The 71,353-nt window shown below is 36.6% G+C and overlaps 5 protein-coding genes across 6 annotated transcripts; all 5 read right to left on the bottom strand.

The window, feature by feature from the left end:
• Positions 1-4,435: 4,435 nt before the first annotated feature.
• On the bottom strand, positions 4,436-5,549 carry LOC136232201 (oil body-associated protein 2A-like). The gene is made up of 3 exons (XM_066021244.1): positions 5,266-5,549; positions 4,995-5,192; positions 4,436-4,921 (listed from the first exon to the last, which is right to left on the bottom strand). The coding sequence occupies exons 1-3, from the start codon at positions 5,519-5,521 to the stop codon at positions 4,665-4,667; spliced, it is 711 nt and encodes a 236-aa protein (XP_065877316.1). The 5' UTR covers positions 5,522-5,549; the 3' UTR covers positions 4,436-4,664.
• Positions 5,550-17,385: 11,836 nt separating this feature from the next.
• Positions 17,386-20,421, bottom strand: LOC136233574 (protein NRT1/ PTR FAMILY 4.5-like). Of its 2 annotated transcripts, XM_066023281.1 has the most exons (6): positions 20,319-20,421; positions 19,651-19,852; positions 19,449-19,545; positions 19,145-19,362; positions 18,620-19,063; positions 17,387-18,520 (listed from the first exon to the last, which is right to left on the bottom strand). In XM_066023281.1, exons 2-6 carry the CDS (start codon positions 19,651-19,653, stop codon positions 17,513-17,515), a joined length of 1,770 nt encoding a protein of 589 aa, XP_065879353.1. In that variant the 5' UTR covers positions 19,654-19,852; positions 20,319-20,421; the 3' UTR covers positions 17,387-17,512. The 2 variants fall into 2 exon arrangements, with proteins under 2 accessions (XP_065879354.1, XP_065879353.1); XM_066023282.1 differs by lacking the exon at positions 20,319-20,421 and having other exon boundaries at positions 17,386-18,520; positions 19,651-19,755.
• A 6,716-nt stretch (positions 20,422-27,137) lies between these two features.
• On the bottom strand, positions 27,138-32,344 carry LOC136231976 (MACPF domain-containing protein CAD1). Its single transcript, XM_066021012.1, has 6 exons — positions 31,828-32,344; positions 29,963-30,201; positions 29,501-29,696; positions 28,971-29,154; positions 28,541-28,695; positions 27,138-28,015 (listed from the first exon to the last, which is right to left on the bottom strand). Exons 1-6 carry the CDS (start codon positions 32,086-32,088, stop codon positions 27,365-27,367), a joined length of 1,686 nt encoding a protein of 561 aa, XP_065877084.1. The 5' UTR covers positions 32,089-32,344; the 3' UTR covers positions 27,138-27,364.
• Positions 32,345-34,714: 2,370 nt separating this feature from the next.
• On the bottom strand, positions 34,715-41,547 carry LOC136231975 (probable leucine-rich repeat receptor-like serine/threonine-protein kinase At3g14840). Its single transcript, XM_066021011.1, has 24 exons — positions 41,113-41,547; positions 40,837-41,020; positions 40,644-40,715; positions 40,491-40,559; positions 40,337-40,408; positions 40,169-40,240; positions 40,012-40,083; positions 39,850-39,921; positions 39,684-39,755; positions 39,521-39,592; positions 39,354-39,425; positions 39,135-39,206; positions 38,585-38,650; positions 38,060-38,125; positions 37,922-37,957; positions 37,794-37,834; positions 37,246-37,622; positions 36,983-37,178; positions 36,739-36,885; positions 36,239-36,357; positions 35,936-36,146; positions 35,581-35,812; positions 35,277-35,427; positions 34,715-35,195 (listed from the first exon to the last, which is right to left on the bottom strand). The coding sequence occupies exons 1-24, from the start codon at positions 41,225-41,227 to the stop codon at positions 34,860-34,862; spliced, it is 2,994 nt and encodes a 997-aa protein (XP_065877083.1). The 5' UTR covers positions 41,228-41,547; the 3' UTR covers positions 34,715-34,859.
• Positions 41,548-42,999: 1,452 nt separating this feature from the next.
• Positions 43,000-48,144, bottom strand: LOC136231977 (chloroplastic group IIB intron splicing facilitator CRS2-B, chloroplastic-like). Its single transcript, XM_066021013.1, has 10 exons — positions 48,044-48,144; positions 47,923-47,951; positions 47,451-47,658; positions 47,287-47,371; positions 47,115-47,182; positions 46,214-46,264; positions 46,046-46,119; positions 43,546-43,604; positions 43,376-43,452; positions 43,000-43,284 (listed from the first exon to the last, which is right to left on the bottom strand). Exons 3-10 carry the CDS (start codon positions 47,652-47,654, stop codon positions 43,168-43,170), a joined length of 735 nt encoding a protein of 244 aa, XP_065877085.1. The 5' UTR covers positions 47,655-47,658; positions 47,923-47,951; positions 48,044-48,144; the 3' UTR covers positions 43,000-43,167.
• Positions 48,145-71,353: the final 23,209 nt, after the last annotated feature.

Genomic DNA, 71,353 nt, shown 5'->3' with positions numbered 1-71,353 from the left:
CAGTACATGATCCTTCCAAGGTCAAGATGCCTTCTTTAGGAAGCCAGTTCCTTCTGCACCATCTCCTCAGCCTTCCCAGGCCTTAGGAAAACAAGCCTCTGTTTCTACTCAGGAACACGCCGAACAACCTAACCTTGTCAACCCAACAATCCAAACCAAGCAAACTCTCGAAGAAAACATAGCACCTGTCAGCTCTGAACCTATCCAACCTGACCATTCCACCGAAGCTGACCCTGCTCACCAAACATCTGAACAACAACCACTTGGGCAGAACCCAACAATAACTCCAGTCCCTGACCCAGCATCTTTACCTGGTCAAACTGATATCTCTCAGGCCACAACAAATGTCACTGAGTCTAGTCAAAGAATCATTGACTCAGTGCAGGCCCTGATTCGAGACATTCAACACTCAACTCCTCCTGCTGCTGCCATTTCTCCCATTGAGTCTACTCAGCCTTCTCAAGTAACACAACTTCTCAATGAAGTTAAGGAACTTAAAGACCTGCTAAGTATTCTTCTATCTTCGCAAGCACAGCACGCTAGGCAGGATTCGATTGCTAAACTGGCAGAGATCCAGCTGACCGATGTTCAATGCCTCACTACTCTATCTACCCAGCTCCAGAACCTGTCAGCTGTGAATCCCAATCTCGCCACTTCTTCTGAGTTAAAGATGTTGTTTGCTCAGCTTCACACTGAACAGAACAAGACCAATGCTCAGCTTGAAAACACATCTCAATGCTCGATGGAGCAACTAAGTGAGGCAGTTCGTCTACTAAACCTTCACAAAGAGGAAATGGACACCGATCAACTCAAACAGGATGAAATACTGACCACTTCCCAGAAAATATTTGACCATGTTAGACATACGAATCTTCAGCGCGAGCACTACGATACTTCACTTCTAAAAACCTTCCACAACTCTTTTGCTGCGCTGACAGACACAATCACATGGCTGGGAAAAGGACAAGCTTATGTGCTCAGTATGCTTAGTGCTGCTGATATTGGCATTCATCCTAATGTCCTCAGCAACGGTGCTCCTATCTTTGATAGAATAGACGAAAGTGTTGATCGTTTAAAGACCTTCTCTACTGAGCTCACCAAAGCTGTTCTTTTGGATTCTTTCAAGTTGCCTCCACCTGGTGCTGGCAAAACGGGGGAGAAGAAAGATCAGCGAAGAACTCAAGCTGAAGGCAGTCAGCAAAAGAAGAAGAAATAGATAGTTCATTAAAACTTAGTCTATACTTAGTTTATTTCCTTCTTCTTGTAACATATATTATGTATGCTGACTATCCCATGTTATCTAATATAATACTTGCATCGTCAATTCAACTTGTGTTATTTATCCTACCATGCTAAGTATCATTAATGCATCTTCTAAGTACAAAATTGAACTCAGTAAATGAGTAAAACAACTGCTGAATGTATGCTGCGTACAATTACTGTTTGAACTTGTCTAAAATAAGCCATTGAACAACTTAATTACTCAGCGCTCTTGTACTATACAAATCTTCCGCTGAATACTGAGTAAAATAGAATATATCCCATAAGCTGGCCTATACTTGAAAACTGACCTTAGACTTATTCAATTAAACCTTAAAATGTTTAGAGTAAAACTAAGTCAGTAGCTCAGCCCTTACGGGGGAGTTTACTTAATCAAATAGGTCAACTATCATGGGGGAGCTCAAAGCTGAGTTCCTTGCTGAATAGTTTTGCCAACATCAAAATGGGGGAGTTTGTTGAAACACCTTTCCACAAGATTTCGATTTGACAGAATTATTTAAGTATAATTAAATACTCTATAACACATTAAGTTTAAATGCTTTGATTTATTGTTACTAATGTGTTTGTTCAATGTTGAGTTTATAATTGTTATAAGACATAAAGATCATAAGGCCCAACCCCTATATAGAAGTCAAAGCCCAAGTCAAACAAGGCCAAGACCACTCAGCCCGCGTGTTTCAAAACGCTGCCGTTGAGTATTGAAACGCAGCTCACCAATGAAGGATCGAGAAGATCCACGTAGACAACTTCGGTATGAAGCTGCTGAGCTGTCTCGACAAAACGTATAAGACAGCCACTGACCACAAAGCAACTTCCAGACCAAGTATTTCCTTTGTTGGTAAAGAACAGAAGACGCAGGAAGCTGTCTGTTTGACATTACCCGATTTGGAGGAACATACTGCCACACTGACCGAAGAACAGAAGATGCTGGAATCTGATTGGCTAAGAGAACTGCTGAACAGACTGAGTGAAAGCGACATGAAGCCGTTTCCCTCCAACGGTTATTTCGAAATTCGAAATAACCAGAAGCTCTCACATCTCTCTATAAATAGAGCATTCAGAATCCTCAGTCCACACAGAACTTTGAGCAATAGCCGTTACGCTGATCAAAAGCATACAAAAGTTCTGTATACAAAAAGCAAAGCAAATCTTACACAACAATTTCATATCTGTGTAAAAGTCTAGAGTGATTGATCCTCAATCATCTAAGGTGTTCTAGCAATTGTTGTTTAGGAAAAATCTTAATCATTTCTAGAATTAGAAAGGAGAAGCTGAGTACTCGTTTTTAAGTATTTAGTGAATTAGAATAGAAGTGAGTAGAGGTATAGAGGAAGGTACTCTTGTTATACTCAGCTTCTGATTTGTAAAGGGTTTTTGAGTCTCTACCTTTAAAGAGCTCAGTAGTGAATTGGAAATCTCGGAACGTGTTCCGGGGACAGGACGTAGGCTTAGAAGAAGCCGAACCTGGATAACTCCGCTGAGTGAAGTATTTCTAACCCTTAACTCCTTAATATATTGCTTGCTTAAAACAAACTAAAACTGACCAAGTAAAAGAGGTCAAGCTGAGTTGTGCGCTGCCAACGAATTAGTTCAGGAATAGACTCTAAGTGCTATTTCCTGACTTAAGCAACGAAACTGACCTAGTCACTAGTTGACTAAGCCAGTGTCTTGCTGATTGCTCAGCGCCGCTGTCATATAATCTTTTCTTAAAGAAAAGAAATTTGTCCTAATCATAATAAAGAGGTAGAATAGTTCCTAACCCCCCCCCCCCCCCCCTTGGAACTATATTTGCAACCTTATAAGGGACCAACATTTTATTTAGATGCTCTTTTCACATTTTTCCTCGCATGGCTTTTACTTTATCTGGATTTGCTCTAACTCCTTTTTTTGCTAATGACATAGTCAAGGAATTTTTCTGAAATGACTCTGAATATACACTTCTCTGGATTGAGCTTTATTTTTCATACTAGTATTTGGCACTGGTTGCGTTATTAGCAATTCCCTTGTACCTATGGGTTAGCACTGAAAGAACTCCAAAAGTGGAACATACTTTGTCCATTATTAAAAGATTGTGGTAAGACATAAAAAGCTATATTCACTTACCTTGGGGATCAATGGCTTGATCTATGGAACATACTTCGTAGCAAAAGACTGTTTGCATTGGCCTTGTTGGCAAATATCATGTATAATGCAATATATGAACACTTCATACTTGTATAAACACTTTATAATCACTTTAAAACAAACTTACGGAATTACCTTTATATAGTTATAAAACATATATCTCATTAAAACAAATGATATAAAGAACACTTCATTTACATTAAATTTGTATCCTAAAAAAATTGTTTATAGGATACTAAACCCCAAAACAACGACATCCACAGACCTTGTTGTTTTAACAAAGCCCGCATCTTGATCTACCATAGACTGAAACTATTTCTCCCAGTAAACTTTTCGATTTTTACGTTCATCACAGACATCTTTCTCTCCAGAAAACAAAACCCCGATCGGAAACCGTAAGCTCTGATACCAGTTTGTTATGCGGAATTAATAAAAAATAAATAAACAAGCAATCGAAAAACACAGATTTACGTGGTTCACCAACGTTGTGTTGACTAATCCACGGACAGAAGGAGAATAGTATTATTAGGAAGCAAAAATCAGATTACAATGATTAAGTTACATAATAGGATATTTATAATACCCAATCTAACCTATCCCACTAAGAACCCATAATCCTAATTCCATTATAGATTAGACATAATCCTAATCTCACTATAAATCAAATTACAATGATTAAATTACATAATAGGATATTTATAATACCCAATCTAACCTAATCCGACTAGGAACCCATAATCCTAATCCCACTATAGATTACCCATAATCCCAATTCCAATCCAACTAGGAACCTATGATCCCAATCCCAACTAGAAATCCGAAACCCAATACTACTACTTCGAATAGAAAACACTGATTCGAGAGTGATCCCAATCCTAACTAGGAATCCGAAACCCAATACTACTTCTTCGAATAGGAAAGACTGATTCGAGACATTACGACAAGAGTGATTAAAGGTTTCTCCACCAAAAGAAATTGACAAGTGAAACCAAAAGATGGGACTAAATCCCGGCATCATCAGAAATAAATAAAAAAAAAAAAACAAACAGAAGATTATATTCACTAAAATGTATTAGGCATACATAGTAAAGTCCAAAGACCAAAACAAACAGACAATATCCACATTATTGCATCGGATCATCATACTAATAATACATACAAGCATTAAATAGTTAATTACAAATTCCGTTTTACAGTAACAAAAGCTTGCATAGATATTTTTACAACCCCAAAACCTTAAACAGTAGTGCAGTGGATGATCATAGTATAGGATATTTGGATTCCATTTCAAACTGCTTAACATCAATTGCAAAACCTTTGCCATGCTGCTTCCAGTAGTCAGCCTGCGGGTTCAACCACTCTGGCTCCGCAATCTCAACCCTCGACTGCTTAATTGCTTCTGTCGATATATTGTACTTTGCATCCCTTTTTGTAATTAAAGTCGGCGACACCATCCCCAAATTCACTGCTTGTGGAGATACCATTAATGACGGTACACCTAATGGAAGCCTATCTCCTGAATTCACAATTCAGTCATTAATCCAATTAGAATCAACACATTTAAAGAGAATTAATTCATTAAATTGTACCTCTATCAAGCTGCCATGTACACCAAAATTTTCCATATGTTTTGGCCAGGTTTTCCAGTTCAGGTTTCACTACCATTTCAGGTACTCGAGGATGAATTAACAGCCCTGATTTTACCTCATAAGCATGGGAGTGCCACAGTTTTTGCTCGTCAGGTGGCAAAGTTTCAAATATTTTATCTGATACAATATATTCCACTCCTGCCGTATGAAAAGAAAGAAATTAAGTTTATATTATACAAATGAAATCAAATAGAAAGATGAAATGAAATACCAATGAGACGGCCAGTGGAGTCATCGGAATCATAAACAGCACACTGAAGAAAATCCTGGTTGAGGCGAGTGATGAAGTGGTGAGTTTCAATCTGGCGAGACATATCGTGGCTGTAAATAGCAAAAGTGCAAACATGTTGGCTTATTTGCTTAATTGGTTTGAGGTTCTGCAACATCTGAGCTCCCTTGTCAAGCATGTGTTGTCCCATAGACATGGGTTGTCCCGGCGGAGTCGCTTCTTTTCCGGCGGATGCCATAATTTGCAGAACAATATGAGAAGAGGAGGGATGGGGGTGCTTGTTATATAAAGAAATGAGAGAGCGTAGGTGGAAGTTTGTAAGGAGAGCACGTAGGCGTGCATGGGAGACTGATGTGTCTCAAAGTGGTGAGCTTTGTTGACAAATGGAAATAGGTAACTATTAAAAACTCTCCAAGTATACAATATTATCTCATTTCTTACTCATTCTAATTTAGGGTTTTGATTTAATTTAATTACAACTTTCATTAAATTTAGGATTTTCATTTAATTGAGTTAATTATTTAGTTCTAAAAGAAATTGTAAATTTATTTCTTACAGACCAAATATAAAATGTTGTTTAATAAAAGTGAAAATTAAGTGTTGAAAAAAATAAATATTAAATTTTAAGGATTGAACGTTATAAATATTAAAAGTAAATGATTTTTTTTTTTTTTTGATAAATAAGAAAGGAAACAATAAAAGAAAAGAAAAGAAATTAAGGTGGAACCATTCTAGAAAAGCCAGCTCCCATGAAGTAGCAGTCTTCGAATATCAACCGACGGGAGCAGAAGATGAGTAACACCTGGTTCAAGAGCATGAACACCGCTAGCTATAAAATTAGCAACCCGATTTTGCTTCCGGAACACATGCCGAGGACGAACACACTCGAAATTCCTGAGAAGCAGCTTGATACCTTTGAAAAGGTTCCGACCAATACACGCAGTATTTCTATCCTCATTAATAGCCGCCACTATCTCGGCATTATCCGACTCAATCTCAATCGATCGACAACCCCTGCTCAAAGCAAGAGAGATACCAGAACCACATCATATGTGTTACCTATACCGATATTATGGCAGAAACCAGCCACTCATTCCCTATGACAATCACGAATAGCCCCTCCGGCAGAAATTGAATCATCACTTAACTTCGAGCCATCAGTATTAAAAGTAAATGATATAATTGTTATAAAACTATTAATTCATAATATTTAATTTAAAATATTAAGTTAAATTTTTTGACTTAGAAGAATAAATGATTTTAATTGACTAATTTAAGTGTTGAATAATCGATATTAAATACATTTAAATTAAATAAGTATTTAACATTTTAATTTAAGTGATTATCGAAGTTATTAAACAAGGTCTAACTCTTCTTACCAAAAAAAAAAAAACAAGGTCTAACTCTAATATTTCTATATAAGATCAATTTTGGTTCTATGTTGTCAAAAATTTGAAAAAACTGGTTTGATTTTTATATATTTAACTGTCACTTCAGACTTTCCAAACATTAATTATGTCTAAAATATTTAGTGTATTACTAACACAATTATAAAAAAAATCTAGTAAAATGCTAACAATTAAGTCTACCACATGTAAACCATATTCTTTTAGATAAATTAATCCTACATATAAAATATTATAACATCGTCGAAATTAAAGGCCGTGAAGGGCATTTTCAGGCCTTGGAACAATCTGGGCCCTGTTTGGGCAAATGGGCAAATTTGCCCCAAACCAAGTTGTGGCCGATCAGCCACATGTTGTAGCCGATCCTAATTATTATCTCACTATATATCTAATATATTTAGGATAATAATAAATAACCTAATTGGATAATAATAGGAGTATATTAATCCAATTAAAACTCTTAATTTAATTATCTCTTAATTAATTTAATTCATAATCCTAATCAAATTAGGATTAATGGAATAAAATCAATTCCTTATCTCTATATACAAATTTCGCCCCCCTCCATATATTTGGGCCTTACTGGGCTCAATTGGGCTTCCATCTATTAATCATATCCATCTCTCTTTTGGTTCCAAGTCTTATGTGTGATCCATTAGGTTCTTACTACTTCTGGCCGTATGCAACTATTAAATTAATTTCTTCAAGAATTATATTTAATCCTTGCATAACGGAATGATGTACTGAGTATGTTATTGGCAAGTCTGTAATCATTCCCTCATTCCCCCAGAGTCCGTTAAGAAGACAGGTTGATTCTATCGTTAACCCTTCTGTATTAGTTACGGTATAATACGATCCTTTATCAACTACATCCTTGAACTGAATCTTATGACTATGGGTAATGTCAAGTCACATATAGCGAGACGTTCGTTTTACTTGTTCTTGGCCGAGTCAACTCAAAAAGATAGGTTAAGTGAAATCTGTATTTCTACTCTTAAGCTATCACCTTGCAAGGGTTTAGAGTCGAGTCTTCCACAAGCGATCCTTGGATGTATCTCCCATTAATCGGGAGTGATAAATGCTCAATCCAATGTATAACTACCCTGACATTACTTCCTGTGACACCCAACCTTTGCAGTTCACACCCCAGAGTCATCTCTGTTAAGGATCGTGGGACCGCAGGATCAAAGTCTCACATTCAGTAATTCAGGATGACCAATTAACATTCTTTTGAGTCTAAGGATTAGTTATACCTAGTAATACCAATGAGATGAACAGTTGACAAGGATGAATCTACCCATCCTGTTATCTCAAATCGGATCCCCAATCCTAATGAACAACGTTTCACCGGATCTATGTAACTGTCCAGATATCTATATATATGAAGCTTGTGAGATCAGCTTTCTGTTGGACAGAAGACATTGTTACATACAAGTCTCAACCGTGATATATCAATCCTAAACATATCACTTGACTTGGGGTGGTTTTAAGTTTATTAGTTTATTATAAAGTTTTGTCTCACTTCATGCTTGTATGAACACTTTATAATCACTTTAAACAAACTTACGGATTTCCTTTTATTAGACTTTATTCAGTGCTTAAAAGGGATTGCCTTTATATAGTTATAAAACATATATCTCATTAAAACAAATGATATAAAGAACACTTCATTTACAATAAGTTTGTATCCCGCAACAATTGACTATAGGACACTAAACCCCAACATACTCCCACTTGGACTAAAGCCAATTGTTTCTAAAACTTATCCCAGTAGAAGTTAAATGACGATCATGTACTTTCTGGGTTAAAGGCTTTGTCAACGGATCTGCAACGTTGTCCTCTGTAGGTACTCTTTCTATTCTCACATCTCCTCTAGCCACAATCTCTCTTATGATGTGGTATCACTTTAGGTAGTGCTTGGATGCATTATGAGACCGTGGTTCCTTTACTTGCGCAATGGCTCCATTGTTATCACAGTACAGAGTAATGGGATTGACAATGTCAGGCACCACACCTAGTTCTGTAATGAACTTTCTAATCCAAACTGCTTCCTTTGCCGCTTCCGCAGCAGCGATGTACTCTGACTCGGTCGTAGAGAAAGCTACGCTTCCCTGCTTGGAACTTTTCCAACTGACCGCGCCCCCATTTAGGATAAACAGGTATCCTGATTGGGATTTAAAATCATTCTCATCTGTGAGATGACTACCATCTGAAAATCCTTGTATTTTCAGATCTCCTTCTCCGTACACTAGGAACATATCTTTAGTCCTTCTCAAGTACTTAAGAATGTTCTTGACGGCAATCCAATGCTCGTCTCCCGGATTCCCTTGGTAACGACTCGTTACAGATAACGCGAACGCTACGTCAGGTCTAGTGCATAGCATAGCATACATAATCGAACCGATCACGCTGGCATACGGGACTACAGCCATGCGTCGTTTGTCATCATCAGTTTTAGGACATTGATGATTGTTTAACTTTACTCCATGTACCATGGGTAAGTTACCTCGTTTCGATTCAAGCATGCTAAACCGATTTAGCACCTTTTCAATGTATGTAGCCTGTGAAAGACCAAACAGTCTACGTGATCTATCTCTGTAGATTTTTATACCAAGTATATAGGCTGCTTCACCAAGGTCTTTCATTGAGAAGTTACCAGATAACCAAACTTTCACCGATTGTAATAGAGCAACGTCATTTCCCATTAACAGTATATCGTCCACATATAGTATGAGCAATGCTATAGAGCTCCCACTTGCTTTTTTGTAAATGCAAGCTTCTTCGCAATTTTGTTCGAAACCAAATTGTTTTATGGTTTCGTCAAAACGCTTGTTCCAGCTTCTAGATGCTTGCTTGAGTCCATAAATGGATCTCTGAAGTTTGCAAACTTTATTTGCATCCTTTGATATGAAACCTTCAGGCTGCATCATATATACATCCTCAAGCAGATTTCCATTTAGGAAAGCTGTTTTCACATCCATTTGCCAAATCTCATAATCAAAATGAGCGGCATTTGCAAGCATGATTCTGATTGATTTGGACATAGCAACAGGAGAGAAGGTTTCGTCATAATCAACACCTTGTTTCTGACGATATCCCTTCGCTACCAACCTAGCCTTGTAGGTGCTAACCTTTCCATCCATGTCAGTCTTCTTTTTGAAGATCCACCTGCACCCAATGGGTTTTATCCCTTCGGGTGGATCAACCAAAGTCCAAACTTGGTTAGTATACATGGAATCCATTTCAGAATCCATAGCCTCAAGCCATGCTTTAGAATCTGGACTAGTAAGAGCCTCTTCGTAGTTTTCAGGTTCGTCGTCTAACACGGGAACCTCGTCATCATCTCCCACTAGAAAACCATATCTAACTGGGAGTTCACGAACTCTTCGTGATCTACGAATAGGTGCCACTGGAGTCTCATCTAATGGGACTTCTTCAGGTACCTCAACCGCTTCTGTTGTTTCAGTCGTTGTTTCTTCCTCTTGAACTTCGTCGAGTTCAATCACGCTTCCCTTTTGTGTTTCTTCGAGAAACTCTTTCTCTAAGAAGGTTGCGTGTTTGGATACTATTACTTTCTGATCATCTGGATGATAGAAGTAATACCCTATGGTTTCCCTGGGATATCCAATGAAGAAACATTTATCAGATTTAGAATCTAATTTGTCGGACGCAACGCGTTTGACATATGCTGAACAACCCCATACTCTCATGAACGAGAACACGGGTTTCTTACCAACGAACAATTTATATGGTGTGGAAACAGCGGATTTAGTTGGTACTCGGTTCAGGGTGAAGAGGGCAGTTTCTAAGGCATAGCCCTAGAACGTCTTTGGAAGTAAAGCCATGCTCATCATAGATCGTACCATATCTAATAGGGTACGGTTTCTTCTCTCGGATACACCATTGTGTTGTGGTGTATAGGGAGGTGTCCATTGTGAGCATATCCCACATTCAGTTAGATAATTCAGAAAATCATCAGAAAGATATTCGCCACCTCGATCAGATCGAAGTGTTTTTATTTTCTTTCCTAATTGATTTTCCACTTCATTCTTGAAGCATTTGAACTTGTCAAAGGCTTCTGATTTGTGCCTCATCAAGTAGATATAACCATAGCGAGTATGATCATCTATGAAGCTAATGAAGTATCTGAATCCTCCTCTTGCTTGGACTGACATAGGACCACATACATCTGAATGAATGAGTCCTAGAGTGTCTGATACACGCTCACCTTTATTGCTAAAGGGTATCTTTGTCATTTTACCTTTTAAACATGATTCGCATGTTTCCAATGATTCAGAATCGATTGGATCTATAAGCCCATCTGAATGTAGCTTTAGCATGCGTCTCTTGTTTATATGGCCTAAACGACAATGCCACAAGTAAGTTGAATTATCTAGCTTATGTCTTTTGGTATCAATTGCAAAAATAGGAGTTTTAACATCTAACACATAAATCTCATTTTGTGATATTCCTGAAAAATAAAAGATCGAATCTTTATAAAAATTACAACTATTGTTCTTTATTGAAATATGAAAACCGTCGTCAACGAGACGGCTAATAGAAATAATGTTACGAGACATCTCAGGAACGTATAAACAATTCCTTAATTCTATTACAAGCCCAGAGGGCAAAAGTAAAACATAATCTCCAATTGCGAGGGCGGCAACTCTTGCTCCATTTCCCACTCGCAAGTTTATGCTTCCTTTCTTTAGTTCCTTAGTCTATTTTAGCTCCTGCATATTTGTACAAATATGAGATCCACATCCGGTATCAAGTACCCAAGATTCAGACAATGAAACCGTATTTATTTCAATATAGAACATACCAGACGCTGAAGCACCGTTATTTGCCTTCTTGTGGAAGGTTAGGTACTCCAGACAGTTCCTCCTCCAATGCACGAAATCACCACAATAGTGACACTTTCCTTTGGGCTTCTTTGGTTCCTTTCCCTTTGTTTCGGTGAGCACAGCCCCCATGCATTTATCAAGATGGTTTGGATCGGGAGCGACCCCTTTCCTTTTTTCTCGATCCTTCAATAGCAAGGGCCAACATTTCCTCGTTTTTTTTATAATGGGCTCGACTGACTCGAGCATATGTGCAAGCTCTACAAGAGAGGTTCGCAAGCCACTCATCTGATAGTTCATGACGAACTGTGAGTAGCTCTCAGGGAGGGACTGTAGAAGTAAGTTTTCACTTAGTTCATGGTCCATCGCATCTCCAATACTAGAAAACTTAGTTATGAGGCTGATCATCTTGGCACAATGTACCATCACAGATGTGCCCTCCTGCATCTTGCTTTTATATAACTCTTTGGTTATTTCGAAGCGCTCGCACCGAGTTTCTATCACAAATATCTCTTTAAGGTGCTTGACCATGGAAGAGGCATCCATATCTGAATGCAGTTGCCTTTTAACTTCCGGTGTCAATGATGCAAGTATGATGTCCCCTACTTGATCATCATCAGCTTTATGCTTCAAGTAAGCATAAACCTCTTGGTAGGGAGCATCATCCATTGGGTAAGGGGGTATCGGTCTATCAAGTACATACCCTTTCCTTTCGAACTTCAAAACAATTTTGAGGTTACGAAACCAGTCGGTGAAGTTTGAACCATTCAATTTTTTATCGGTAAGGATGTAACGCAGATCGGTGTTAGTCATGATTTTAAGAGTGTGTGTTTAAACAAAACCTGAGAGTGAGAAAGAGTAAACGTATGTCATTCATTTGCTTTAAAGTATAACAATCTAAAATTATAGGCCTTTTAATTTATTTCAGATTGCTCCCACTATTTTGTCAAATTAATAGCCCTCCATATTAATTCGAAGAATTTCACAAATCCTTTAGTGAGCTAGGATCCTAACTCCTGAGATTTCGCCTTGAGTTTGCTCAACAAGCTAGTCCCATTTGTTAGGTAGATTCATGTAATCAATCACATCTTGAATGTGATTCCTAGGTTATTGGGTTACTAACCATATTAGTAACTAATATGTTATTCATATTAATCCCAACCATATTGCCCATTAGTTTATGACAACATGAGTTTGCTCATCCAATTATCATAATCTAATTTAAGTATTACCCCATATTCATGAAAGAATGACTTTCGATAATTCAGGTGTTACCATAAGACCCCGAGCTTGAGTTTGCTCAACAACCCAAAGGCCCCCAGTACTGCCGGCTGAATTATAATATTAGGGAGGGGCAACCGATTTTAATAACTTGCTTATTTACTTAACTTTTTAACAAGGGATTTTATTTAAGTCTCATAATCTAACTTAGTCTTGATTTGCTTTAGCATACATCAGACATACATACATTCACATACATTGGCGTTATGGACATATCATCTAAATTATTCCGTCGAGCCAGAGACGGAATAAAAGGCCAAACCTAAGAAAATACTAACTATTATATATTTCTCTTTAGGTCCTCCATCTTCTCCATGGCGCCTTGAAATTACATATTAATTTCTATACTACTATAAGAAAACTTCAATTGAATTGAAGGGAATCAGATGAGAGGAGAAATTACAATAGATAGTAGAAAGGCAGGACGCGCAGGCCCTATTTCAAAAATACCAAAAGACTAAAAGAGGGTCCAAATATGTCCATAACTCCAAACATGCATAGACTCAATTAAATAAATTTAATTGGTTGATTACATAACCGGCTTATGTAATATTTAGGTTAATCACATTAACTCGTCAAATTAACTTTCATCCAATTTTACTTCTAATCGTTTTGTATCTTTATATTAATCCTTAGATTAATATAACCATATAAAACGTTGATTACGCACGTCCCAATTATTTTGATTTCAATTCATTTAACACTTTGATTTACATATTGGTAAAAACAAACATTTAAATGAATTTTTATTCGATAATCAAAACAGAAAACTATTAATTTCTGAAACATATATATACATTTAATACAAAACGATTTTAAACCATTTAAAATCAAGTGGGTATCGGACCGGGCCCGAGAGCGGGCTGCTACCGATTGGCAGCAGCCCTTAGGGCACGCGGGACGCCGCTGCCTTGCGGCAGCGGTGCCCCTGCGCCGCACGCGGCTGCTGTCGCGAGGCAGCAGCCGCGCGACAGCGGCCAGTCGCGTCGTGAGGCGCGACTCGGGCTGCTGTCGTTATATATTTTTTTTATTAAATATATATATATATATATATATATATATATATATGTATATATATATATATATATGTATATATATATATATATGTATATATATATATATATATATATATATATATCAGTTCTAAAACAATTTTAAAACGATTTTCAGAAATAGAAAAAACTACAATAGATTTCCGTTTTATCATTTAGAATTAATAAAACTAATTTTATCAACCTAACTATAAAACTAATAGATTTTGTTATAACGATTATCAACCAAAATAATTAGGAACATAAGCATAATCAGTTTTAATTAACAATTAATCAAAACTTTATTTATCTTTAGAATTAATTAATCAAAACTATTTGTCAATTAATCCTAACTATAAATATTTATTCAATCTTATTGAAAACTTCTATATTTTCATATATGAAATAACGGATTTAACGATGGCTCTGATACCACTGAAGGAAATTAGGGCTAAGGTATAGCAGCGGAAATATAAAAAATTTAGCCTATTTCCTTTTAACCATAGGATCCGTTAATCGTTATTTCATATAAAGAGGGATAAGAAGGAATACCTTTCGATGAACAATCTACCGTTGTTAAAGAAGCGCCCACAATTCTTCTCCGAGATTTCAACCACAAAGTTTAACACGGAGAGGTTAAGATGAAATCAACCCTTATGAGATGCAACCAAAATAGATTGCCTCTAATTAACCAACACAAGATCAAAGAGAAAGAGGGATGAATAAGATTAATCAATCGATGGAATGTCGTATGAATTCTTGTCCACGAACTAGGGGATGGGAATTCTTTTTCTCTCTCTAATTAGTAATTTCGAAAATCACTATAGGGGGAGGTTAGAGGCTTAGTCGAAATTCACATGGGAGGGGGTATATATAGTTGCTTGAATCTAAACCCTAGTTAGATAGGAATAGGTTACTTAATAGGAATCCAATTCGGAAAAGGATTCCTAATTATTATCTCACTATATATCTAATATATTTAGGATAATAATAAATAACCTAATTGGATAATAATAGGAGTATATTAATCAAATTAAAACTCCTAATTTAATTATCTCTTAATTAATTTAATTCATAATCCTAATCAAATTAGGATTAATGGAATAAAATCAATTCCTTATCTCTATATACAAATTTTGCCTCCCTCCATATATTTGGGCCTTACTGGACTCAATTGGGCTTCCATCTATTAATCATATCCATCTCTCTTTTGGTTCCAAGTCTTATGTGTGATCCATTAGGTTCTTACTACTTCTGGCCGTATGCAACTATTAAATTAATTTCTTCAAGAATTATATTTAATCCTTGCATAACGGAATGATGTACTGAGTATGTTATTGGCAAGTCTGTAATCATTCCCCCAGAGTCCATTAAGAAGACAGGTTGATTATGTCGTTAACCCTTCCGTATTAGTTACGGTATAATACGATCCTTTATCAACTACATCCTTGAACTGAATCTTATGACTATGGGTAATGTCAAGTCACATATAGCGAGACGTTCGTTTTACTTGTTCTTGGCCGAGTCAACTCAAAAAGATAGGTTAAGTGAAATCTGTATTTCTACTCTTAAGCTATCACCTTGCAAGGGTTTAGAGTCGAGTCTTCCACAAGCGATCCTTGGATGTATCTCCCATTAATCGGGAGTGATAAATGCTCAATCCAATGTATAACTACCATGACATTACTTCCTGTGACACCCAACCTTTGCAGTTCACACCCCAGAGTCATCTCTGTTAAGGATCGTGGGACCGCAGGATCAAAGTCTCACATTCAGTAATTCAGGATGACCAATTAACATTCTTTTGAGTCTGAGGATTAGTTATACCTAGTAATACCAATGAGATGAACAGTTGACAAGGATGAATCTACCCATCCTGTTATCTCAAATCGGATCCCCAATCCTAATGAACAACGTTTCACCGGATCTATGTAACTGTCCAGATATCTATATATATGAAGCTTGTGAGATCAGCTTTATGTCGGACAGAAGACATTGTTACATACAAGTCTCAACCGTGATATATCAATCCTAAACATATCACTTGACTTGGGGTGGTTTTAAGTTTATTAGTTTATTATAAAGTTTTGTCTCACTTCATGCTTGTATGAACACTTTATAATCACTTTAAACAAACTTACGGATTTTCTTTTATTAGATTTTATTCAGTGCTTAAAAGGGATTTCCTTTATATAGTTATAAAACATATATCTCATTAAAACAAATGATATAAAGAACAGTTCATTTACAATAAGTTTGTATCCCGCAACAATTGACTATAGGACACTAAACCCCAACACGGACCGCTGGCCGTAACGGCCTCCGTGTCTGCCGCCGTAGTTGTGTCTGCCATTGTTTCTGCCGCCACAGTGGAAGTTTTGTACACGCTGGAAGGCAGGTCACGCGGGTGGGAAATTATTCTGTTGTTGGACGGAGTCAGTGGCAGCCGCCGTTAGGGCGACGGAATCTGAAGAAGTCATATTCTTGCGAGCACGGGCGGTTTCCTCAAGTATCAGTATAGAACGGGCTTTCTGAAAGGAGGGAAGAGGATCCCCATGTCTGATCTGAGTGCCAACGGTATGATACACATCAGTTAAACCAGATATGAGTTGTAAGACCATTTGATCATTAGTAACCGGACAATCCACATTCGATAGTTGATCAGACAGTGATTTGAGGTGCTGACAATATGTGGAGATGTCAAAGAAATCGTTGAGCTTGGTTTTCGAGAACTCTTGCTGAAGAAACAGGGCGCGAGAATGCTTGTTGTCTGAGAATATGTCCTGTAGACGGCTCCAAGCCCTGATTGCAGTGGAATCGGCTTCAATGATTGTGTGTAGAAGGTCAAGAGAGATGGTACTATATATCCATTCGAGGACAACAGCATCGATACGGGACCAGAGGTCGGGGTTTGATTGTTGTAGGGAATTGGCGGAAGTGTTTGTGGTTGGGGAAGGGATAATATGATCAAGGACCTGGAATGCTTTGGCATGAAGTCTGAATAGGGCAACCCAAGTAGGGTAATGCCCTTTTTCTATGTCTAGGGTTATTTTGATGAACGTAGATATGTTGGATACGGTGAGGGAATGATGATTGTTATGGGTTGTGTCTGTATTGGTAGTGTTTGAATTTGCCGTAATAGGTGTTCCGGTGGTGGAGTTTTTGGTATTGGTGGTCATGGTGGCGACCGGAAGGGAGAAAGATAGGTGTTTCGGTAGTCGGGTTAGGAAGTAGGGTTGCCGGCGGCGGCCATAGAGTAGAGAGAAAGAGATATGTATTTCGGTTTAGGGAGGAAGGAATAAGAGAAAGATTAGGATTAGGTCTCTGATACCATGTAACAAATTGAATTGTTTAGTGACTGTTCACGTTGTAGTGAATGTCTATTCCTATATTCTAAGCTAGAGATAGGGAACTAGATACAGATAATATGTAATTTACAAATAAATGAGATAATCTCTAATAAAATTCGTCACAAATTCATGCAAGAATGTTTCTAGTGCTGAATGAATTGAGTAGAAACTTTTTTACCTCAAATATATGTAATCAATATTGCTTGTGCTTTAACTTCACCATTCATTCAAATTTAGTTTCAAAAGTATACATCACAAGAAAAGATGACAAATTTAGACAAACTAGATGTTAAAGAACAACATTTTTATTGTTATTCTTAAACCAGACTTTTGTCTTCTGAATCAACAGGGTGAATAAGAGTTCTGTACTTGTACCTCTTAGCAAAAATCAAATAAGCACAGAAATTGATGAAGCTCAAAGCAGAAAGCAACCAGTAAAAAAGATTCAAATGATTCCTATTTATATTATTCCCAGCCAACCATCCTCCACTCCTTGTTATATTCTTGGTTGCAGCATTCACTATGTTTACCATAATGCTGCTTAAATAATACCCAATTGCCATTGAGATCCACAGAAAGCAAGTGGAGATGGACTTGATCCTTTTTGGTGCCTGTGAATAGAAGAATTCCAGCAGTCCTACATAGGTAAACATGTCTGCAAGACCGAAAATGCAGTACTGAATTGATAACCACATGGTACTAATTGGCACTGGTTGAAGCATAGGGATGGCATCCAACATGTTGTGATCTCTAGCCACTTGTTTTCTCTTTCCTTCCATAAGGGCAGCTGCTGCCATTGATATAGAAGAAAGGATTAGGCCTACCCCTATTCGTTGAAGGTGAGTTATTCCTGAGGGATGGCCTGTGATCTTTCGTGCGAATGGTACGAATACTTGATCATAAATTGGGAGTAAGATTATCATGAAAGTAAATGGAATGATTGGTAATGTAGCTGGCGGGATGTCGAATGATTTTGTTATGGAAGTGTCCATCGTTACTCCTTGTTGGATAGAGAAGGTTTGCAGCTGAGCTAGGCAAAGAGTCATAATGAAGGTGGAACAGAAGATTGGTATGACACCAAGTATAGTTTTTCCATTTTCTACTTGGGTTACCCTGCAGAGTTTCCACGGATTCAGAGCTTCTGGCCTCCCATTGTGTTCTGTAGATGTTGTCACAATGGCTGCTCTGTCAAGGAAACTGAAACTGTCCGTGTGAGGTTGAAATTCTGCTTCTACGGCTTCTTTGCTGTCCTTGTTTATTTCATACAGCTCTGATGGGTTTTCAGGAAGTTGAAGTTTTCGATTCCTGATGGCTGCAACATACACCTGCACAAGAATATTTAAGTCAGGACATCAGAATTCAGGTTTTTAGCAAGTTCATCAGATGAAAATCACCAAACAAATGGTTACTAACAAGTAAATAACCTGTATAATCTCAATGACAGGATTTGATCCTTGAACAGTTTGTATCCGGTACAATGGCAAGCCAACAGAAAATATCAGCATACTTAAGAGCATTGCTATAGCACTAAGACCGAAGCCCCAATCCCATCCTTTCTTATCTTGCACCCTTACTAGAAGGGTTAAGCTGATTACACCACCGACGCAGATTGATACCAACAGATAATTGAAGAAGCTAGACATCTGGTTAGCCTCTTTCGGCTCTTTCTCGTCGAATTGATCAGCACCGAATGATGGCAATACGGCTTTGAGCCCTCCACTACCAAGGGCAAGCAAGTAAAGAGATACAAATAGCAGTACAGCATTGCTACCTCCAATTTTCTCACAGACAGAATTCGGAACAAATATGTTACAAGGAGGCGGTTTAAGATTGGAGTAGCGAGCCTGAACTGCTAGCAGTATTAGTGCCTGGATGATCATATACTTTTGAGTTAAGCAGTGTTCTTTGGTTATGGATAATGAAAATGATATTGAGTTATAATTAATTACCAATATTTCAAAGAATCCTGAAATCATAATAGCCTTCCATCTGCCAAGATAAGTATCAGCAAGAAGAGCCACTAGGATAGAGAGGAGGTAGCTAGTTCCCATGAAATTAGTTAGCTCATTAGCTGCATCCGCCAAGTCAAAGTGCATAGTCTGTGTGAAGTATGTCACCAAGTTCACTGCCAATGCAATTGTTGCCAATTGTTCAACACCAAAAGTACCTGTGAAGCAGACCAGACAGATTAATCAACAAATGTTTGTGAAACAACGTTGAACAACTCGTAAAAGAAAGACCGAAAATACTTGCCAAGTATAAGCAAAGAAGTCCTGATTCCTCCATGCTTATGCTTTATAGCTTGCCTTCCCTTCCAGTCCACCTTTCCTTCAGCAAGCTCATGTTTTTCCTGCAAAAGGTAGAACAAAAATATCACACCCGACGTAAATAGAAATTGTCACCAACCAGAGGCGAAAAAACATATGTGATATGTTCACTTCAAAGAAAAAAGTACCATTGCTAAGAAAGATTCTCTGGTTGCCTGGTTAAAGCACTTGCAGTTATTAACACCAGATTGGTATATGTAACCTAAGGTAGAACAATGTATATATAGCACAGATAGTGGTTTGACCACTTCTTAGCTGATGATTCATTTGATTGTGAAAGCTTGTTCTTTTGATTCTTTCCAGCAACAGAATTAAGATTCTTTGGAGACACTGTCAAAAGGAGAATGATGCAACAGTCAGCATACGTAATGTTAAGTTGAGGCTTTTGTTTGATATCACAGAATGAGTAAAAGTGCAGTAAAACATGCAGAAAGAAATGGTTGCATAGTCCAAAAGGATGGGGCAACTCATGTGCCTGTTTCTTCAGCCATTGGCAGAGACTTAGCAGCTAGTGTTTATATCCAATGTAAAAGCTAAATATGGAACTACAAAAAGTGTCAACGCCTTTGTTTTTTATGCAAAATTTGTGCCCAGGAAACTATTTGCATATGGGCAAATATAAAAAGCTAGCATATAGTAGACCCCAGTAGCTCTTAAATAATACTTGTGTGTGTTGTTAAGGAACAGAAAAATGAGATGCAGTTAAAAGTTGTTGATTTAGACATGGGAAGGGCTCCAATAAGGGTGGAGATTGATGACTTCAGACAGAGAATATGTTAAGGGTTGAGAAACAAACCCCACTTTTGTCACTTCTATAGATTCTTGGCTCATGTGGCCGGCTGGCTTAAGTGCTAATATGATTGCTGAAAAGGATTGAAAGAACGGCAAAAGCTATTAGTTAGCTCATGTATTTGATATAATTTGTCCTTTGGCGAATGCTACTTATATATAACTTTATAACACATTCTTAACAAATCCCCTAAGTAAGTCTAGGTTTTTAAATGTGAAACATATTTCTAGGGGTAACTTCCCAACATTTCAAGTAATTTCCATCTTTAAAGTTATAAATAGCTTCTCATTTAATACTAAGTGATCTTTTCTTGACATTTAGAATGAAACAATATTTTTACTACGTTATTTCTTATATATAGGTGTTTAGGAAAAGAACATTTTTTCCTCACTTTAAAAAAAACACCAACCGTCATCTCAAAGTCATTGATCTCACGATTAAGAACTTCTTCGTTTCAAAATTATCAAGCTCCCAAATCTCGTTTGTTGCACCTATAGTACAACACTATTAATTATCTAAGGGGTAAATTTTCCATCATTAGTAAACTTTTATGAAAAAAAAAATGTGCCAACATTGAAATATATAAGCTAAATACTACAACATTATTGATTATCGATGGGTAAACTTTCCATCATTGGTCAACTATTATTGAAAAAGGAAATGTGCCAAAATTATAAATTATGAGCTAAATACTACAACACTATTGATTGATCATCAAGGGGTAAACTTTCCAACATTGGTCAACTTTTATGGAAAAAAAATGTGCCAAACTTAAAATATATAAGCTGTTGTAGCTCGAACTCAGAAAATAGGAACAGACTGAACAAAATTAAATGGGCAGAGTCGCGGACAATGTCGCTTTCTTTAAGACGTTCACGGAACTGCCGGAATTTAGCAAACAGTATAAACTCCGGTCGCCTTCAGGATAAAACAGCCCTCTTAAATACGATTTTCGTATTGCACCGTACGAAAATCGTTCTGTATACACTCTCTGTTTACTTGCTCAGTTTCGAAAAAAATACAGAATGAATGAAAGTAAAATTGTGTTTGAAGGCAGTCTCTCATCACCTATTTATACAAGAAAAAAGAGCTGTTTGAGCTCTGATTTCATGGAGAAAGAGAAGGAGGAAACCCAGGAAGGTGGAGGAGACTGAAGACACGTTCAGAAAAATGGACGTTGTGAACAACGTTCACAAAGACTAAATCAGAGCATAAATAATTAAAAAAAAAAAAAGATTTCCGAAATTAAAAATAATAATAAATAATATTATTAATAATAATTTTTTTCACAAAAGTGGGTACCCCTTGGGGCACACCCCAAGCATGTGAGGACCTTCCTTATAAACATCTCCACCAAGTGCTTTGAAAGCAATGTGGGATGTTTTTCACTTGAAAAAACTTAAAGACACATGCATGGGCCAATTTCATAAATTATAAATGGGTCAAGCCCAACAATCCCCCACTAGAATTTTTGAAATCGTTTTACTGAGCAGTTACATAAGGTCAGACATAAGCAGAGGTATCTTTCGATTTGAACCTTTGCGTAGTGAGTATAGTTCAGATTTTACTAGAGTGACTCGTAGTCTTGAACTCTATCTCTGACGTATATCACGCCATAACCTTTTCAGAGTGTAGTTCTAGTAGCCCGTGCGTTTATGGCCTTGCACGTCTATCCCGGTTTAATGAATGCTCTAGAGTTTTGCCCTAAACTCATAGGAAGCGGCCTCACTTCCACATTCATATAGGTGAGTCTATCAAAAGTACTCCTGTAGCTAGGTACTTCACTCCAAATGAAGTATAGACTTTATTAAGAGTTTCTATTATCTCAACCTCAAATCGCTTCAGGATATTCATGCTTCTAATTGCATGATCTGACTCATATTATCACACAACTTGTTATTACCCTTTGAACCTATTTCTTGGGATCTCCAGTCTATAGGTTGGGTTACCATTGTGGGTAACTCATCACTGTAGGGGCATAAGTCCCATACTCTTTGCCGTATTATGGACTTTCTCTCTAGCTAATCCTTTCGTCAAAGGATCGGCTAAATTCTCTTCTGAGCGTATGTGATCCACTCTAACAGCTCCTTTAGTGAGTAACTCTCTCACAGTGCTGTGCTTACGACGTATCTGTCGTTTCTTATCGTTGTAATAACGATTCTGAATCTTAGCAATAGCCGCGGTACTATCGCAGTGGATCAATACAGTTGGAATCGGTTTTTTCCATAGGGGAATCTCAGCTAACAGACTTCTCAACCAACCTGCTTCTTCACTAGCCACAGCTAGTGCAATCAGTTCTGATTCCATGGTTGATTGAGCTAGAATAGTCTGTTTCTTAGACTTCCATGAAACAGCACCACCAGCTATATTGAAAATATAGCCACTAGTAGCCTTGGAATCATCTGATAAGGTATTCCAGTCAGCATCACTATATCCTTCAAGGACTGCTGGAAACCTTTGATAATGTAATCCAAGTTTCATGGTTATTTTAAGGTATCTCATGACCCTTTCTATAGCATTCCAATGCTCCACACTAGGTCTACTAGTAAATCTGCATACCAGTCCTACGACATACGCGATGTCGGGTCTAGTACAATCAGTGGCGTAACGAAGACTGCCAATTATGCTAGCATACTCTGATTGTCTTACACTGTCTCCAGTGTTCTTAAAAAGTTTTATACTAGGGTCATAAGGTGTACATGCAGGTTTACAATCAAAGTAGTTATATTTCTTTAGAATCTTCTTAACGTAGTGAGATTGATCTAGAGAAATTCCAGTTTCAGACCTAGTTATCTTTATGCCAAGAATGACGTTCGCTTCTCCTAGATCTTTCATGTCAAAGTTCTCACACAACATTGACTTAACAGCATTTACAACATGAATATTAGATCCAAAAATAAGCAAGTCATCAACATATAGGCATATAATGGTGCAAAGACCATTTTCATATTTATAGTAGATACACTTATCACTTTCATTCACCTTATAGCCATTTGAAATAATCAAGTTGTCAAACTTAGCATGCCATTGCTTAGGTGCTTGTTTTAGCCCATATAAAGACTTATCTAACTTACATACCTTATGGGCTTGACCAAAGACTACAAAGCCCTCAGGTTGATCCATATAAACCTCTTCTTCTAGTTCACCATTCAAAAACGCAGTTTTAACATCCATTTGGTGCACTACTAGATTGTGCACAGAAGCAATAGCAATCAAAACACGTATAGACGTAATCCTAGTGACAGGTGAATAAGTATCAAAGAAATCAACATTTTCTCTTTGTCTAAAGCCTTTAGCTACAAGGCGAGCCTTAAACTTATCTACTGAACCATCAGGTTTCAGTTTCTTCTTAAGGATCCATTTACAACCTATTGGTTTACAACTTGGTGGTAAGTCTACTAAGTGCCAAGTTTGGTTTGACTCAAGTGAGTCCATTTCATCATTAATGGCTTCTTGCCATAAGTCTGCATCTAATGATGTTAAGGCTTCTTGTATGGTAAGTGGATCCTCTTCTACTGTGAAAGCATAAAAGTCAGAACCAAAGTCTTTAGATACTCTAGGTCTCTTACTTCTCCTAGGTTCAGATTCCTCAATCTCTTTTTGCACTATAGGTCTAGTAGCAGGTATGCTACTAGATGATGCACCCCCACTATTTCTCAACTTAAAAGGAAATCTATCTTCATAAAAGTCAGCATCGTTCGACTCCAATATGACTTTCGCATTCAAATCATAGAACCTATATGCTTTGCTATTCACAACATATCCAATAAACACACATTCATAAGCCCTACTAGCAAGTTTGACTCTCTTAGGGTCAGGAATCCTAACATAAGCCAAACAACCCCAAGTTCTAAAATATGATAGACTAGGTGTTTTATTTTTCAAGATCTCATAAGGAGAGATTTTGCTTCTGGATTTAGGGACCCTATTTAGCACATAGCAAATAGTCAAAAGGATTTCTCCCCACCAATGTGAGGCGGCACCTGAACTAAGCATAATAGCTACTACAGATTCGGTAAGTGTCCTATTTTTCCTTTCAGCCTTTCCGTTCATTTCTGGTGAATAAGGTGTTGTGGTTTCATGTATAATACCATGTGTTTTATAGAAATCAATAAACAGGCTAGAACCATATTCTGTGCTTCTATCGCTACGAAGTCTCTTGACTTTCCTATTGTATTGATTTTCTATTTCAACTATGAACAACTTAAACATGTCAAACGCTTCACTTTTATTTTTCATAAGATAAACAAAAGTAAAGTCAGAGCAATCATCAATAAAGGTTATAAAGTACCGTTTGTCATTTCTAGTCAACTTTCCATCTAATTCACATATATCTGAATGAATTAAATCTAGAGGTTCAGAGTCCCTAACAACAGATTTATGAGGTGTTTTTGTGATTTTTGCCTGACTATAATAATCACATTTAAGAAATTCATTCAAATGCAATTTTGGAATTAACCCTAAGTTACTCATATTTTAATGATTCGCTTATTAATATGACAAAAACGAGCATGCCAAACATTAAAAGTACACAATGAGTTCACTTTATTAATCTCAACATTCAACTTAAACATGCCTTCAGTAGCATAACATTTTCCTACAAATACATTGTTCTTAGTCAAAGTAAATAAATCTGCTCCTATAGTCTGAGTAAAACCAGCCTTGTTGAGAAGATAGCCCGAAACCAAATTTTTCCTCATTTCTGGAGTATGCATCACATCCTTCAAAGTTAAGGTTTTTCCAGATGTGAAGTTCAATTCCACACTACCAATTCCAGCAACAATAGTGGTATGGGAATCACCCAATAACACTTTCTTATCTTCGGTCGCAGCACTGTATGTTTTGAACATACTTCTATCATAGCAAACATGGCGAGAGGCACCAGTGTCTACCCACCACCCATCTGATCCACCTATGAGGTTGATCTCAGAAATCATAGCAACAAAGTTATGTTGCTCTTCAGTCAGGTTAACACTAGGAGTAGTGTTTGGCCTGTTCCTGCACTTACGTGCCATATGACCTGGTTTCCCACAATTAAAGCATAGGAAAGCAGCATCATTTCTAGGTGGTTGTTGCTGTGGCCTATTTTGGTTCCTTTGAAGGTTCCAATTCAAATTAACTCGGGTGTTGCGGTTTTGGATTGGTTTGCGGTTCTGATTCTTAAAATTCTTTTGAGTGGGTTTCAGAACCGCAGTGGACCTTTTAGTGCTATTAGAAACAATAAGCACTTCCTCTTTTAAATCTTGTTTTCGAGCTTCCTCCTCAATTCAGAGGCGAGTAATCAAACTTTCCATCGAAAATTCTTTTGTTTTGTGCCTCAAAATATTTTTAAAATCTTTCCACGAAGGAGGCAATTTGTCAATAATGACAGCAACTTGAAATTGATCGTTTAAAGGCATACCTTCTGAAATAATTGCATGTGCTATCTTCTGTAATTCATGAGATTGAATTTCCACTGACTTGTCATCAGTCATCTGGAATTTGAGGTAGCGGCTTACAGCGTACTTTTTCGATCCGGCCTCCTCAGTGAGCAGTGTAGTAATCATACAGATCGTCAGTCAGTCCATTGAGTATATAATTTTTGCACATAAAATCATTTTCTGTCCATCTCTCAGCAGCACGAACATCTGCCTCGTCACCATCTTCAGGAACAATTGGTTTTTCCGAAGTCAGAACAGAAGCTACCTTCTTTGTTGTGAGGTAGAACAGCATCTTCTGTCTCCATCTTCGGAAATGAGCTCCTTCAAACCGGAATGGTTTGTTAATCTCAACAATCCCATTTGATTGTTCGGTAGCCATCAGCAGTAATTGAATCGTCTTAAAATTGTTGTAGCTCGAACTCAGAAAATAGGAACAGACCGAACAAAATTAAATGGGCATAGTCGCGGACAATGTCGCTTTCTTTAAAACGTTCGCGGAACTGCCGGAATTTAGCAAACAGTATGAACTCCGGTCGCCTCCATGATAAAACAGCCCTCTTAAATACGATTTTCGTATTGCACCGTACGAAAATCGTTCTGTATACACTCTCTGTTTACTTGCTCAGTTTCGAAAAAAATACAGAATGAATGAAAGTAAAATTGTGTTTGAAGGCAGTCTCTCATCACCTATTTATACAAGAAAAAAGAGCTGTTTAAGCTCTGATTTCATGGAGAAAGAGAAGGAGGAAAACCAGGAAGGTGGAGGAGACTGAAGACACGTTCAGAAAAATGGACGTTGTGAACAACGTTCACAAAGATTAAATCAGAGCATAAATAATTAAATAAAAAAAAGGATTTCCGAAATTAAAAATAATATTATTAATAATAATTTTTTTTAATAAAAAATTAATCATTTTACATCACACCACACCAACCCAACCCGGTTCGGTCGGACGGCGCGCACGTGTGTGGTGGTCAACCAAAGAGATAGGTCCTCACCCTTTCACAAAAGTGGGTACCCCTTGGGGCACACCCCAAGCATGTGAGGACCTTCCTTATAAACATCTCCACCAAGTGCTTTGAAAGCAATGTGGGATGTTTTTCACTTGAAAAAACTTAAAGACACATGCATGGACCAATTTCATAAATTATAAATGGGCCAAGCCCAACATAAGCTAAATACTACAACACTACACTACTGATTAATTATCAAGGGGTAAACTTAAAATGTGCCAAAATTGAAATATATAAGCTAAAATTACAAATTTTACCAAGTAATGGGGCTAAATTTTAACTGAAGTTTTCAATGCTTCCATTTCCATGATTTCCCAATAAAGCAAGTTGATCAGAGAGAAGCATGAAACAGGTATAAATGTGCAGAATATTCCATCATTCAGAAAAGAGATGAAGATAGAAAAAACTTTCTATATAAGACTAAAATGAGTCCATTATTGTTTTGATAAACAAACATTATATCTAGAAATGAAAAAATAAAATATATCCTCAAGATAACGACCCAACCTCACATATTTAAAGTCGTCACCATCAGCAAAAAACCAACAAACAAAATGGACATAATCTACAGATAAACTGTGCAAAGAATGCCTGGCTAAGGGTAATTCTAAAATGTTATCAATAGTTCAATAACGAGTACTTCACACGTAGAACAATCCTTCCCTTGTCAACCCCAAGCTTAGCTCCTGTTGCCAACCAATGACCTGGTATATCCTGAGGCCCCTTGGACATTTCGGTCACATCTACTATTTTCGCCAGTTTCCCAACATGGCTTGAACCATCATCCTTCTTATCGGATGTGGTTTTCTCATTCGAGGTTGATGATGATGATGATGACCCGTTGGATGGTGGTGCAGAAGGATTTGAGGGGCTATGGTCCCATACAGAACGTCTAATTGTACAACCTGGAACTTTAGAGAATAGGAGTTTGAGGTGCAAAACATTTTTAGCTCCAAAATTCCAAACACCGAGCTGAGCACCGGTGACAATGTGAACACCGGAGAGGTCTCCTATAGAAGTGTCGGTTAATTCTATTGGTGCAGTGCTTACATGGGAGAAGTTCTTCCACTTTATAGGTTCAAACCATCGGCTATCTTGCTCCTCCGGACCTTTCCATTTGGGTGCACCTATGGCTACATGTGTATCCCAATGAGGTTGAAGAATTTTTGGTAGAGATACTAGATGTTGCAAGTGGATGGAAAGTCTATTTTGCTTGACACCTTCTAGGCTAAGTCTAAGACCAGTAACTGGCTTTCGACCAACTGTTACCTGCAGCAGCATACATATGATTAGTTAGGTTTATAAGCCCTGAGAGAGACAGAGGTTATGCTTATTCTGCCAGGATCCAGGAAAAAAGCTTCACTTTCTTAGACTTTATCAAGATATTCCCTGTCCCATAATCTTCATCAAGCATACAAATTTGAGTTATTATTGTTAACATTTGCGTTCATATGCAAGTTATTCACAATGGTCCCCTCTGGGAGTCATGTTTCTGTTAATACACAAGGTACTCTTGCTTGCCAGCTTCCCAACAGAAGTATATTTTTGACAAAATTAGCATTTCTCAGGAATGAGACCATCAACGAATAAAAGCAGTTGAGCAAATGCTCTTATTTTCTGTTACTTTACTGAGCACAGATTTTATTTTTGTTTTCGGCTTTCTGGATTAGCAAATGATGAGGAATCTTTTTTTTTTTTTTTTTGCAATTTTAATCCCTTTTCTGATATGAGAGGTAAAATCTTCGGATTCCACTATTCTTCAGCATGTTGAATGAGGAAGAGGTAACACATTACCTGATCTGGGCTAATATAGAGCTTGGGACCCATCAAGCTGAACTGAAGGGATTGGCAAACAGGCTCTTTCCTTTGAAGGTTATTTTGTTCCGGAGCCCAAACTTGAGCAATTTGAAAGTCCAAGAAGTATTGCAAATCCTCTATGGGTGGCTTGTCTGGTAAAAATGCACAACACTTCAATTATCTATGTAAATTTAAACTAAACAACTTGAGCAAGAATCAAACTAAGAAATACTAAAAATAAGCAAGTTACGGAGCTCCCATCATCAGATGTTCATGCCCAAAATAAACACACGCAGTTTAATGACTCAATAGCATTGAAGAACTGCATGATATTTTCACTGATCCATGATTAAAACAGCATATTGGCAATTGTGACACGAATTTTATATGCGGAGAGAGAGAGAGAGTGAATTGGACGATAACTTACACTCCAAATACAAGTCAATTGCCCGAGACAAATGCTTTATGCCAGGAACTCCTTCAAGCAGTGAGACAATAGGCGTAAATGTCATGTTAATCACATCTGGTGCCAACTGTACAGTCTCTGCCCACTTGGCATGACTCTGCTCAAGATCATCACCTCCTCTCCTTCTAAAGATGACTGTTACATCCTACAATAAGAAATTCAACTTTTACGGATTTATCACACTTCAGAGCAGGAAAAAAAAAAAACTTGGTAGCTTGAGGAAAAAATTAAAAAGGAAATACATAATACATTTATGAAAAATAAGAGTTACAGATGCATCATACTTATTACTTAAGAGGAAAAAGGAATTTGGTATCTCGAGCAAACAAGAAGCACAAGAGAGGAAATAACATTTACCGAAGATAAGAAAAGAAGGAAAAATGCAAGACATCAACAATGATGTCATCAGAAATATCCAGCTTGATTTTTTTTTTTTTTTTTTTGAGTTGGGTAATCATAAAATTCATGCGAAGCAATGCCATGATAATAACCTTGTCTTTGTACTTTAAGGGACCAGTACTTGACTGAACTTTAGAGTCCTGAAACCTTTGATCAGTAATGTCTTTCACATAGCTCTCAATGTCTGATACTAATAAGGAAGATGACTGGTGCTGCCTGATATAAACCACATCTCTTCCACCAATTGTTGCAGATGTTACAATATGGGTGCCAAAGCTTTCGATGAAACTAAAATTAAGGAAAAAGGTTCAATCAGAAAGCTGATGTTGTCAAACTCTTCAACTATGCAAATCTATCAGACAAGTCTTGGCATGCATATGCTTGTTCACCTCTTCATTAGGATCAAGTATTTCGTATTTGATTGTACACTACAAAGATCAAAACATGCGAACTTGCCACTTCTCATTTCATTCTATCTCATAAATGATAGCATAAATCGGGAATTCTAGTTTGTTTTGAAAGGCAATGGGATCAAGTCACGGATTTCTATTTACCTTGCCAAAGATGAAGGATCCCAGGTATAAGGGACGGCACGCTTGATTTCCTCGCAAAGAACTAAATTTACTTTGGCTAATTGAACCTTATATAGAGGAATGAAATGTCCAACCATTGCAAGGGATTTTGTCCCTGCAGCATCAACTTGCCAAGCACCCGTGAAATTGAACATGCTATCAAAGCTTCCTAGTGGAATATGTCCCGATAAACCTGATTTCTCGTTGAATCTTCCTGCCATCTGAAACATCAAGCCATCAGCCTCCACTAAAATTCTTCATTATATCACTACCTTAACTATGAGAAACAGAAAGCCTGAATTTCTCACAACAGATAGAATGTACATGAAAGAATGTAAAGCATAGAACACGCAACATTATCCACAAAACAAGATAATAATAATAACAATAAATTGAACTTAAGTAGGGAAATTTGCTCTACTTCTACGATTGAATGATTCTTTAACTTCAAGCCTATGCTAAACAAAACATAGTTTTATGCTTCTCTTCCCTCCTTTCCAAAAGAAAAAAAAAAAATCCTTAAAATGAGGTTTTCTAAAATCATCATTTAGCTTGGTTATTGAGGACATAAATTCAAACTACAAGGCGGAACTTTGATGCTACATATAATTGCAGATATCAAGGGCAACAAAAAAAATGCAGCCATTATACATAAAATCATCACGAACGTCTACTTTCTATCTCATCTTCCTATGTCGCGCACATATTTTGATACTTTAAGCTTTCACATTTACAATGAACATGGTATTCAAGGTGGCTAATATTCAATATGAAGCCCTCAAGAGATTTTGTATTGCTAAAGTATCTGCTTATATGTTAAACAATTACCTTTTATCTTCATCCTTTCAAGAGCTTGTACAAAAATGCATTTTGAAAGCTTTTCTTGGATGACTTATGCAACTTAGGACCTTTTTCAAATAAGAAAAATGTTATGCCATAGGATCTAGTAACAGGAAATGTATGATTTTCAGGTTAGTTTGTTAAGGGCTCGTTTAGGGTGAAACCTAGAAGTTAAAGGCTCGTTAGAGAGAACCTTTCAATCTCCTTTAGAACTTGTTTACTGGAAAATACTGCTTGTCTTCTTCCATTTATTTTTTTCATATAAATAGTACACAAGCAGTAATGCAATTAACAAGTGCATAGACTCGCAGATTTTACACCGAAAATGCAGCTCCAAGGGGTTTAACCCTGTGTGCATATTCTGGCTACACAATAACTTTTACTATGGAAATATTTGCTTACAGATGCACACATATAGTCCTTCATATGCTTATGTAATCATATTATCCATGCTTCTGCTCCTTCATATATAGACTGAATTGCAGCTAAAACAATATTTTCAGCAAAACAATGCAGTTGCAGATTTTGATCTTAAAAGTAAACTTCTTCGGTTCTCAAACTAAACTACTTATTGTTTTCTAAATTAATATCCTGCAAACTCTATGGCGAAAAAGAAACAAGCATTTCAATTTTCAGGTACATGACCTTAAGTCCTTCGCAGTGTATTCTGTAAACAAGGTTCAAACCAATAGTGAATTCCCTCGAATCAAATTAGGCATCCCTCAGTTTCCACCCAAGCCACCAATTGAAAATAGAACAGATAAACCAATACACTATAAGTGGAAAGGAGGAAAAATAAGTAAACTGAAAAGCTCCATTTTAGAAAACTGTTTCCTAGCAAATTGGAACAGCATAATGTCAAATCACCCATCAAAAATTGATATTGTCATGCCAGAATACCCAAACATTAAGAAAAAGAACAATTAGCAATCATCCCAAGCATAATAAAATCAGCAACCAACAAATAAAGCAAGAACCCTATGTACAAAATGGGGGAAAAAAAATACCTCATGAAAGCTGCAAACAGGAATAGTTTCAATGGTCCTATGGCATTTACAGCAGTTAATATCAAAAGAAACATGAGGCACCATAACCCCATCAGAGACATCTAAATCCCTAGTATGGTCTTCATCAATACGCACCAATCTAGACCCAGGGGCTCCTTTGCAGTACAAAAGCCTTATATCAGATGTGACATCAAAGCCTCGACCCAGAGCTTGAATTGAGTTGGAAATAGTAGAGGTCAAAGCATCTGAGCTGAAGCTCATTTTCCTCCCCTTTGAATGGAAACAGATATTGCGATTCCTTTTCTACTGTCTCATTTATTAGATAGATTGATATTTTGCTAGCCAAAGAAGTGAACTTTCTTCCTTCTGGATCTGGGTAATCACAAATTTTACGCCTGGAGTTGGTGAGGAATGAGGATTGTTCTTAATTTTGTTGTTTTTGAATTTGATTTTGATTGATTTTGCTGGTGGTGGTGTTCTTGTTCGTTGTTCTTGTTGTTTGACTCTAATAATGTCCAAAAACGCGTATATGTTTTGCTTAAGAAAAAAGAAATATATATCTGAGTTGACTGGTCTTCTTAAGATACCTTTCCCATTATTTTCTAACAATAAATATTTAGACAAATTCTTTGACTTTTTGCATACATCAAAATGGTAAAATTCCATTTCGGTGGTTTCAAAAATTCCCTCTTTTTTGATGTTCTCCTTTTGCTTTTGCATGCCAAAACCTGCTACTACTCGTAATGCCGTCTGGTCAAAAAAACAAAAATAAAAATTCAATCTTTTCCTTTTGAAGGTTTCATTGACAATTTTTATTTTGAGAAAGAGGCTCCAAATATTATCTCTAGTTAGATTCGAAAAGAGTGCGACTGAAATGTGGAATCTAGTTCTGTCAAAAAAAAAAAAAAATTTGTGGAATCTAGAACATATATTTTCTTAAAAGTATCATGATGAAAACGAGTGATTCCAAGAAATATTAATCCTTTCAAAGAAGAAAGAAATATTAACCGTGTGGGACACAGCTCCTTTATTTTTAAGGGATGTTGTTGTGTCTGATATTTCTAATTGATTTATAAGATTGTTTTGCTTATAAAAAAACAGAAATATTAGAATATCTTTTTACTTTGAAATAGACATGTCCATGGGTCGGGTTGAGTCGGACTCGGATCGAGTCCAGCAGGTTTTTGTCTAAAAATACAAGGTCAAAGTCCAATCCAGCCCACTGTTAATTTAGGCGGACTCGGACCGGGTTGCATTCGGGTTCAAAAATCAAATCCCAAGCTAAACTCATATAAACCTAACTAAATATATATGTATAATTTTTTAATAATAAAAAATTAAATTTATACTTAAAAATAAATATTAATATATAAATATATAAATTTGTTAATTAATATTAATACCCCGGTCGGGCTAGACCGTTCCGTGCTATTTTTATAAAAGGCTTTTTATATGAATATCATAATTGACTACAAAATCACAACTAAATCATATCATTAAACTATATGTCATTTTTTTCTATATATAACAAATAAAATATACTTTTACATCTAATTTAAAAAATTTAAAATCCAATTCATAAATCTCAAGCTCTAGACAATATATCATACACCCCTAATTTATAAACTTTAATCTTTAAAACTAATGATTTTATTAGTTTGACATAATTTAAAATTGTGACTTGACCTAATTGTAGATAGTTTTTCAAAAGTGAATTTCTATGTAAATTTCCCTTTTATTAAATCCCAAGCCGCGCAAAAAAAAAAAAACGGGTTTTAGCGGACCTGTGCCTAGAAACAAATTTTCATGTCCAAGTCCGATCTAGAAACACGGATCTGGGCGGACCGCTGGCGGGTACCTGAGCCCGTGAACAAGTCTACTTTGAAACATTAGGCTATAAAATAATATCAAAATCAAATACCTTATGGAAAAGTATAAAAAAAGAATGTATGTGGTTTTTGTTATGTATTTCACACTATTAACAAAATAATTAATTAATTAATTAATTAATGGTATGGGTTTTTTCTGTTAATGTTTGTGAAAAATTCAGCAGTTAATTTTAACATTGCTTTTGTAAATTCAATGATGCGATGGAAGTAGGTTCTTAAAATTGAAAATTATTAAGTAATTGACTTCTAATCAAACGACATAGAAGTTTTACTAGTCTTACAATGATTAAAAGTAAATTAACTCAATAACCAAATGATTAAAAGTAAATTAACTCAATAACCACTAGGTTGTGGTGGAGTGGTGAAACCTCTAGCTACCTACTGGTTGTGAGGTTCTTTCCTTTTCTTTTGTTTTGTTCTTTCCTTTTCTTTTGTTTTTGTTGGAGTAAGGAATGAGAGCCTTATGTTGGATGGTTATATACATCTACTGTTTTCACAGAGGATATATGGCTCCATAGTATGCAAAAATCCATCTCCTACACTGAGAGCTACCATGTCCGAAGTGATAAAAGTTGTGGGAGGCAAGAACAAGATAAAGGCTCCTTCATTCCATATCCCATATTCAACAGATGATTTTGCAATCGCTAAGGCTGTTGCCAGCCTCATTCCCTGCATACGATCCGGCAGCAATTCAACCGGAAAGAGATCGAATGCTGTCAGTTATGATATTGTGAGCAGGAATGATGATGAGTACGGAACTGATGAAGATTGTTCCTCAGAAACGATAGTGAAGACAGACAACCTTGTTAAGGTACCAACTTAGCCTCCGCTGTGGTTATATCTCTCGTCACTCGGATTGCTAACTTATCTCCATATCAAGGTAATTACACACATATGAACAAATTGTTAAGCATGAAGCCATTAGCTAATTACAATAGAATCCAATCAGATACATACAACTATAACCTTCAAGAACTCTTCTGGAAAATTCAGTAATGTCAATTATTATCTTCAATTGCTAGCAAACTAAGCTTTTCCTCTATATTTACATGGCGTGTTTTCTCTATAATGGTTCAATTGTAGTTAAAAATGGGTAACCATCAAATGCCATAAACATGAATATTTACTAGAAAGAATAAATGATTAAATGGATGAATGAATAGATGAAGCACCAGTCCATGGCGCAGATGAATGAATGAGAGAGGCAATTTCACTTGAGCTCTGATCTGAACTTTGATCTAATTTGTTTGCTAAAGATTCTATACCGAACATACTTGGACCCATGATGAATTCAGGAATAGCAGCTTTTCCTTGAAGCATACTTACTACTTCGGACATTGTAGGCCTAAGTGCAGGAGAAGTATTTGTGCATAGTAACGCTACTTTGATCATTTTAACTGCTTCTGCCTTGTTGAACTTGGACCCTAGTCTTGGATCAACTAGCTCAATTAGGTCCCCCTTTTGTTGTAAAACAAGAGCCTGAAAATAAGTATCAAGCAGTAATTAGCATAGCTGACAAGAAAAATGTTGAGCAAAACGCGAACTTGACAGAGATCTTACCCAGTCTAGGATACAGAAGAAATTTTCATCTGGTCGATATTTCATATTGTTTTTGCCAACAACAATTTCTAATGCAACAATTCCAAAACTGTAAACATCTGCCTTATAGGTTAAGTAACCCCACAGTGCATATTCTGGTGCCATGTATCCTCTGCACAATAACAAATGTTTAAATTATGTGATATGAGCTTCATTTGAACAAGTAAAAAACGTAGCAAGTACCGAATTCCTAACGATATCCTAGAGCTTTTCACTTGAGAATGGTGAAAGGATCAAGAAATGCTGAAAGAAAAGTGAGGCTCACATAGTTCCAGCAACTCTAGTGCTGATGTGGGTATTTTCCTCTTCATCAAGCTTGGCCAAACCAAAATCAGAAATCTTAGGGTTTAGACCCTTATCTAGAAGAATATTAGTTGTTTTTATGTCTCTATGAACAATCTTTAGTGCAGATTCTTCATGCATGAAAGCCAGACCTTTTGCTATGCCGATACAAATTCTTCTCCTTGTAGGCCAGTCCAAGTCCAAACCACTTTCCTCTGTGCATATAGCCAACATAAAAGAGAAATCAATAAGGTCAAATCTCCTACTTCATATGATAGTTTGAGTGTTTCTGATCAAGTTGGACAAATTTCATATTAAAAACGGAGCTGTAGACTTACCAAACAATGCATTTGCAAGGCTATTATTTTCCATATATTCATATACCAACACCAATTGATTCCGTTCAACACAACATCCATACAATTTAACAAGATTTGGGTGCTGTAAAGCAGAAATCATGCCCACTTCGTTTAAAAATTCTCGGTTTCCCTGCTTTGATTTTGAGGAGAGCTGCTTAACAGCAACTATAGTACCATCTGATAGTGTTCCCTGGATAAGAACATTGTAGATTTAAGTGAAAATAAGGCCAAAAAAAGAAGCAATGCAATACTATTTGTAAAGAATGATCAGGTTCTATTTACCTTGTAGACTGCTCCAAAGCCGCCTTCTCCAACCTTGTTAGCTGGATCAAAGTTGTGAGTAGCAGCTTTAATTTGTCTGAAGGTGAAAACACCAGTTTGCAGATCTACACCTAATAGTTCTGCAGAAGCAACAGAAGGAAGAGTTTAAAAAGTGAAAGAAGCACTAGAACTTCTGAACAGTTACACTTGACTGAAAGATTCTCTATTCATCTCTTGTCCCATGAGATATAGAAACTATATGTTGCAGATCTCAAAATGGCTAAAATAAGTTTCGTGTGTTTGAGGAAACTTCTGAAAATTTTGTCATTATTCTTAGTCCAGAAGTTTTAGATCAAAGGCTGATGGCTTTTAACTAAATGTACCAAATGACCTTTTCTCCTAAAACTCTCATCACTCTGATCAGGTAGTGAAAATTTGTGAAATTGCTCAGTTGTTATCACAGCTGGAAATTCATTTTGACAATTGGTTTTATTAAACTTTATTTAGTTTATAGTCGTTACCTCGTCCATTTTCTTCTTTGCCTCCCAAATAACCTTTCCACCACAGAATAGCAATGATAATGAGTATGAGCAACACTGGTAAAACTACAGCTCCAGCAATAATGAGTTTCTTCCTTTTTTCTTCACTAGAAATGGGAGGCTTGAAGTCTATGAAATTAGAAAAGCAAGACCAGTTATTGTCAGATTACAGTAATATTCATTTAACAAAATGAACAAATTCTCACATAGAAGAGATAGAACTTGCCAGATTCAACATCAATTGCAGATATGAGAGGACCATATATTCCTCTCCTTGGGGAAGTTGTTGTGCCTTTGCTAGCCCAATGAAAGCGGATCTCTAAAGTTCCCTCTTTAACAGCTGCTTTAAAATTCTGAATAACCACCCTATCTACCCCTTGTGCTTCCTTTACAATATCGAAATCCTTCAACACACGTTTTTCCTACAACATATAGATTTAGCTAAACCCTCTTCAGTTACTGATAGAGCACATAAATAAAATTGATTACCTGGATATAAACATCAAATATCCGTCTTCCAAGACTTTGGAAGGATGTCCCATTTGTAAATGTTATCTCAGCAAAATGAAGCTTCACATTATAATTCCCAGTCCCTAAACAACGAATGTAGTAAGTAAGGGAAAGGGGAGAGAGACGTGCCCTCGTGTACAATGCAGGAGTGTTCATTGTGAGGGTCAACGAGTTTTGTGCAAAGTAGTCGCTTGAGGATCTGTTTTTATCCCAGAAATGTCCAGTATTACTAAGTTCCCAAGTTTCCCTATTTGGAACATATCTTGCTGCAGCTCCTGCCTCTTCATCTGCTTCATAGGCAATTCCCCCAACGGTTGTTGCACCTCCACCACAATTGATATGCAGTGAATACCTGTCTGTACAGAGATTTAACATAATAAATAAGTTAGGCACAAGTAAAAGCATCATCGAAGTGACATGGATAAAATCAACAAAACCAAGTTATTGTTTTCCTCTTTCTCTACATTCTTCAAGGCCTCAAATTTATCAGAGCATGTACAAGCATTTTGATGAAAATGTAAAACAACCTTTCGAACAAGCAAAGTTATTGAGGCACCCAGCAGATTTTCTAGAAAGAGAAGATAAAGATAGTTACGTTAACAAAGAGAATATGTATGTGTGTAGAAAAAGGAGAATATAGAAAGAAGAATCTTACGAAATGTTCCCTCCTGAAGTGCTTCGAAACAAATTTCTAATGGATCAAAGAAAAAAAAAAGAAACAAGTTTCAGACAGTTTGAAGTAAGCTGACATTCTCAAATGGAGAAAATATGTCGAATAAAAGTCTTTACTTACAGTGAATCTCGACAAGTATTTGGCAATGAGCTTTCAGAAAAGTTATTGTAAGAAAGGTCTATGTCACTGCAAGAAAAGTTCAATACTATAAACATGATTTTCTCCAGATATTGATACTTTATCATGTGGACTTGATAGAAAATCACAGTTTGCTATTATTTCTAATCACAGACATGTATAAGAACTTGAACCACCAAGCAAATTCTGGACTTATCAAATGTTTGATACCATACAAAAGTTTTAGCTACGAAATCCAAATCTCCCTATCCTTCCACGAAAAGCAAAAAGCAAATTCAAACATTTGGTCAAAAGAGTTGACTTGTCATATCCCATATAGATGGTGGAAGCTGTGACTTACATTAAGAAGGTGCACTTTTTCCAACTTTGGAAATTACAGATTAAAAATAATGTAAACACGCATAAATTATGTAATTATACATGCATGAATTACTGTAATGAACTAAATGTATTTTATTTGACATCAGCGAAAAACTGACATAGGATTTAAGAAAGCAGAAAACGTACGCGCGAGTATCTCCATTCTTGATCCAATCTGGGAGAGGTCCAGAAAGCAAGTTGCTTGTCAGATACCTGTTCATTCCAGATCAAACGTCTCTATTAGACAATGACAAAGCCACACCAACTGAATTTATGAATTCCAGATTGCTAATATCATATGCTTTTTTCACATATACCAGGGGAAACAGGAAGAAGAATGCTTTGCCATGCATCTTAAGCATTATTATTCTTGCAAGGTTTCGAAGAGTAACAGAGGAATTTGTAAATGAAGTGCACATTTTCATTAATGATCTGATATCATTAGGAATTTATTACATGCTGATGGCTATAGGAGGGATAAAGCATCCTTTGTAAAGTCAAATTCCAAAGGCAATCATACAGAATTTGATTCTAAAGCAATGTTTATGTGTAAGCAAAGTACATTGTTAAGTTACTAATATCAAATGCTACATGAGCAATGTGGCGATTTGTCGATTTATCAGTGACAAATTTGAAATATGAAACTTGGATAGCTTGATGACATGAAGTCACCCTTAGAACCTCATATAATACTCACACATTCTCCAAGCTTGTCAGACCTTGAAGATCTATTGAAACATTTCCATCTAATCTGTTGAAACTGAGATCTCTGCAGGAAAAGGAGGTAGTTTAGCCAAACCGCAGATGTCTATGATAACAAAAGTGTTTTAAAATTGTCTGCTAGGATAACTAGTTACAATAGGAGTTCATAGCTTTGAGGAAAACAAAATTGAGAGACAGAGAGAAAAAATATTACAAGATTTTCAGGTTTGGCATTGAAGCTACATAAGGTGGGATCCGTCCTGATATATTGCAATTCCTCAGCATCCTGAAACATAAATTATCTTCATATAAGCTCGAGTATTGAATGAAGGTATAATATTTTCCATTTTATAATAACCATCAACTGTAATAGTGGCTCACAGTAAGGTAATCCCGGTCATGTTTTCTAAGCGTGGAAACTCTGATCCTTCTCCATGTAAATCACTTATCCTTCTGCGTAATTTAGAGAGAAAAAAAATTGTTGGCTGATTTGCTAGAGTAATAGACTGCAAGAATATTAATATAATCAAAACAAATAACTTACAATTCAGTTAAATTACTCAAAGCAGAAATGTTAGAAGGAATTGGCCCTTCAAGACCACTAGCTTGAATCTCTCTGTCAGCAAATCATTTAAACCCGTTTAACATTTCTGACGAACAACAGTGACATTGCATGGATTGAGAATTAAAGAAAGGGAAATATCACATACAATTTCTGGATATTTTTCCAGTTTTCAATAAAACTGGGTATTTTTCCAGTAAAGTTGTTGCTGCTAATCCTTCTGCATATGACCAAATACAAAACTAGATTAAATGGTTCAATACTAAAACATGAAAGCAGTACAACATTATCAAAGGATCAAGGATTTTACAGCTGTGTTAGTTTGGTCAAACTAGATAAAGTCTGAGGTAAGTTTCCAGTGAGATTGTTTGCACTAAGAATACTGTAAGCAACAAAGTCAAATTACTCCATATTCTTATATTTAATGAGAGAAAACATTTCTGATAGAACAGTTTCAAGGGACTTACAGAATCTCCATATTAACCAAGTTTCCTATCTGAGGTGGAAGAGTTCCAGAAAATAGATTGTTCTCAATGGAGCTGAATAAAAAAATTATCTCCCAAGATTAATCAAATACTAATAAAACTCAAATTCTTTCATACAGTATAAAAGAGGGATAGATACAGATTTCATACAATGCCGTAAGCGTGGTAATGTTTGCAAAACTGCTAGGGATTTGTCCTGTCAAGCGGTTGACAGCAACAGACCTGCAGCATATGCATTGTGTTTTTTTATCAGTATGAGTGAGCATGTATTAGGTATTTTAACATTGATCCAAACATTTCTTACAAAAATTCGAGCTTGGTAGTATTCCATTCACTTGGTATGTTCCCACTAAGATAGTTCCGAGTAAGATCACTGTAAAACCAGATGTTGAATCAAACATTTCAGTAAAATTTGTATATAAAATGATTGTAATCAAACAAGCCTCTCAGTTCTCACAGTTTCTTGAGGTAAGGTAGTTTCACAATTGCACGAGGCAGCACACCAGCAAGATCTTGCCCTCTGAGAAATCTGTATTACAAACATACAAGAAAGGGATTCGATTTCTAAATGATGTGACTCGAATTTCAATTAGAATATGAAGAAACAGGAATAGAACATGAGCAATTAGGAATCAGAGGATTGATCTTACATGGTTTCAACATGGCATTCACCGGCAGGGAAGGAGGAGGAGCAATTGCATAATAGAGTATTGCCGTACAATGGGTTGTCATTGGAGGGTGGAGTGACCCAGGTTACATCATTACCGCAAGGATTCACTTGAAAATTCCAATCTTTCTTGCCTAATTGGGCTGCTACTTCTCTCAGAGCATCCACTGCACATATACATAGCAAGCTCGTCACTTTCTTTACTAATTGCACTTGTTAGGGTTGGAGACGAAGAGGTAGAGAGTTTTCATTGATTTACCTTCAACCTGAGGAAGACGGCCAGGTGGTGGTGGTTGTGCTTGAACTTTGAATATGATCAATAAAATAATAATTGAGCCAAACATGATCTGTAAAATTTGAGTGACTATTGCCATGGTTTGGTATGGAATTAGAAAGTTAGTTGCGCCATGATGTTTGTATTGAAGAAGAAGAAGTGTTCAAGATGATTAGTATGAACTGTAAACTATATTTTATTGCTATATCCTTTCATGGTTTTTGGCCGTAACAGTCAACTGATCCACACATCATTTTCATTATATTTTATGCAGCAACTTGAGAAACTGTCCCAATTATAATGAAATTTAATAAGCTCATTCAACTTCTATTTTATGATTTATAGGTGAGAAGAGAAGATGAACTTTTTTTTTTCCTGAAAGAAGAGAAGATATTCAATAATTGCATTATATATTCGGAACAGGACAACATATTAGCTGGATATAACTGCTATTCAATATTTATAGAGGAGTAGAAGGCAATTCGGTCACATGACCTACACGTGATACAATATCTAATATATCGACCTCAACTCAAGTTCGACTAGTTAGTCATAACATTCCAAAATTTGAACACTATTTGTGCAAAAGTCAATGACTTTTTGTAAGGAGATATGCTAATTGTTATTTACAACTAGGTAACACAACTCTTAAAAAAGACTTTCACTTGAAGGTAAAGTCATAGACCAAAAGGAAAAAACATATAGGGTAAATTGCACATATGGCCACTCAGTTTTCTTTTTTTTTTTTTTTTTAACAGAATGGCACTCAACTTCAACACTTAACATAAAAGTCACTTAACATACACTTTTTAATAATGGTGACCACTCAATTTTAATACAAGAGTTTCGTCATCACATTGATCTGATTAAGAAATTCATTATGAGTGAACTGTGTTTTTTTGATGTGTGTTAAAAACAGTTTTCAAAACGGTCTAAATATACAAATTCATTATAATTTTTTAATTACTTACATCGAGATGAGATGCAGTATTTTTATTATGAATGAAACAAAGGAATCATCATTCTTTAAAAAAAATTATGTAATGTATAAATAAGAAAGTGGAGTTTAATTGATAACAACAAGTTTTATTATACGGTAGAAAAAGAAAGCGATGAAAAGGAAAATAAAGCAGGTGGTATCAGGTATTTGAAGTTGAACTTCCTCTTTAGATTCATACAATAAAAAGAAAGATAAACAAGTCAAAAAGATGGGAATAAGCAACTAAATTTGACTCTATTATTCCCACGGGGTTTCCTTCACAAACAGTCCAATAAAAAAAATATCATTTCAATCCTTTATTATTGATTATATAGTTGTACGCATATTAAATTTTTTTTTTTTTTTTTTGATAAAAGGTCATATCATTCCATTAATTTAAAAAGTACAAATATATCACGAAAATAAAAAATGAATAAAACCTCTAACCCATATACACAAATGAAAGAAAATAGACTACAAAGAGCAATAAACGGACTACTTTAATTTTGTATTGATTGAGCATCCATAGACAGTCACACAGTCAAAAACTATATCTCAGGTAAAAAAATAGTCTAGTAAATATGGGTAGGGTTATATATATATATGGCCTAAATACCCAAGAATTCAACTGCCCAACTTCCCAATGACTGTATATTCTTGTTTAATTCCATTATTGAACTCCATATTTCTCAATAACATTTGATGCATAAAATAAGAGACACATTCCGTTTTCCATTATGTATCAAAACGCTCGCAACATGTCAAAAAGATTAATTCCCGATTAATTTTATGATTTTTGAATTGTGATTATGCACTTAAAACTTGACTTAAAAAAAATGTAGCAGTTGGACTAAGGATTCAAGGATTGAAAAAAAAAGGTCTTGGGTCCCTAGTAAAACCTTAACCAGCTACAATATGGCACTAAGAAAAATAAAATCTAACACAAGGATTTGGAAATTTTTCCTTTTTTATTGATTTTTAAGATAATTTGGTTACAAATCTTTGATCCGAAGAAAAGGCAGGAAATCCGAACACAAGTGTTGGTGAAAAATGTGTTGCATTCAAACTTTGTGAAACTTGTACTTCTGGCCCAGATTAAATCTAGTGATAATCTGGCTGAATCCGTTGAGTACCAAGGTCCTCACAGCCTCAATCCCTTGTTCTAATGCTGCATCAATCTGTCAAGTACAAAGCACCCAATTTCAAAACTTCAAGAGAAACCAAGATACATGGCAAGAGAGATATGACAAGTATTTTCCAGCCACCTACTTGTTCTCTCTCTGTTGTGCTAAATTTCTGTAGAAGAAAAGCTCTCATGTCCATGCTGCCAGGTGGGTTTCCAATGCCTGCATTATTGTCACAGAAAATGCAAGTCATATCTGTTCAAAAACTAAATAGGAAAATGTAAGTAACACTCTTCAAAGGCATGTAATCAATACCTATACATAGTCGAGGAAATTCACGGCAACCATCCAAATGTTCCATCACATTCTTAACACTGCAACAAGCTATTGAAGATTAAATTTCATGCTGGTTTTCATTTAGAAGAAACTAATGTAGGAAGTGTTTTCAATGTCAAGTTGAGATGCAAAAATTTCTACTCAACATTATCTAGTACAGATGCTACAATACGAAGACCATCTCAAGTATGATCCTTTTGTCTCATAAAGATAATCCATTTTGCTTTTTCACATGGATTAAGGGATTACAGTTAACATAGTTGAAAATTCAGCTTGAATTTTTCCTAATGTGTAACTCATTCAATATAATTCTGATACGTTTTCCATAGAAAAGAGGACTCTAAATTGGAATAGTTACTATTGACCTGCGCGGCAGTTACAAATTTCTACAGCTGTAAAAACATCCCTAAACATGGGACAACTATCTATACAGGATGGAGATTGGATATGTTACAGAAATTTGACTTAATCTAGATGGACTTGGTATTGCCCCCACAAATGAAGAAATTGAATTACCAAGGTAATGAATATTCTCAATAAGTGAGATCTTCTAGATAACTCTATATTCCTGAGAATTGAGATGCAGTGGTATAGTTGTTACACTTGCTCTTTTCTGAAAAATTAATAAAGTATGAAACAGGTGCCACCCAAGTTGGAAGATATAATTGAAGCGAACAGGAACAGGAAAATCGTAAAGCTAAAGCCTAGAAGAAAATTGTACTAAGGTATATATACTTATTAATTTGATTTGTAGAAACATAGCGCTGTTCAAGAAAGTTCATCATTTAGTTGTCCTCTACATAAAACCAGTGTAGTACATTGCTAACAGACAATATGCGTAGAATCATAGCACATACAACAACAACAACAAAGCCTTAGTCCCGAAATGGTTCGGGGTCGGCTAACATGAACCATCATATAAAACCGTGAAATCAAGTCGTGTCGGCAACATAAATTCTCTCCCTCCACTCCCTCCTATCCACTACCATATTTTCCTCAATCCCCAATAAACTCATATCACTCTCGATCACCCTCTTCCAAGTTTTCTTAGGTCTTCCCCTACCCCTCACCATTACATCCCTTTGCCACTCTTCAGTCCTCCTAACCGGCGCATCTAGCGCTCTTCGTCTTAAATGGCCAAACCACCTTAGTCGGTTTTCCCTCATTTTATTCCCAATAATGTAACCCCTACTTTTGTCCTAATTATTTCATTACTCACCCGATCCTTTCTCGTATGACCACACATCCATCTCAACATAATAAGATATTTTCCTACACCTTTTCAGAGAATACTGCATTTCCCTAAGTAGATAATACTAGATATGCTAACCATAGCCAGTTCAAATAAGAAAGAGAAACATCAGTCGAACTGGTCATTAGACTTACAAAAATGGATAACCAAAAGCCTTACTCTAAACTTGTATTAAGCTAATTGCTCAGAGTCAACTCAACACCAAAGCATTGGTCCAACCAATATATTAAACTATGTAGAGAAAATCATCTGCTAGTTATCATATTCATGTTACCAAGTCAGCCATCAGATCGGGCTTATGCATAATACTTTTCAATGATGCCTAACAGAAAATCGAGAATCATTGATCTTGTATTAATTAAGGTAGAAAAAAAAAAAGCGAGCCAGAATACAATAAGATGTTCATTCAAAATAAAATAAGAACCCGATTTTCAGATACTCATTGAAATCAAACAACTTACGGGAGATAGAGATGTGGAAAGCATGGAAGAAAAAAACCACAGTAATATAGCTATTATTAGTTCATGAAAGTATCATGTAGTTTAGTTCTTTGACAATAAATGTCAGAAATCTCGTGTTCTTTTCAATCTCACGATATTAGGTCTACTCTACTGTCAATATAATAATATATATGACTTATTTTTCTTTATTAAGGCAACTAAAATATGCAAAAAGCTTGCAAGTTTTTATCACTCTATGAATTGAATCTCGGTGTAATGGTAAATTTTTTACTTAGAAAAATGATAGCACTAATGTAATCCTCAAGCCTATACAATATCATCCAGATGTAGCTATCACATGGACATACTCAAACCTACGTGTCATTTTTCTTAACCCTAGTTTCTTCACTGATTTTACATTTTTACTGATATTATGAATGATGCCAAGGTAATGAAGCACGCAGTATTAAACTGATGCAGAAAAATCTCCTTTCTCACAAGTGAAAAAGAACCTCAATTTACTAGTAATTGAAGATATCAAAGAGCATAAGAAAAGACTCACTGAGAGCCTGATCAGTGTTTTGTGAAGGCTAGTGGAAGCTCTTCACTAGCTTGCTCAAAGTGGCTGTTCATATCTACAAAGAATTCATAACTGAAACTATTGTGCTCTCAGTGAAAATAAACTAAAGCAAAAAGCTATATTGAGAACAAATTCTTCCGGAAACAGAGAACAAATGACTTAAAATTTATATTTCAAAATGCGACAAAACTATAAATAAAAGCACACCCGTTATGATGGCCATGTCCTCCCTTTGGCTGAAGTCTCATGACACCATTAGGTAAGCTCATCTCATCATAGATCTACATGTTCATATTTCTGAATCATGAGGCTAATGTTCTATAGATAAATTCAACATGTTGTTTTTTAATCATATTAATGTATCATAAAGCTTACCAGTAAGATATGACGCAGAGGCACTTTATAATATGCAGCAAGCGGTCCAACCTTGGCAACAGTAAAAAAAAAAGAGAGAAAAGAAAAAGTTAGTCATAGAGGAGGAGGTGTTACACATAAGTGATGCTCAGAAGTCCTATGTTAGTGAGAAAAGGTTGAAGAAACATGTCCATTTAACTATATTAAATATAAGCCAACTATATAGTCTATATTTAAACATTACCCTGATCTCTACTCCCCAAGAACAAGAAAAAAAACAGAGACTAAACGCAGTTACTTAACAATTCCAAACCAAATCAACCAATAATTCTTGTGTTTTCAGCTGCTCCTTGAAATCTCAGAGCTCCTTGTATATACATAAACTGCGTTCACGTCCATCAAACCCCCTCCCCACCGAAAAAACAAAACTAATCTAGAACATGGAAGTAAGCTAAGAATAGAGTTTAGTAGTATATTTTCTATCCTTAAATCTATTAAACTTCAGGCATATGCCATTGAGTTGATTTAAGGTGTCAATCGTAACAGCTTCCAGTATCAAGAATCATGATTATTATCTAAAGGCTATAATTTGCAATGTAGTGATATTGCTACCACCTTCTGTATAGTTCGGAATAACCATAGGTAGTCCTGTACCCGCAGGTAACATCCTAAATAGGAGAAAGTCTCCTGGCAACCCTAGGACTCAAAGTTGAGACCTCTTAGTTAACGGATTAGAGCCCATACCTTCTATGATAGTTTCATTTCTGATAAAGCATGTTCTCAGATATATCAGTTATGCATTTACATTAGATACAAGCATATCAGATTGTCATTACCAGAAATAAAATGCAAAGAAGTAAATGCCTTCACAAGATAAAATGACAAGGCCAAATGAAGCTATCAAATAGGAGATGAAACTTACGGATTCCCCACTAAAATTCATGTATGACTGAGGTTTTACCAAAACGATAGGAACCTCTTTGATGCAACCTGTACTGATGATGACAGAAAGAATAAAAATAAACCATACAGTACATGCCAAAAGAAGTAATAGAACAAGAACAAACATTAGAAAGAATATTCAACTAAAGAACCTATTCCAAGCAGAGCCTTTGATTGAATAGTATTCATTGAAACTCCTTCTGCTTGAGCAAGTTGGTCTATCATTTCAAAACCAACCTGAGGAGACAACTTTTCTGAATCAATATAGCATCAAACAAAACTAAAATGAAGAAGATTCATTTCAAAAGTCAATTACATTGTGCCTGGTGCCATGGTACTTATTTCCAGGATTACCCAGTCCAACAATTAGCCAAGGCGTATACTCTACTTTAACTTCATTGCCATTATCTGGCAATGTAGCCTGGGCAGACAGCCTAGTAGAAACCAAACGCCTTTGCTGAAAAACAGAATTTCTCGGACAGAAAGAGCAAGTATTAGGGAGAGAGACCGCATACAACATTGACCTGCACATAGAAAAACAGATTTTTTTTTTTTTACTGGGTACAAAAAGTACAAGTTAAAAAAGAAAAGGCCATTCGCAAGAACTCGTGCAAACCCATTCTTCAATCCAACAAGACAGTGAAATTATCATAGAAACTGCCAGGAAGCAACCAATTTGAGCATAAAACCAAAATCACAGAATTTGAGAACTAACCCGCTAAAGCAACCCTTTTAACCCAAATACAGAATTAGAAAGAAAGATAATGAATCCGAAGAACAAAACTGACCTTAAACAGGGAGTTGAGAAAATCGTAGCCTGGAGAAACCAAGAGATAGATGAGTGTCAGGGCTTCGTAAAAACATGCCAGTAAAAAGAAATCGAGTCAGGAGCAAGAAGAAGACACATACCTGGTGAACTACAAGGGGAAGTGGCGTAGAAGATGAAGCTTACCAAGTGAGAAACATAAATGGGGAAGAGCTATTGATTATGGATATTGTTAATTGGGACATAGGAGGGAAATAACATTTTTGGCCAGGGATAATATAGTCTTTTCCATCCTTTTAGGAGCATTAGTTAAAAACTAATCCCAATAGAGCTCTCAAAATCAATGCTCACTTTTTGACCCAAATTAACTAAACTACTCCTCAACTAAATGCTACTCAACTTTAAAAATAAGGGTTAATTTCAAATATAACTCCTGTGGTTTGATTTCGAGCAAATTAATACATGTGGTATGCTCCGTTTTCAAAAATACGGAAACAGGTAAAGACACCGTCTATATGCTGACGTGGCCGAAGGTAATTTAGTCAATAAGAGTTAATTTTAAATAAATTATTGTGGTTTGCATGTTTTTGCAAATAGGTACATGTGGTTTGGATATTTTTTTTAAATAGATACCCGTGGTTTGGATGTTCTTACAAATAGGTACCCATGGTATACCAAACCATAAACAAACGCTTAATTTAGACAAATCGGTACTTGTGGTATAACAAACCATAAACAAACGCTTAATTTAGGCAAATATTGTGGTTTGTTATACCAATGGTACCTATTTGTCTAAATTAAGCGTTTGTTTATGGTTTGTTATACCATGGGTACCTATTTGCAAAAACATCCAAACCACGGGTATCTATTTGCAAAAATATCCAAACCACAGGTACCTATTTGCAAAAACACGCATACCACAACAATTTATTTGACTCTTATTGACTAAATTACCCTCGGCCACGTCAGCATATAGACAGCGTCATCATCCGTTTCCACGTTTTTGAAAAACGGCGCATGCCACATGTATTTATTTGCGAGTAAATTACATCAAAGGTACCTGTAATATGTCCAAGTTCACATTTTGGTACCTGAATTACATTTTGTCTCAAAAATATACTCCAAGTATGGATAACTGGACAATTTAATAGTTTTAACCGGTCCTAACTAGTAATTTCGAATTTAACAATTTATTTGACTATTTTTTCAGATTTTGATTTTCTATTGTGTTTCTCTCTCCTTCTCTCTCTAAATTTATTTCTCACTCCTCAAATCTATCTCCTTCTCTCCTCAAATCTGTATCTCTCTCCTCCTCTCTCCTCAACTATGTTTCTCTCTCACTAAAGTCAATGTTTTCATATGGCTATAATGGGAATTTAAAAAATCTAGAGTCAGGCAAAGAAAATTTGAGCGAATTGTTGAGAAAATTAACTATTAATTTAAAATAATTAAATAAAAAAGGGAATTGTTATGAAGTCCTAATTAATTAGGGACTATTTTTGTAATTTATATTAATAGGGAATTGTTTATGTAATTTGTATTATTAAAGAAAAAAAAGGTCAAACAAGTTGTGCCATGATTTGTGGACACAAATCATGGCACATATGAAACCTTGACTTTCTCAACTAATTAGTTGAAAAAGTCTTATATAAAGCCATAGATTTAGGGTGCCAATGACATGTTGTGGGTAGAATAAAGAAAAAATAGATTGAGGGAGAGAGTATTGTGTGAAAAATAAAAAGAGAGATTGGAGAGTTGAGAAAGATGGAGTGAGAGGAGGCACTTTGTGCCTTGTGAATTTTTTGAGAGTTTATTTAGAGGGTAGTCTAATTATTTTTGGGGAGAGATAAAAATAGTAAAGATAATTATTTTGGGTATTTTTGAGAAACACCCGAGTGCTACTATTTTTGTTTTATCGCAATCGGGAAAAATTCTCAACACGGATTGCCTGTAAATTCAAACCATTCCAATTAATTTGAAAAAGCCAAAATTCAGCTTTGCCAATCTGGAAGACATAAAATGATGCAACTAATAAACTTTTGTAACCGTTGTCAAAAGAAAAAAAAAAAACTTTTGTAACCATTTTTCGATTTTACATAATCTGAACTTTCCCAATTCAATTGGTCGAAAATCCAAAATCCAAAATGTGAGATTTATAAGGTCTGTTTAGAATTTTATTCTATTTAATATTGATTAAATCTATCCCACTCACTTCACTGAATCAGAGATTTGTTGTATTTGCCACATGAGAGGAATGGCGTTTATTATGTGAAGAGTGATGAGAAAAGCCATTGTTTTGTTCAGAGAAATGTTTGAGAAGACTTTCATTGAGCAAGTTGTAGAACGCCTGCCATCTCAAAAAAAAACCAGCCATTGGAGAAGACGATTCATTTGCAGAAGTTGGAGCTGTAGTAATTTTGATGGATCTAGAGAGAAAATTTGGAGAGAAAAAGAAAATCGAGGAGAGAGAAGAAATGGAAGAGAGAGAATGCAAGTGCAGAAGAAAAAAATTAGAGAAAGAAAATCAAGGAGAAAGAAGCAATGGAAAAGCAGAAAAAAATTGGAGAGAGAATGAGAGTATATAAAAAGTTTGGTCAATTTTTTAAAAAAATGGTCAATTTTCACGTTGACCAGTTAGTGACTGGTAAAACGTACTAAATTATCCAATTATCGTTAGTTTAGGTATATTTTTGTAACAAAATGTAATTCAGGTACCAAACTGTAAATTAGGATATAGTTTAGGTACCATTGATGTAATTTACTCATTTATTTGCTCAAAATCAAACCACATGTATTTATTTGTTAAAACTTGAAACCACAAGGATTATATTTGAAATTAACCCTAAAAATAACAATAATAAAATAAAATGCTTATAAAACTAATAATGATTCTAATAATAATAAATAATTATAATTAATAATAAATTACTCAACTAAATTGAATGTAAACTGAAATTACAAATACTGAAACAAATAACAGGGTTTAAAACCATTTTGAATACTTTCATTAAAAAAAAAAACCATTTTGAATAGATGATGTTCTAAAAAAATTCAAAACTTAATACATTGGTATACAAAAATATAAATATTTTAATGGATAATTAATTTATTAGTCCCTATATTTTAATAAAACACACTGTTTAGTCCCTGTATTTTAAAAAAACACAATAAAATTCCTGACATTTTTCTCGGTGAATTGTTTAGTCTCTAACATTTTTTTCGGTGAACTGTTTAGTCCTTGCCGTTAGATTCTCATGAAGATTCTGTTAGTCAATTTGGATTTGCGTTCTTCTTTTCCTTTATTTTCCTTTCCTTTAAACTCTAATACATATGAAATTAACTTTGAATGTTCTTCTTCTTGATTTTCTTCTTAATCGTTCAAATTCGTAAGCATTGGGTCTGTTCTTTTTTTTCATACAAATAGCTCCTTCTTCTAAATTGGATTTTGTTGAGCGATTTCCGCAAGTTCACGGTATACGCTTGTAGTAATAAAAGATATCGAACCCATAGGGAACGCTTTTTAATTAAAACTTTATTTAATTCGGTTTTAATCATGTGTTTAGGTTTAATAAATGAAATACGTTTAGTTGATGTAATTGGTTTTGGTAAATTAGGATTAGATAGAAATATTATATCGAGTTTAGAGAACAGTTCCGTCTTGAGATTTTGATTACAAACAGATACTTCCGTAATTGGAATAAATAGAAGGTATAAAACTTATTTTCATAAAGCAAAGAAAGCAACTTTAACTTTGTAAAGATTATGTACATGTAATAATATAGGGATTTATTCAATTAAATGGCTTTGAACCGTAGAAATCTCTCTGGATCGGAGCAGATTGCTACCTTAATCAAACTAGTATTTTATGTCTGATAAGCCGCGATCAGCGATCATAGCATCCATAAAAACTAAATCTGTCAAGTGTTCAACAAAGTTCTTATATGAATAAGATGGAATAGAACGTTTTAATAAAAACACCAATTTATCATTTTGAAAATCATTTTGTCAGAACAATATCAAAATAACAACAGTAAGAATGTATTGAATAAATAAGTATATCATTAATGAAATGTGAATTTTCACAAGTTAACAGAGAAGTAGAAACTTGGATAGCATTGTAACGAAAACTTTGAGATCCAGGTTGTCAATCTTTCCCTCAAACTCCGTAGGCTTGTCAGACCTCATGCACTTCAGCCGTTAATTCTTCTCGTTGAATCTTCGGAATAGAGACTGGTCAGTCCACTACCAGAATGAAAACTTGTCTCTGATCAACCTTTGAAACTAAACTAATACTGTGTTTATAACTAATCTAATAACAACTTGTGTACAACAAGTTTGTTTACACAGAAATGTAATCTAACTTTCTAACTCATTTCTGAGTCAGAGTTTCTTCAACATAACAACTCTCTAATTTCTCTAACTATTTTCCAACCTCTCAATTTCTGAAATGGATCACTTATTTATAGTTGTTGAAGGGTTGTAAATGATGGGTCGTGTCCGTTGGTGAAGGGTCGCTTTTATCCAAACGAACAGACGCGTTTCTCGGATTAAAACATGTGATTTATGTGCAGAATACTTCGCTGTCGCGACTGAGATTCTGAAAATCTCAGTCGCGACAGGGGGTACAGGGCCGAGTTGAAGATTTCGTTCTTCTTCCGTGACGCCTTTCGTAAGTCGCGACTGAGATTATGAAAATCTCAGTCGCGACAGAGAGTTATCTCCATGTCTCTTCGACTGCTTCTCGTCCTCTTTGAGCGTTCTTCTGGCTGATATGCATTCTCGGTACATTTTTTAGGTTTTTCCTCCATTTTAGCTCCGTTTTAGCTCCTATTTGGATTTAACCAAATAATTAAGTACCTTGCATCAAAGAAGTAAATAAAGACGTAAAAGTATTCCAAATGAATATAATTAGCACGATTTCAATGTAAATTTAACGTATTTATATATGATATTTTAGGTATATTTTGGGCTTAACAAACTCCCACACTTAAGATTTTGCTAGTCCCGAGCAAAATTTCACTGAATTTGTTCTTTACTCAATCTCTTTATAAATAGAACATATATCCATATATTCCTCTTTAAATTAGTTAAACCGAAAGATAAACTTTTCATGGTAAATTTATACGCAAAGTATCAAACTAGCTTGTATAAAAGAGATATATTACTCGTCTTGTATCTCAATTTTTATATTGAAGTATTCGGGACGGTGTAAGCACGCATGTTTTTCGAATCTTTCGTCTCAAGGCATTTCTAAGCACAAAATTTCCTTTCCCAAACCTAAACTATTACAAATATAGATTTATTAAGGACTTAGGTTTAATATATTTGCTTAGTCACGCCCGTGATAAGGGTGGTCTCGTCCGTGACTTTATATGAATTAATTTGCTTTCGTGTTCGTTTAAGAGGTACCGACCATGCCATGGGTGGACGCAATCGTTACTTAAAACTTTAAACACGTTTAATTTTGCTTTAATTTCTAACGTTCCTTTCATACCTCGACCGTGATAAGGGTGGTCGCAATCGTGGTCAAAAGTAAACGGTACTTAATGTTCTTCCCTTTCATACCTCGATTGTGATAAGGTTGGTTTCAATCGTGGCCAAAAGTTAAGAATAGGACTACTTGATTAAATTAACACGTAAATAAAATTGGGAAAGAAAAATAGCACATTCATCATATATTGACTTGAAATTCAACATGTATTATGGCTAAAGTTTCCTTAAAAACTTCAATTGGTTTTTAATGTAAGACGAAAAATCATATCGAGCTAAAAAGCTAAAGTTGTTAGTTTGATTTATGCCTATAAACCTAATTGAAAATTGAAAATAAGATTTATATTTATCATGAATTCATGATATAAAATAGAGATTTGAAACTAAAGAAATTTTACTTATATACATTTACTCGAGACGTTTTTTATAAAATCGTATCGGAGATTTGTAAAAATATTTGTAAAAATATTGCCCGTATAGAAATATTATTTCTATCAATAAAGATAACCTTAAAATATGCTTTAACATTATTTTGAAAGTTGACTTGTTTAAAAACATATGAAATATATAGTTAATAAAAATTTTACATTTATGAAAAATAGCTATAATTTTTGAAAAATGTTGCACTTTATATAAAAATGTTGCATTTCTTGTTTTGAAAATGTTGCATATTATATTTTACTTAAAATTGAATAACAACATGCATTTATACTTTAAATAAATAGCATTCATTCTCATTCGTTGCATTCATTCATACTTAATATTAAAAATAAATATGAAATATCTCCTCCCACACTTAATTTGGACCATGTCCTCATTGGTGCAAAAAAGCGATAAAACACGAAAAATAGTACGAAATAAACCATACGAATTAGAAATGAAAAATATAGTACCATAACATTCAAACATAATAATAAAGAAAAGGGTAAATTCCAAAAAAAAAACCTGTGGTTCGGCCGATTTCCAAATAAACCCATGTGGTTTGTTTTTACCAAAAAAAAGGAGCGTGGTTACGCCGTTACCCGAAAAACGGAAAATGGGTTAACAGTGTTAAAAATGCTGACGTGGCGAAGGGTAAATTTGGAAAAACGACTTTTTGTTCTTTTTTATTTTTTCTTCTCCTTCTTCTTCTTCTTCTTCTTCTTCTTCTTCTTCTTCTTCCTCCTCCTCCTCCTCCTCCTCCTTCTCTTCTTCTTCCCCTCTCTCTCTTCTCTTTCTTCTTCCTCTCTCTCTTCTCCTTCCTCTCTTTCTTTTTTTTTTAAATCGGAAATCCCCAGATTTCTCTGGAAATATCCAGATTTCTCCGAAAATCTGGACAGATTTCCGGAAATCTGGAAATTTCCAGATTTCACAAATCTGGAAATTCTTCTTCTTCTACAGATCTTCTTATTCTCCTTCTCCTTATTCTCCTCCTCCTCTTTGAATATTTCTAAATCTAACAGCAAGATATTTAGCCTTTAGGAGTAGATGATCTTCAATATTAGTTTTCCAGTTCTTAAGGTAACAAGAACCTAAAATCATTATAAACAAAACTAATTAATTTATATATATCAGGTAAAAGAAAACGCAAAACACGCGAAGAAATTTTGTTTGCAGTTATCTCCTCTGCCTTCACCGGCGCCGGCGCTCCCACCCAAATCTGCAACGAGTCATGCCACGCCGCTGCCTTTGTTCGATATAGATCATTGTTGCTAGCGTACATGACTCCGTCGATTTCTTCGCGTTCATAGTATTTCGATTTGATTTCGTGAGGTTGATCGTGGAAGGATCTGATTGATTGCAGAGTAGAGTTAAGAACTGATTGAGAGATTCTGTGGTTGATCATTTGAAAAAGCCCCAATTTGTTGCAGCTTCTTTCACTTGATTGATGATTTTGGCGCGATCGGAATTAATGGCGGATAGATCGATAGTAGAAATTGTGAGAGATGTTAGAGATGGATTTGGATGGAGATCTGGTCATGATTCAGGTGGATGAATGAAGAATCTGCGGATGGAAGTGATGCCGGAATCTGATAAGCCTTTGACGCCCATCTTTATTTCCTCGAATTTCTTCACTTCTTCTTCCATTTCTGTAGCACCTAACATTGCTGGGTTTTTAAGAAAGAAAAATAAAAAAATAAAAAAAAATCTCTTTTTCCAATTTTACCCTTTGCCACATCACCACTTTTAACACCGTTAAGCCATTTTCCGTTTTTCGGGTAACGGCGTATAACACGCTCCTTTTTTTTGTAAAAACAAACCACATGGGTTTTTTTGGAAATCCATGAAACCACAGGGGTTTTTTTTTTAGAATTTACCCTAAAGAAAATTGTACCAAACATAATGAAAAATATTGTACCAAATTTAACAAGACATAATAATAACGAAAATGAGTTAAAGATGGAAAGGATAAAACCTATCAAGGTGAACTCGGTGGAGAAGACGTAGTCTCAACTCCTTAGCGTCGGAAGAAAGATAGCAACCGGCGACGAGTAGATTTGTGCTCACGTCTCAACGTAGTGATATTGGCATCCACCGTGTTTATCCTCGAACTCATTTCGGTATTGGTGGCAACGACTTCATCTAACCGCAAATTCATGTGACGGTTATGCTCATTTATTTGTTGCAAAACACGTTGCCATCCAACTTGTTCTTCTTCATTCGGTTCCACATTTGCTTGCTCGGTGGCATTAACATCAACATGCTCCTCCTCCTCTTCTTCATCAAATTCTTCTTCATCTTCCTCATCATCATCTTGGGCACCCAAACCTTGAGAACTCGAAGCTTCACCACCCAAGGTAGCAAAAACACGTCTTGTACGAGCTTCATAAGAGATAAAGGCGGGCGGTCCCATTTTCTTCAATAAATTGGCCCTTTGTAGTGCCGTGAGATCCAATGAAGGTAAACCAACATGAGGCATATTTTGATAATCTACTAATTCACCCCGAGCAACCAAAACAATGTCGGTAATTAAATTACCCATGGGCACTTGCTTATTGCGAGACTTGGAAGTCCGAACCAAATTAGTAAATATCATCTCAATACTATCAATGGTCAAACCCTTAAAAATACTATCCAACACAAACAAATCACGAACTTGCACTTTTGAACTTTCAACCCGACCAAATAAGGAAAATGATAAAAACTTGTGAAAGAAGAAGATACAATCATCCTTAAGCAACTTACTAGAAGTATTCTTTGGATTAAAAACATCTAAACCGGTTAAAGATTGCCAAACCGTGTGTGAATTAAAAGGCTTTGGTTTGGAATAAAAATTCCGAGTAGGAAAGCCAAACCATCGGTTCATTGCCGCATACCCGACGTTATAACGAACTCCATCATTCCGAAAAGAGATAACTCCTTTCTTCTTGTCATAGGTTAGAGTAACCAAAAACTCAATAATATGCGATTTAAGACTAGGAAAACGCATACTAGAAAATTGTTTCCAACCAAGAACGGAAAGAAATTCATCAATACGCTCGGTAAAAGAAAGTGTGTTTACCGTGTCGGTGTCAAGAAAAAGCATGTCGACGAACTCTATTTGGCTATTAGAAAATCGGCGATATTTGCGTCCTTCGGCTTCCGTCGTAATATCGAACGGTGCTCCATATTGAACCCGTAATCGATTGACTTCGGTGGCCTTAGTTTTGTTAGCAACGGTCTTTTGTCGAGGTATTTTTGTTTGTGAAATTTGGTGAAAGAGATGAAGAAAATATGAAAGAATGAAAGGAAGAGTAAAAGATAATGGTGGTGAATTAGGGAAGAAGAAGATGAATAGAGTAAAGATTTATGGGGAAGATGAGTGAATCTTGGTATTGGGAAGAGAAAAGATGATTGATTGGTGTAAAAAGATGTGATTTAAATAGGTGTAAGTAATAGGTATTGATTAGGATAGATGAATAGGTAAGTATTTAGAGTAGGAATAGGAAAAGAGGTAAAATTCGCCCCTAATCCCGTGACTGGAAGTCGCAAGTCGCGACTGAGATTTTCAAAATCTCAGTCGCGACAGCAAGTACGTAGGTGGTCGAAATTTTTGCTGAAAGTGGTCCTCTTGCTGTCTCAACTGAGAATTCAGAATCTCAACTGAGATTTTGGAAATTCTGGGTAAAATTGGGACTGTTTTTTATGATTTTGACACTTCTAAACCAATTCCTCTTATAATTAAGTGACATTAATGTGAATATTAATCCCTGAAACTGAGATAAACAAAACTGAAACATTAAATTAAAGGAAAACCAAAGGTTGTTCCTTAAATAAAAGAAAATAAACTAAGGAATTAATGCACTTTTATTTATTATAATCTAAAATATAAACAATACCTTAATATATATTACATAAAAACATCTTACTCATATAAACACAAAAATATAAACACTCATATATATAAGGAAACAAAACAGAAACTCATATTATATCCCTAAGTAGATGACAGACGACGTGCATTGGCTCTGTTAATCTTCGTTTGAATGAAGATTTGCCTCTCTGGTGCAGAAAGGAATGTTGGACCAGAACGAAAAACTCGTTTGACAAGCCCCTCGTTCTCCAAGAACTCGTAGTCTATAATGGGGAATGGTTCTGTATCAGTCTAAGGAACAGAAATGGTTCCCTTGACTCCTAAAATTATTCCACAAATGATGTTGGCGAACCCAATCTTCCGGTTCTTCGAACGGGAAGCAGCAATTAACCCCTCCATTAGAATCTTCGAGGAGTTCACTGAGTTGTCTTGGAAAATGTCGCCCACCACATAGAGATCAATATCTTTCACAACATTGCTACTGACTCGACCAAAAAGGCTGTGACAGAGGAATTTATGTAGATACAGCATGGAATTAGAATTGATGGATTTGTTGAAGGCAAGACGTGGATTGAATCGCCAAAATCCTGTTAACATCCTCCATATATCTCTAGAAGTCATATCCCTTCCAGGATGGTGTTGAGTTATGTCTCGGGGTGGAAATCCAAACCAATCATGTAGTGCTGGATATCCAAAAGTGAAGACCTGCCCCTCACAACGAAAACTGAGACGAACACGTCTCTTATTGACGAATCGAACAGTGGAGAAAAATTCCAGAACCCAATTTCCAATAATAGGAAATTTCATAGAAACAAATTTAGTCCAACCCAAATTAGTAAGATATTGATCAATGTCTTCGCTTATCCCGAGTTCCTCGTTCAGAAACTCGTCCATATACATCATGCCAAAGAATTGAGCATATCTGAATTGCAGAAAACGTTTCCCTTCGTCATGGTTATAAATTGGAAACCATGCACCATAACGATGAAGAAATGTCAACACGCTTGCTATGAGCAGAAGTGTGTTTTCGGACATTTTTCAAAGACTTAGTCATGTCTGTGAGAGAGAAGAAAATGAAGTCTGTAGGATTGATTGAGGATTTGAGAAGGAAATTCAGAAAGATGAAATGAAAATGGAATAAGTCTGATCCTACAGGAATGTATAAGATATTTAAGTGAAAGGTTGTGTCTGTTAAAAAGAAAAGATGCAAAAAGTGATACCTCTTCGAATCAACTGACAGAAATTTTAAAAATCAGATGGCTGTAATCCCTTATAGTTATTTCAAATTGGAAAAGACAGAAAATCTCAACTGAGATTTTCGGAATCTCAGCTGAGATTTCCAAATCCTGAAACATGGAAAATCTCAACTGAGATTTTTGCATTTTGTAATTCCTCAAGACCACTTAACACAAAAATTTGGTGTTCCCCGACAACGGTGACAAAATCATGTAGTTCTGGATATCCAAAAGTGAAGACCTGCCCCTCACAACGAAAACTGAGACGAACACGTCTCTTATTGACGAATCGAACAGTGGAGAAAAATTCCAGAACCTAATTTCCAATAATAGAAAATTTCATAGAAACAAATTTGGTCCAACCCAAATTAGTAAGATATCGATCAATGTCTTCGCTTATCCCGAGTTTCTCGTTCAGAAACTCGTCCATATACATCATGCCAAAGAATTGAGCATATCTGAATTGCAGAAAACGTTTCCCTTCGTCATGGTTATAAATTGGAAACCATGCACCATAACGATGAAGAAATGTCAACACGCTTGCTATGAGCAGAAGTGTGTTTTCGAACATTTTTCAAAGACTTAGTCATGTCTGTGAGAGAGAAGAAAATGAAGTCTGTAGGATTGATTGAGGATTTGAGAAGGAAATTCAGAAAGATGAAATGAAAATGGAATAAGTCTGATCCTACAGGAATGTATAAGACATTTAAGTGAAAGGTTGTGTCTGTTAAAAAGAAAAGATGCAAAAAGTGATACCTCTTCGAATCAACTGACAGAAATTTTAAAAATCAGATGGCTGTAATCCCTTACAGTTATTTCAAATTGGAAAAGACAGAAAATCTCAACTGAGATTTTCGGAATCTCAACTGAGATTTCCAAATCCTGAAACATGGAAAATCTCAACTGAGATTTTTGCATTTTGTAATTCCTCAAGATCACTTAACACTCAATGAAATCATTTTCAAAACATGACTAGATTAAAATTTTAATGTTGACAAACTTATTTGTACACAAAATAAAAATGAAAATAAAAACAAAAAAAAATATATAAATTAAAAAGAAAAATAAAAATTATGAACATAAGATAAGAAAAACTAAAAATTAAAAATATGAAAACTAAATAAATTAATTTTCATAGAACAAAAGACATCTTATTGAAAATTATGCGTGTCATGGTCGAGAAATTGGAATATCGATCGTAACACATCTTGCCCATTGGCAAGGAATGCTTTGCATTGGTCCTCCCTAGTTCTATAGAGAATTTTAAAATCTTAGTTGAGAATTAAAAATTCTCAGTAAGTTCAGAAATTTATAAAACGTCAAATAAAAATCAGTGTAGAGATTTGTTTAAAAATCTCTATACAATCAGAAACTTAAATTATGTGTGATTTTAATTCAATTGAGATTTCTTTAAATCTAAAGACACTTTCCTCATTAAGTACAAATATTTAAGATACATAGCATATTTTCAATATCTTTCAATGAAATTTTTTTTTATTTCTAAACTAATCATTATTGCTAAACTAAAGATGAATATAAAAATTAAACTAAAATAAAATGTAAAAATTAGAATATGAAATATTAAAAACTAAAAAGGTGATAATCCTTAAGAATTCTCAAGGAGAATTATGCACAGAGTCATTTATCTAGACCGGTTCTAAATAATGGTTCTGTTTACTTACCTGAGAATAATTTCAAGTGGGAAGAAAAGAAAGTAGAAATGTATCCCAAACTCTGAAATTATTATTTTTTTCTCTTTTTTTTGGTATTTTTTTTAGCATTTTTTTAAGCGCTTTCTTTTTTAGCGTTTTCTCAATTTAAGGATCTAATGATTTCGGTTGAATGTCCGAACTTCTGGTTCTGGCCTCGAACAAAAACTACGCACATTAACTGAAACTGTTGAAACTATGGTAAAAATTGACAATTCCTTCCTGGGGGATAAGATAATTTCAAGGACTGTATTCCCCATTCCTACTTTCTAACATATCTGTCTGAGAAAAGTTTGTTGAAACACCTTTCCACATAATTTTGATTTGACAAAATTGTTTAAGTATAAATTAGAATACATATTCTAAACACACTAAGTTTAAATGCGTTGATTTATTCTACTAATGTGTTTGTTCAATGTTGAGTATAAATGTTATAAGTCATAAGGATTGGAAGGCCCAAGCCCAATACGGAAGCCAAGGCCCAAGTCAAACAACTCAGTACACTCGGCCCGCGTATGTCAAGACGTTGTCGTTTTGGACAAAAACGCAACTCAGCAAACGGAAGGATCTAGAAGACCTTCAGGAACAACTTCACAATGAAGCTGCTGAGTAGTCTCGACAAAGCGTACAAGACAGCAGACCGGCAGAGGAAAACTTCCAGACAAAGTGTTTTTTCTTTTAGCAAAGTTCAGACGACACATTATGCTGTCCAGTTGACTTTACCATAAAAGGAGAGACCATCTGCTGTGCTGACCGAGGACAGAAGATACACGATTATGATTGGCCGAGAGCTCTGTGCAAGTCAGGATGACAACGACATATAGCCGTTTCCCTCCAACGGTTATTTCGAAATTCGAAATGATCGAATGACCAGACGTCTCTATAAATAGTGCCATCACAAGCTTCACAACACACAGAACTTGATCAAGCCACTACGCTGACCAAATCTCTACAAGTTCTGCAAGCAAGAAGCAAAGCAAATTTCTTACACTACAAAGTCTATTCATTTGTGTAAAAGTCTAGAGTGATTGTTTTTCAATCATCTAAGGTGTTCTAGCAATTGTTGTTTAGGACAAAATCTTTATCATTTCTAGAAGTAGAAAGGAGAGGCTGAGTACTCGGTTTTAAGTACTCAGCGGAGAGATTAGGATTGAGTAGAAGTATAGAGGAAGGTACTCTTGTCATACTCAATTGCTGATATTGTAAAAGATTTGAAGCTCTACCTTTAAAGAGCTCAGTAGAGAATTCGAAATCTCGGAAGTGTTCCGGGGACAGGACGTAGGCTTAGAAGAAGCCGAACCTGGATAAATCTGTTGAGTGAAGTATTTCTAAACCTTAACTCCTAATTTATATTGCTTGCTTTAAATAATCAAAACTGACCAAGTAAAGAGGTCAAGTTGAGTTGTGCGCGTTGAACGTCTGAGTTCAGGAATAGACTCCAAGTGCTATCTCCTGACTCAAGCTGAGGAACTGACCTAGTCACCTGTTGACTAAGCCAGTATCTTGCTGTTTACTCTGCGCCGCTGTTCAAACCTTTTTCTTTAGAAAAAGAAGTCTGCCTAAATTGCGAAAAAAGTTTAAATAGTTCCTAACCCCCCCTTGGAACTATACTTGCAACTAAACAAGGGACCAACAAGTGGTATCAGAGCCTAAAAGCTCACTTTAAAAGGTCTAACAACCTTAAGCTGATCCCTACCATGGGCGAAAACAGCACTCGGTTTCTCCCTGGAAACCAAACAACTCAAATACTGCCTGAGGGGCTGTCCATTACTAGGCCTCCCCTATTCTTCGGGTCAAACTATACCTTCTGGAAGAATAGGATGAAAAACTTCATTCAGGCTACAAACATGAGTGCCTGGCTATCTATAGTCCAAGGGCCGTTTGTACCTGTTGAGGTTGTGGCTGGCCAAACAGTTATAAAAGCTGAGGCCAAATGGACAGAGGATGATCTTAAGAAGCTTCAAAACCATACTTCGGCTATCAATATGTTTCACTGTGCGCTCGATGCTGCAGAATATAACAAAATCTCAGGTTGTGAGTCGGCAAAAGAGATCTGGAAGAAGCTGGAAGTCACCTACGAGGGAACAAACAAAGTAAAAGAATCCAAGGTGAATCAGCAGATGAGACTGTACGAGCTGTTCGAGATGAACAATGATGAGGGCATTTCAGACATGAACGCAAGGTTCACCAACATCATTAATGAGCTCAAGAGACTTGGGAAAATCTTCACTGAGGAAGAACAAGTCAAAAAGATACTCAGGAGTCTTCCAAAAGACTGGCAAGCAAAGAAGACAGCAGTTGAGGAAGCTCAGGATTTAACCACCTACAAATATGACGAACTCATCGGTTCATTGCTGACCCATGAGATATCAATGAAGAACTTTGAGGTGAAGGAAAAATCTGATGACAAGAAGCAGAAGTCACTTGTCATGAAGGCTGACTCCACTGACGGGAGTTCAACTGATGATGAGGAGATGGCCACACTATTAATGTATGTCGCCATAAAATAAAATATGATGCTTTACCTGTTGAACCTAACAAGTCAGGACCCAAAAAGAGTTGGGTACCTAAAAGTAACTAGTTACAATGCAGGTAAGCCTGAGATGTGCCGAGAAGTCAAAGATGTGGTATATTGACAGCGCATGCTCAAGGCATATGACGGGTGATGAAACTCAGTTCATCACGTTTGAACGTAAACGAGGAGGGAGTGTAAGTTTTGGAGACAACAAGAAGGGTAAGATAGTAGGCTCAGGAACCGTCGGAGGTAACCCTACTATTGAATCTGTCTCCCTAGTCAGCGGACTCAAATATAACTTACTCAGCGTAGCTCAGCTATGTGACAATGGGAGAAAAATTATATTTGATGCTACTGGATGTAAAATATACGAGGGTAAAACTAATGAGTTAATTTTAACTGCCCCTCGGATAGATAATGTCTTTATGCTAGACTTAGAGAAAAAGTTTTCAGAAACTGTGTGCTTAGTAACAAAGGAAGAAAATTCCTGGCTATGGCACAGGAGACTTGGTCATGTAAGCATGGACCTCCTGGCCAAACTAGCAAGAAAGCAATTGGTTGAGGGACTGCCTGAACTTAAATTCCAAAAAGATCAATTATGCCACGCTTGCCAAGCTGGAAAACAAACCAAACAATCTTTTCACAGTAAAAACATCGTCTCAACTAAACGTCCGTTAGAATTACTACACTTGGATCTCTTTGGTCCAGTCCAGCCGCTGAGTCTGGGTGGAAGAAGATTTTCCTTGGTCATTGTAGATGATTTCTCTCGGTATACGTGGGTTATCTTGCTGACCAGCAAGGATGAGACCTTTGAGACATTTTCAAATTTGGTTAGAAAAATTGAAAATGAAAAAGACCTAAAATTAGCTCATATCCGTAGTGATAACGGTGGAGAATTCAAAAACCAAAAGTTTGTTGAATTCTGTGAAGCCAGCGGCATTGACCACAATTTTTCTGCTCCTAGAACACCTCAGCAAAATGGGGTTGTAGAAAGGAAGATTAGAACTCTGGTTGAAATAGCCAGGACAATGCTGGATGAGCATAGGCTTCCAAAGTATTTTTGGGGTGAGGCTGTTAACACAGCATGCTACATTCTTAATAGGGCTCTAGTTAGACCTATACTCAAGAAAACCCCCTATGAACTTTGGAAAGGACGAAAGCCCAATATTGGATACTTTCGTGCCTTTGGCTGTAGATGTTTTATTTTAAATACCAAAGATAGCTTAGCAAAGTTTGATTCAAAAGCTGATGAAGCTATCTTTCTGGGCTACTCAACAAACAGCAAAGCATACAGAGTTTTTAATAAGCGAACTCAAGTTTTAGAAGAGTCAATACATGTAGAGTTTGATGAAACTGACCCTGCAGGTAGATACCAGCCGCTGACCGAAGATGATCCAAACTCAGTAACCATCGCTGACTCAGAACCAGCTACTGAGTCATTCACGAAAAGGCTGACCAAGAGTAAGAGTGAACCTAAGATTACTTTTACTGACCCATCTACTTCTGCAGAGATTGTTGAAACAGGAACAGCACAAGACATGAATCTACCCAAAGAAATAAGGATTCCTAAAGGGCACTCCGAAAGTGCAATCCTTGATTTTGCTGGGAATACCCTGATGACGAGGAATCAACTCAGGAAATACCTCAGCAATGTTGCTTTCATCTCAGTACAAGAACCGAAGAATTTCGCTGAAGCTGAGTACGATGAATTCTGGATGAACGCAATGCAAGAGGAGCTCGATCAATTTCGAAGAAATGATGTATGGGAGTTAGTGCCTCATCCAAAGAGTCAAAAGACCATCGGAACAAGATGGGTCTTCAGGAACAAGATGGACGAACAAGGAAACGTAGTCAGGAACAAAGCAAGGCTTGTAGCTCAGGGCTATAGTCAGCAAGAAGGTATAGACTACGGTGAGACCTTTGCCCCAGTGGCAAGGCTGGAGGCAATTAGAATATTATGTGCATATGCATCTTACATGAATTTTAAATTATTCCAAATGGATGTCAAAAGTGCATTTCTTAATGGAGTTATAAACGAGGAGGTTTATGTAAATCAACCTCCAGGTTTTGAGGACCCTAAGTTCCCAAACCATGTTTACAAACTCAAAAAGGCTCTGTACGGCCTCAAGCAAGCACCACGTGCTTGGTACGAGAGGCTGACCAGTTTCCTGCTGACTAGAAATTACGTCAGGGGCAAAGCTGATACAACCTTATTCATTAAGAAAAAGGGTAAAGATACCCTGCTGGCCCAAATTTATGTTGATGATATAATATTTGGTGCAACTAACGAATCAATGTGCAAGGAGTTTAGCAAACAAATGCAGACTGAGTTTGAAATGTCTATGATGGGAGAACTCAACTTCTTCCTCGGTCTTCAAATTAAACAAGGAAACAATGGCATCTTCATCAGTCAAGCAAAATATGCCAAGGAGATCTTAAAGAAATATGACTTGGAAAATTGCAAGCCAATATCCACTCCTATGGGCACTGACACTGTCCTCTGCGCTGATGAGAATGGTAAGCCAGTAGACAGCAAGTTATACCGAGGTATGATTGGCTCTTTACTTTACTTAACAGCAAGTAGACCGGACATTCAGTTCTCAGTATGTTATTGTGCTAGATATCAAGCTAACCCTAAAGAATCCCATTACATAGCTGTAAAAAGGATCCTTAGATATTTGCAAAGCTCAGTAAATGCAGGTCTGTGGTATCCAAACACTCATGACTTTACACTCATCGGATACACTGACGCTGACTATGGACGAGACAAGCTGGAAAGAAAAAGCACCTCTAGAGGATGCCAATTCCTAGGAAGCTGTCTTGTATCTTGGTTCAGCAAGAAGCAGGCGTCAGTAGCCCTGTCCACAACTGAAGCTGAGTACATTGCTGCTGGAAGTTGTGTTACTCAGGTCCTTTGGATTAAGCAACAGCTTAAAGATTATGGTGTTCAAACAAAGACAATTGAAGTCAAATGCGACAACAAAAGTGCAATTGACCTCTCAAAGAACCCAATTCAACACAGCAGGATGAAACATGTCAGTATACGACATCACTTCATCAGAGATCATGTACTTAAGAAAGAAATCAAGCTGACGTATGTACCAACAGACGAGCAGCTTGTTGATATCTTTACAAAGCCTCTAGCACGAGAGCAATTTAGCATACTGAGAGAAGCAATTGGTATGTTTAATCCTCTTCAGTAAATTCCTGTGCTAAATGAATATTGAATGCTGAGTGAATTACATGCTGAATGATTTATTGTTTGCTGAGTATCTCTTGAAACTGACTAAATATACAATACTGAGTAAACTTGCACACTGAGTAAATTAGTTTAGAACTTGAACTTAAAATCATCCTTAAATAATGCACTAACCTCTCAGAATATCAAACGCTTGACATTCTAAATACTTAGTGATTAATCCGTTAGCATAAATTCCAAGCACGCGTATAACCTAGGATGACGTATTCGCCGTAATGTGTCATAAATGCCAGGATCCCTGTCGGTACATGATCCTAAGGCAACTGACACATGGATTTGGTTAAGATCCACACCGTTCAACTCGTCTATAAATCATGGGCAATTCCCCATCTTTTACTCCTTACGCTCAACAAATCTTTAAGGCTACGAAATCACCCAAATTTCTCTCTCTCAAATACCTCTATTCTCTCCATCTTAGAAGCATGACTAAGCTATCCTTCAACGTCTCCGGTGCCGGCCAAAATAAGTCCAGCTCCGATGAACCTTCACGAAACCCCTCTACACCGAGCAAGGGTAAAACTGGCCAAACCTCTGGCCAAGGGAAAGCTGTTAAGATCAGGACCTACTCAAAGGTCTTCGACAATGTATGTGAATGGAAGGTAGAACCCTCTAGATGGGTTTCGGAGCACTTTGTACAGAACGAACAGCCATTTGCTGAGTGGATTTCCAAGAATGAATGGACTGGGCTGTTCTCGGTCAGGGATGAGACATATCCTGACCTAGTGAGGGAATTTTACCACAACCTCAAGGTTGCCAGTGACTCCGCCGACTACCTGAGCACTGAAGTAAAAGGGAAAACCATCTTCATCAACCCTCTGTACATAGGAAATCTCCTCCAGCTCAAAACTGAGGGAGTAAGGCTGAGAAAGTTAGGAGATCAGGACAAGACCGACTACGTCCATACCTTCTGCAAACCTGAGGGTCACTCAGGAGAGATCTCATCATCCTCAATGGGACAGCATCAGAAGATGGCTCACTACCTGCTGAGCTATTTCATTTACCCAAAGATCAACTGCACTACATCAGCAACCAACTTTGAACAGTGCTTCATATGGCACATGCTGACGTACACCCCCATCAACATGCCAGTTTTCTTAGTTGCTGGGTTCCTACGCAGCATGGGTACAATGAGGTTGGGATCAATCATCACCAGGATCCTCATCGACCACAAGATTGACCTCGAAGGTGAGGAATCTTTTAGAGGAACTGAAATCACAGCTGCCTCGCTGAGGGCACTTAAATTTGGACAGCCCTTGAAGAAAGGAAAAGCTGCTGCTGCTGTTGGCCAAGCTGGTCAGACTGAGGAGACTATTGCTGAGCCTAAGAAAGGGCGAAGAACTAAGGCCCCAGTTTCTCGCAAGAGAAAATCTGCTGAGGCACCTAATGCTGTGTCTCCAGCAAAGAGGCAGAGGTCAGCTGGAAAGTCAGCTGAGAAGAGAAGCAGGCAAGATGAGCCTGACACTGAGGAAGCTGCTGAGCTATCTCAGAAGAAGCAGAAGTCTTCAACACTGGCACCTCTCGACGTCATGCCGACAGATTTTATTGTACCAGGTGATTCTCATTTCACTCAATGCCAAGGTACTGATGCTGAGGAACCTGAGGTCCAGTTAGATGACCACTTCATATCCCAAGTTGAGGAAGAACTTGATGGAGATAATACTGAAAAAGAAGAAGAAGAAGATGATGAAACCAGCGGTCAGGATGACGCTGCGGAGTCTGAAGAGTATGACAGTGAAATTGAAGTTGAGGACGCTAACACTGGGTTAGCTGGTGGAGCTGTGCAGACTGACACTGAGTTAGCTGCTGGAATTGAGCAAGTGGATCAAGCTGACCAGACCCATAATGAGGAAAAAGAACCTACTCACTCAGAAGAACCTGCTCATCATACCTCTCCACCACGTAGAAGGCGAAAGCTGGTTAAGGCCAGTAAGAAAATGGTCAGTGAACCCCCTTTGCAATCACCATCTATTCCTGAACTTGTCCTCTCCAAGACAACAAAGGATCCTTCTACCGTCCAATTAAAATTTTTCAAACGGCCCTCAACTTCCTCTACTACAACGCCGTTGGAAAAACAAGCCTCTGTTTCTTCTCAACAGGAACATGCCGAGCATCATACTTCCACTACTTCAACCAGTCAGGTTGAACCGACCACTGCTCATGCTGTCTCCTCAAGCATGGTGCTGACTCCCCATCCTTCTGCCGTCAGCACAGACAGTGTTCGAGTTAACACCTCTACAACCAATCTCTCTGCCGATCACACAACAATTCCTCCATCTCAAGTGCAGATTGAGCAAACTCATCCTGTCACTGACCAGGGTACTCCTCTCACACCCTTCTCTTCTGGTCATACGGATGTACATAGGGATGCCACTGAGTCCGGCAAGAATCTCATCGACTCAGTGCAAGCTCTCATCCAAGATCTTCAACAGTCTGCTTCACCTGCTGCTGGATCCTCATTCCCAGAGACAACTCAGCTCTCCCAAGTCACTCTACTTCTCAACGAAGTCAAGGGACTCAAGGACCTGCTGAATGTCGTCTTATCATTTCAAACCCAGCAAGCAAAGCAAGACTCACTTGCCAAGTTGGCAGAGATTCAACTGTCCACAATTCAACATCTGAACTCGCTACATCAGCAAGTCCAGAGGTTATCTGCTGTGAACACTGACTACGCCACTTCCTCAGAACTGAAGATGCTTTTTGCTCAGCTGCATACTGAGCAACTCAAGATAAATGAGCAAATGGTGTCCTATAGTCAGTGCTCAGTTGAGCAAATCAGTGAGGCTGTCAGGCTACTTAACCTGAACAAGCAAGAAATGGATACTGACGCGTTGAAGCAGAATGAGTTGCTGTCTCTCGCACAGCAATCTTTCAACCACATCCGTCATAATAATCTCCAGTGTCATCATTATGACTCAGCTCTCTTGAAGACATTCCACCAAGTCCTTGCTGGCCTCTCTGAAGCTCTCATCTGGCAAGCCAAAGCTCAAGCGTTCAGCATCAATATGCTCAGTGCTGCTGATCTTCGAGTACCAGTAGAAGTATCAGCTGATGGATTTGCCATTTTTTATGGCGTCAATGATAGTGCCGACAAGCTAAAAGAGCTTTCACAAGAACTGACTCGCGTTGTCTTAACCGATGCGTTCAAGCTCCCTGAAGTTGACAAAACGGGGGAGAAAGCGCAAGCTGCTAGAGCTCAGCATGAGCGACGTCAGTACGAGCAAAGTCAGTCACAGGGCAAGAAAAAGAAATAAGCATAACTTAGGCCAAAACAGTTGCAATCTATTTGTCTTCCTTCTTTTCTCTGTGTAATTACTGACTGCTATCAATATATATCATACTTACTTTTCTTATTCAAATCTTGAGTTATGATATATGCTATTAAAGTACTGAGTTATTATGTATCTTCAATTAAATTAGCTATGTTTAAAACTTGTAATGTTTATTGACTAAATGATATGCTGATAACATGTTTGACATGAACCCATGTACTTATGAAGTATTCTGATAAGAACTCATTGAACAAATTACTCAGCACGCGCTCTGTATGTTTAAACCTTCCGCTTAACACTGAGTAAATAGAATATGTGATATAGCTGACCTATACCTAAAAACTGACCTTAGACTTACTCATTTAAATCCTTAAATGTTTTAAGTAAAACTAAGTCAGTAGCTCAACCCTTACGGGGGAGTTTGCTAAATTATATTAGGTCAACTATCATAGGGGAGCTCATACTGAGTTCCTTGCTGAACAGTTTTGCCAACATCAAAATGGGGGAGTTTGTTGAAACACCTTTCCACATAATTTTGATTTGACAAAATTGTTTAAGTATAAATTAGAATACATATTCTAAACACACTAAGTTTAAATGCATTGATTTATTCTACTAATGTGTTTGTTCAATGTTGAGTATAAATGTTATAAGTCATAAGGATTGGAAGGCCCAAGCCCAATACGGAAGCCAAGGCCCAAGTCAAACAACTCAGTACACTCGGCCCGCGTATGTCAAGACGTTGTCGTTTTGGACAAAAACGCAACTCAGCAAACGGAAGGATCTAGAAGACCTTCAGGAACAACTTCACAATGAAGCTGCTGAGTAGTCTCGACAAAGCGTACAAGACAGCAGACCGGCAGAGGAAAACTTCCAGACAAAGTGTTTCTTCTTTTAGCAAAGTTCAGACGACACAGTATGCTGTCTAGTTGACTTTACCATAAAAGGAGAGACCATCTGGTGTGCTGACCGAGGACAGAAGATACACGATTATGATTGGCCGAGAGCTCTGTGCAAGTCAGGATGACAACGACATATAGCCGTTTCCCTCCAACGGTTATTTCGAAATTCGAAATGATCGAATGACCAGACATCTCTATAAATAGTGCCATCACAAGCTTCACAACACACAGAACTTGATCAAGCCACTACGCTGACCAAATCTCTACAAGTTCTGCAAGCAAGAAGCAAAGCAAATTTCTTACACTACAAAGTCTATTCATTTGTGTAAAAGTCTAGAGTGATTGTTTTTCAATCATCTAAGGTGTTCTAGCAATTGTTGTTTAGGACAAAATCTTTATCATTTCTAGAAGTAGAAAGGAGAGGCTGAGTACTCGGTTTTAAGTACTCAGCGGAGAGATTAGGATTGAGTAGAAGTATAGAGGAAGGTACTCTTGTCATACTCAATTGCTGATATTGTAAAAGGTTTGAGGCTCTACCTTTAAAGAGCTCAGTAGAGAATTCGAAATCTCGGAAGTGTTCCGGGGACAGGACGTAGGCTTAGAAGAAGCCGAACCTGGATAAATCTGCTGAGTGAAGTATTTCTAAACCTTAACTCCTAATTTATATTGCTTGCTTTAAATAATCAAAACTGACCAAGTAAAGAGGTCAAGTTGAGTTGTGCGCGTTGAACGTCTGAGTTCAGGAATAGACTCCAAGTGCTATCTCCTGACTCAAGCTGAGGAACTGACCTAGTCACCTGT

Source organism: Euphorbia lathyris, chromosome 6, assembly GCF_963576675.1.
Source record: "Euphorbia lathyris chromosome 6, ddEupLath1.1, whole genome shotgun sequence".
NCBI classification, from domain to species: domain Eukaryota; kingdom Viridiplantae; phylum Streptophyta; class Magnoliopsida; order Malpighiales; family Euphorbiaceae; genus Euphorbia; species Euphorbia lathyris.
Note: the sequence above shows the minus strand (reverse complement) of the source record. Positions and strands in the feature narration are given on the sequence as shown.

What these genes read in the sequence shown, in the direction of transcription:
- LOC136231977 (XM_066021013.1), bottom strand. Translation starts at nt 47,654, where the DNA reads ATGTTGTATGCGGTCTCTCTCCCTAATACTTGCTCTTTCTGTCCGAGA. An exon ending in AAAGGCTCTGCTTGGAATAG is followed by an intron (nt 47,183 to 47,286) that starts GTTCTTTAGTTG and finishes TCATCAGTACAG; the next exon opens with GTTGCATCAAAGAGGTTCCT. An exon ending in GGACATGGCCATCATAACGG is followed by an intron (nt 43,605 to 46,045) that starts GTGTGCTTTTAT and finishes AGCTTGTTGCAG; the next exon opens with TGTTAAGAATGTGATGGAAC.
- LOC136231976 (XM_066021012.1), bottom strand. Translation starts at nt 32,088, where the DNA reads ATGAGCTTCAGCTCAGATGCTTTGACCTCTACTATTTCCAACTCAATT. An exon ending in CCTTAAAGTACAAAGACAAG is followed by an intron (nt 29,155 to 29,500) that starts GTTATTATCATG and finishes TTCTTATTGTAG; the next exon opens with GATGTAACAGTCATCTTTAG. An exon ending in AATTGACTTGTATTTGGAGT is followed by an intron (nt 28,696 to 28,970) that starts GTAAGTTATCGT and finishes CATTTTTACCAG; the next exon opens with ACAAGCCACCCATAGAGGAT.
- LOC136233574 (XM_066023281.1), bottom strand. An exon ending in GACTTCTTTGCTTATACTTG is followed by an intron (nt 19,363 to 19,448) that starts GCAAGTATTTTC and finishes TCTGCTTCACAG; the next exon opens with GTACTTTTGGTGTTGAACAA. An exon ending in CTGTCATTGAGATTATACAG is followed by an intron (nt 18,521 to 18,619) that starts GTTATTTACTTG and finishes ATTCTTGTGCAG; the next exon opens with GTGTATGTTGCAGCCATCAG.
- LOC136232201 (XM_066021244.1), bottom strand. Translation starts at nt 5,521, where the DNA reads ATGGCATCCGCCGGAAAAGAAGCGACTCCGCCGGGACAACCCATGTCT. An exon ending in CTCCACTGGCCGTCTCATTG is followed by an intron (nt 5,193 to 5,265) that starts GTATTTCATTTC and finishes TTCATACGGCAG; the next exon opens with GAGTGGAATATATTGTATCA. An exon ending in TACATGGCAGCTTGATAGAG is followed by an intron (nt 4,922 to 4,994) that starts GTACAATTTAAT and finishes TTGTGAATTCAG; the next exon opens with GAGATAGGCTTCCATTAGGT.
- LOC136231975 (XM_066021011.1), bottom strand. Translation starts at nt 41,227, where the DNA reads ATGGCAATAGTCACTCAAATTTTACAGATCATGTTTGGCTCAATTATT. An exon ending in TTGAGTAATTTAACTGAATT is followed by an intron (nt 39,593 to 39,683) that starts GTAAGTTATTTG and finishes TAAATTACGCAG; the next exon opens with AAGGATAAGTGATTTACATG. An exon ending in AAGAATGGAGATACTCGCGC is followed by an intron (nt 38,126 to 38,584) that starts GTACGTTTTCTG and finishes CTTTTCTTGCAG; the next exon opens with TGACATAGACCTTTCTTACA.